The sequence below is a fragment of the Balearica regulorum genome, chromosome 10, assembly GCF_011004875.1.
Source record: "Balearica regulorum gibbericeps isolate bBalReg1 chromosome 10, bBalReg1.pri, whole genome shotgun sequence".
In the NCBI taxonomy this organism is placed as follows: domain Eukaryota; kingdom Metazoa; phylum Chordata; class Aves; order Gruiformes; family Gruidae; genus Balearica; species Balearica regulorum.
In genome coordinates, this window is record NC_046193.1 from 19,643,121 (window position 1) to 19,714,820 (window position 71,700).

At 45.8% G+C, this 71,700-nt stretch overlaps 2 protein-coding genes across 2 annotated transcripts; one reads left to right on the forward strand and one right to left on the reverse strand.

The window, feature by feature from the left end:
• Window positions 1-28,481: 28,481 nt before the first annotated feature.
• On the reverse strand, window positions 28,482-48,398 carry EIF4E3 (eukaryotic translation initiation factor 4E family member 3). The gene is made up of 7 exons (XM_075762451.1): window positions 48,268-48,398; window positions 39,606-39,678; window positions 38,363-38,457; window positions 36,303-36,363; window positions 32,892-32,958; window positions 30,477-30,632; window positions 28,482-29,961 (listed from the first exon to the last, which is right to left on the reverse strand). The coding sequence occupies exons 1-7, from the start codon at window positions 48,381-48,383 to the stop codon at window positions 29,915-29,917; spliced, it is 615 nt and encodes a 204-aa protein (XP_075618566.1). The 5' UTR covers window positions 48,384-48,398; the 3' UTR covers window positions 28,482-29,914.
• Window positions 48,399-63,007: 14,609 nt separating this feature from the next.
• Window positions 63,008-65,474, forward strand: GPR27 (G protein-coupled receptor 27). The gene has a single exon (XM_010298894.2). The coding sequence runs from the start codon at window positions 63,460-63,462 to the stop codon at window positions 64,600-64,602; it is 1,143 nt and encodes a 380-aa protein (XP_010297196.2). The 5' UTR covers window positions 63,008-63,459; the 3' UTR covers window positions 64,603-65,474.
• The last annotated feature ends 6,226 nt before the right edge of the window (window positions 65,475-71,700 follow it).

Below are 71,700 nucleotides of genomic sequence, written 5' to 3' on the forward strand. Positions count from 1 at the left end.
TCCAGTGTCCCAGGAGCCAGGCCTTGGAGTCCTTTCCGCTTTAGTCACCAGTTTACGAGGCTTTGCAGAGCACATCACCAGGCTGCGCGGCTGGTTCCTGGGCCACTTTGCACTCCTGCGTAGGTGCAAAGCCCGTGTAGGTACTCAGCTATTATTCTACCTTTTACATGAGGCACGAAAAGTTGAGATACATACTACATACCGCCACAAAAAGTTGGTGGACATATTAAAAAGAGAAACATATGTTGGTTTCACAGTTTGGTTTTATGATTCTCTGGCTTTGTTTCAAATAACCTCAATGTTCTCACGGTGCTCGGTAGGAGAAGAGAACCTGTGAGTACCCTCGTACTACAGCTCAGAGCAAAACCCGTTCTGGGGAAGTCAGAGGTTGCTCCTCTCCACGTTTCCTTGCTTTGTGTGTAGAGTCAGGGCGAGTCAGATCAGTCTGGCAATAGATACCCTTCAAAGGGGCCGAAGATGCTCTGCCCATCACACGGTATGCGCGTGAGGTGAGTAATGCCAGACATTTATTTTGCCCAGATACCTTTAAGGATGGGATGAGTTGACTTGGTGATGAGGGGGAATTTTAAAAGGCGTCAACATGCAGTTTAGAGGCGGAGCCCAATGCTAGTGGCAACACCTGTACCAACTGTAGTGGAAGCAGGATCCATTCTCCAACTGGAGAGATCCCACAAACAGATAAAAGTAGTGCGACACAGCTATGGTCTCAAGGTGGCTTGTCTGGCAAAAGGAAAGGTATAAAGAAGCCCTCCCAAATGAAGACTGTAGCCAGATCTAGATAATTTTAAAAATTCAATATTGTTTTATATCATCTCTATAAAAAAAAGTTGGGGTGTTTGTTTTTTTTTTTTCCCCCAGCATCCCAGACTCTGATGCCTACTTTGCAAGTGCATTCACACCCTTCATCTGCTTTTGTTACTAGACTTTCTTGATTCCCCTGGTCACGGTGGAAGCCGTGTCCCAGCCTGTGCCGACACGGATGAGCTGGAGCAGAACCAAGCCTGTGTGTGCCAGGAGACACGCGGTGCCACTCTGCAGCCACCCTGAGGGCCAGTGCCGGGCTGGCTGCGGCAGGGGAGGCAGCGAGCGGCACGGCCTGCTTACTGCTGCTCGCGAGGAAGACAAACTACTCTTCTGCCCCATGGCAGCGTGATCCAGGGAGAACAGGCTGGGGGCTGGCTTCACACACAGGGCAGCACGAGTCAGGCACAATATAAACTGCATTTTGCTCTGTTGTGAGCCCAGGGGAGCTCCGCTGCGGTCGGAGTTGCTTTGGATTTGCGTTGGTAGTGCAGAGACACAAGTTTTGTATTCAGCCCAGACTCCTCGGGGCTCCTCAGCAGATGGGAAAGGCTCCCCATGTCCTTACCCCCACTAATCCTCTTTACTCCTTGAGGTGTCCCTCCAGCCGCTGCTGTATCAGAAGCCACCCAGAGATAACTTTTCTATAGCACATTTCCATTTGTTCTGAGCTGCCAGCCAATACATATTTCCTTTTCCTATGGGGGCAATGAATAGCCATTGTATTTGCGTTGGACTATTAATCTGCCTGAATTTGGTAGAGATCCTTAAATGAATATTCATGGGAATTAATGTCATTTAATTCCTATTGCTTCCTGAATGTAATTACGTGCTGTACGTGAATTGGCAAACACCACAAGACATCCAATCTTGTTGAAAGTCTATGACCAATTAATTACAAACGCCACAAGCTGGACCCTCGTGCAGTACTGAAGATGTACAAAGAGGCACCAAGATGTGCAGCCTGACTTCAGGAGAGGAAGGTAACAAAACAGGGAAGATGTACACTGCGGGAAGCAAGCAATGCCTTTAGGGATGGAAAATAGGAGTAAAAGGCTATTTTGATACATGCTCTTCCCCAGATATTTGTCTGCAGATAGGGACCATGCTAAACATTTGTATTCTCTTGCAAAAGAGCTTTAATTTTTCCCCTTTCTCACCCATAGGAAACCATCTTTCAGGATCTCCTATTCCTGGCCTCTTTTGAGACCCAGCATCTTTCGGAAGACCTTCAGCACACCCTACAAAGAAGAAATGCCCAAGTCCAATCCTCCTTCCTCACAGCAGTCCGCCTGCCAAAGTTCACGCTGTTCCTCCAATAATAAAGCAGTAATCAGCTCAGTATTGAAGCAAAACCCATCCCTAGCATCAGTGCTACCAACCCCTGTCGTAACATAACAAGGACTCTTCCCAAAATATTTGGGCTTGCCCTGTCACAGTGAGAGGCGTTCAAGTTCAGTGCTCTGTCAACAATGCCAGGTGTCTCCTGAACCTCCGGCGCCCAAGCCAAGAGGGAGAGCTCAGAAGCACGGGAATAATCATTATTCACATTACTAAAACATAACGGAATGTTTAAACAGATAACGTAACAAAATCCTTCACAGCAAAAAAAAAAAACCACAAAAAACCTGTTTATTATTTATCCCAGTCAGATAGAAAATGAACTCAATCTCCTGGAAAGCAGAAGAGAAGCTTTTTTTTTTTTTTTTTTATCTTTTGCAACTGACAGCCACGAAAACAAAATATTCTATTGTGCTGGCTGTGCCCCTTTGAAGGAGCTGATGTTCGCTACAGCTCTTGATAAACCAACTGGCAAATTTGGGGGGGAAAAAAAAAAGTGACTCAAAGCCAAACACAAACATCTAAGAAAAAAACCTGGTGAAACCAAAAATCCAAGAACAATTTCATTTTGAGTCAATCCGAAAATTTCAATTTTGATTTTTTTGGGGGAATAAGAAAAAAAAGTTACACACCCCCTTGCTTGAAAATAAAATTAAAGGACATTTTGAACACAAAGTAGTTTCAAAATGAAAAATCAAAGTGTTTCATGTCAGAAGTGTCAAAACTAACAGCTTCAGCATTTGTCAGAGCTTTTTTGAGTTTTTATAAATGACAAGTTTGGCATGTGTGCACAAACCGTTTTGGTGCTGCTGAATCTGCATTTTTGCATGCAAAAAAAAAAATAAAAAAATGGTCAGGCGAAGTTTTCTGTGCAGAAGCCCTGGTTGCCATTCCCTTTGTGCAGCGGCCAGCGGTGCTCTCCCTCGATGGCTGCGCTGCGACGGAGCCTCACTGACACCCCTCAGCTCCTCTTTGGCTGATTAATATTTTACCATTCGGTTTGCAGGATTACGCAGGCCCGGTCTTTTCCAGAACTAGTTCCCTGGTTAGCAGGAGGAGGTACAAAGGTTAGGAGAGACCGACTGTGCGCCTCCGGCTTGACGTGCTGCTGTGTGACAGGCTGCCACGGACCTATTCTAAGGTGACATTAGGTAATTTATTAGCCTGGTTTGTTACAGCCTTAAAGTTGCAGGCTGAGCTCCCTTTCATCCGCTTGCTGCCTTCCCAAAGTGAGGGGTTTCAAAAAGTTTTTTCTCCCGAGAAGTTCGGAGAGGTTTCGGTCAGGTTTACAACTTACCTGGAAGGAGGGCAGGGGTGGAAATAGGAGTATATAGCACTTGACATATGGCATTTAGCTTAAAATCTCTGAATTACATAAAATGTTATTGCTATAAGAATTTACCGTGAAGCATTTACAATATTAGCAACTGAATATATTCTTGCTACGAAACCAGCAGCCATCCAGATTTTGCATGTCTGCTTCCAGCATAGCTGCCTTTGCTGCAGGTTTCGGACAGTGCTTACTCCCCACGGCAGGCAACAAATAAGATTTTTTGTAAGCACCATAGGCCTGCAATCACTCCTGCAGATTACAGACACCTACCTGCCTTTTGCTACCAGATTTCTGTAACGCTTTCTACATCTCTCTGATGACAGCACCGCTTCTTGCTGTATCTTGACAACTTCTAATTAACCCAATCTCAGCATCTTTGAAGCTTCTGTAGAAAACCAATGTACTTCTCTAGAGCAAGAGACCAAATTCAGAACACCATCTCCTCTTCTGACTTCCAGGACAGCCTTTACTTCGCAGGGGCTTCAAAACCCAGGTGGTCATGCATAGTCTGACTCTGCTGAAGGTCAGACCAGCTCCTTCCCTGCCCTTCCTGGAAGGCAGTAGTGGAAGCAGGCAGAGATAGAAATAGGTTTCTCACATCTTGTCGGCATTTCTGGGACTACTCGAACTCCTGCCGTGGAGCACAGACAGAAATCCACACAAGGACACTCCGCACTTTCAGCTTCCAGTGGGATGACCAGTCGCATCTCAGCAGCGTGGTCTCCTCACTCCCTGCCCCGCTCTCCCCATGAGTTAAGCAATCCTTCCCTGGAGCTACACTGTGAAGGAGGTGCAGTAGTTGCAACTTTCCCCATGAAGGATTTTCTGTTGATGCTGTCTCAAAAGTATACTACACTGAAATAATATTTCATCTTAATTTTTCCACTATTATGACTCTTTTTTAATCCAAAAGTCCAACATCAACAAAGATTAAAGCTTTTACGCTAGTTACATATCCATGAAAACAGCAGCATCCTGTGTCTTGGGAGATAAACACTACCAGATGGGCTGGTAAACACCAGAAAGGGGAGAGAGGGGAAGAAGAGAGTGGGCAGAAGGAAAGGGCTGAAAATAAGTTAGAAACAGAGAACAGGAGACCAGAAAAGTAAATTCCTGGTTGTTCTTGCTATGCGGCAGTGAAGAGGTTAAACCCCAGCAGGCTGCCATCTCTAGACAGAATTGGTTGTTATTGCATTGATAAAATCCCGGGTTGTGTTTTCCTTGTCCATTTTGACCCGTATCTGACGTTAGCATTGCAAATGATGTCTGCTGCCATTCAACTAGTCAGAGCGAGCGGACAGAAACAAGACAGAGAGCTTAGCAAAGACGATACTAATGGAGGGGTGGGGAAAAGTCTGATTTACATGTAATTAATTATTATTTATGTAAAAACCATATCATTGTGGTGGTTCTTGACATCATTTAAAACCTCTTTTCAAAAGAGGAGTCTCCCCTGTTAGTGCACTAATCTTCTTTGCTGTGCTGCAAGTAGGAATTGTGATATGGCGATAGCCACATTGGCCCATCACCACCACTTGCAGAGTTGACATCGGATTGCCCAAAAGAGCTAGGCAAAATAATCCTACCTCCTCCTAAACAGGTGACTTTGCATCACCAGGGCCATGGGAAGCTAGCGAGCCATTTATTGGGAAATTGTCAGACCTAAGGCCAATGTCATGCAGAAGATGACAGAGTTTTGCGTAACCATTGTGAAGAAGTTTCAAATGAAATAGATGGATTTTCTTCTGAACTCGTAGAACGATTAACTTATTTACTTGATTTCAGCATCTAATTGCAAAACAATTACCTAGGCCCAGCCCCAAGGTATCTTGGCAATGCTGTTCAAGACACACTTCAGCACAGACAAAAGGTCCCGCGGGAAAATATCAGTCTTAGTCCCGTACAGATGAAACTGGTCCACAAAAATGAAGGGCACAGCTCCACCCCAGCTCTTTCCAAATTCAGCTGTCTCAGCCATAGCTCCAGTCCAGCTTCCAGACACGTCCCTGCCCACTAGTTTTCACAGGAGCTAGGTCAAACCTCAAGTGCATGGATTACATATGGCAGCATGACCTAATTTATTCGGGCTCCGCTGGACAAAATCTATACGGTGGAAAGCTTATTGGCAGTGTCTCACTGGTTCACTGTAATTTGCCAAAGGAGCTGCTGGGCAGGAAACTCAGTTAACCTCAGCGATGGTAGGGACAGATAAAAGGGAGCTGGTCTCAAAAACAGGCAGGTCTCAAGCAATCTTCTTAATAAAGAAAAACAAACCACAGCACTAATTGGAGCAGGTGGATGGGGTAGGAACTTCAGCTTGAGCCTGGGAGCAGAGGCAGGAACGGATGGGACAGGCAGCACTCAGAGGGAGGGATGGGATGTCACCTGGACGGATGGTCCCACACATCCATTGCACACTCTGCACAGCCCACGAGCTGTGCCAGGGGGGCGTCCCCAGCCACGTCTCCCCCATCCTCCATCTCCCCCACACCCACCTCCACAGCATTTCTACACAGCGTTCCCTCTCCCCGCGCTGTCAGCTCACGGGGGCCACGCAATGATGTTAGCTGGCTGCCGAGACCTCAGCACGGCGCTGCCCAGCTCCTGGAGGACAGGCAGAGCAAGCCCGGGTTCGCCTGCCGCAGGCCATGCAGGCAAAACCAAGAGCACTGCAGGCAGAAATCTGCCAGCAAGGCTTTCACCTACCCTTCTGCTTTTAGAAACAGCATAATATTTCTTGTTCTCCCACCATTGTCTCTTTGTCAGCTGCTGGGAGCACCAAAGCATAGCTAATCCCATCTGTGCGTGCCAAATCCCCCCTCCAAACGTACAATTTTGTCCGGAGCAAACAATTTCTAAACAGCAAAAAACAGTATTTCACTCAACCCTTGCACACCCCAGCTGTGGTAGGATTTTCATCCTGGATGAAACAGCTTGTCCAGCCTTGCCCAGTTTAAGAACAAACTCTGAGACCAGGCAGGGACCTGATATCCCAGTTAGAAGAAAAGAAAAAAAAAAAAAAAAAAAGAAAAATAATTTCTTCTAGTAGAGAATCAACTTCCCCTTTTCGTTATTTGTTTTGTCAAAAGCAGCAAAAGCTACTGTCATCAGCCTGAGACCGAGCAAACTCAACTCACACACAGAGCACGCTTGGCACAAGGAAATGTTTTCATCTCTTGCAACAGGCTCGAAGAAGGTCGGCTTGCCTTGCTATCCACTCCATTTCAGACTTTAAATTGCTTCTGTTTTGGTATTTTTTGCCTATATCATAATCAACACATTCAGGTTTTTTGTTTTAAGTTTGTGGGGTTTTTTAAAGTCACATTTACCATAGGGACGAGTAGGCTGATATCTCTGTATTCCAACCTTCAAACTTTGTAAAACTGAGTGAGGTCAGTAGAGGGACTGGTTTTCCTAGTGAAATTAGCACAACCGTAGGGCAGAAACATCATCAGAGCTACCGAAAGCTTTCTTTATCTGGTCGGCCTAGAGACCAGATGTTTTCCTACAAATTCTTCGGCTCTCGGTGGTTCACAACTGCTCTCTGCCATCTCTGTACATCAAATGTCTGCAGAGTAAAGACAGTGTTTGGAATCTCAGCAAAATTTCAGACTTTCAGGACAGCTATTATTTCTGCTGTGGTTTTTTTTAGAGAGGAGGAATTATTTCAATGGGAAACCTCACACCTAGGAACCTTCTGGCTGTTTATTCCTACACAGGGTAATTCTCAGGCTAATACGTTACAGCTTCCACCCCGATACTGTGAGAGTCGACGGCACATTTACATCAACCCTCTGACTTGGTTAATCACATCCAATAATTTGTTTATGAAGTTGACTTCTACAAAGCCCAACCTGGAAGCAGGTATTCATCCTCCCAGATACAAGCACTTTTGCTATAACTTCTTTTAAAGTCAAAGCTGATCTTTATCTACAAAAGGCCGGAGCAATAAGTATTTAGTGTGTTTAGAAAACACAGCTCCTCACCACACCTGCAGCCCAGCTGCCAACTTTGAGCCATGCGGACTCCCCACTGCTCCGGGAGCCTCCGGTGCAGTAAACAAAGCAGTTTTTCCTGGCTTCCCTTGTACCACGTACCCCTCCCAAATGTCTCTACATACTCACGCCCTAAAGGTCTTCATGCAGGTCCTGTTTCCTCAGCATTTAAGGGCTCAGATTGGGTGATGGTGGTGGGAGTTGGTGTTAGTTGGGTTTTCCTCCGCTTCCTCTAGGTCGTCCTGTTAATGGCTTGGCAATAGATGCAGAAGAGCCTTCACTGTGGAACAGGAGTGGGACTTGTTTCAGGACTTACTCCTAAGATATTTTTCCCCACCCTTGATGCAAGACACAAACAAAATCCTGTCTTTTTCAGGCTTCTGAGGGAAGTTTGTTACAGCACCCAAATCCGCAGCTGTCTCCCACGAGCTGCTTCTATCTGACTCAAGGTAATGTCCTGTAAGCCTCTCCCTTGGCATTGCCGGTGTTCATTTTGGTCATAGCAATGCCACTAAACAAACAAACTTCAAAGTAAAAAGCAATGCCAGAGCCAGGGAGACGCGCCTGGGGGCGAGAGAACTGGGATAATAAAACTCACAGCATCACCCTGGTGCCAACAACCCTGTACTTTTTGTGCCTCTAATTTCTGCGGGTTTTTTTGAACGGTTTCTTAAGACATCATTTCATTTTGGAGATGAAAGGAACAGGCAAGGGTTAAATCGGAGCCGCCATCCCCCACTCCCAGTCTATTCACAGCAGAAGGAAATCTGTCTCTCTCCCACCCCTCAGCATCCTGTCTCTGCTGCCTTGGAAAACACACAAATCCCTCACAGCTTCCTGAGGGGCAGAGACCTCAGCCTGCCCCCAGCCGCCCTCCGCCCCGGTGGACCCTGCGGCATCCTGGTTCCCCATGGCAGAGCGCCCTTCCCGGGGGCTCCGTGCCCCATGCGGCAGCAGCTCCTTCCCTCCCGCCTGGCCTGGCCAGAGGAGCTGCTCTGGCAGCACCAGCTCCATCTCCTGGGTGTTACCCCAGCAGCTCCTCGTCCTGGCCAGGTGCTAGAACTTGCAAGTACGCAGCAGGTAGCGCAGCTCTTCCTTGGTCATGGGCTGAATTATTCCTAAGTGGCTTACCAGGTCTACCCCAATGGCTCAGCTTCCCTTTACAGTTGATGGGGACAGCCAGAAGGGACTTGAAACCTCTCCCTCAAGGTTGTCCCAAGCTTGTCCAATGTGTTCCCCACCGAGCATCCAAGACTTTCCCCATCCCACTGATGCCTACCCTGTAGCTCCAAAGAGCTGAGACATGTTCATGGCACTGGAGATGGGCAACGCACAGGCAAGTTTCAATGTTAAACCAAGTCACCCAAGTCCCCCAGAGGTCACATGAGCATCATTGCTTTCCCTGCATGGCCCTTGGTAACTGCCGAGCAGAAAGGCCAGCCCCAGAGCCACAAGTCCTCACCGTCTTCCCCTCCAACAGGCTCAGAAAATGGACCAGCCATCCAGCTCCCTCTTGAGATACAGAGGATGGGTGCCATGAGGAAGAAGCCAGCCCATGGACCCCAAGGAGGCTCAGCATCACTCAGAGCACCCAGAAAGCATCCCACCCACCACAGCACAGTATGGCACAGCACAGCCAGGAGGTGCTCAACGTCCACACAGCAGCATCACCTCGGAGCTGTACCCGTGCTAATAAGTGTGGTTTAAGGCATGAAATGGCTGTGCTACCTCCAGTCCATGAGCTAGAGCGCGTTGCTGTCAGCTATAGGGCCTCCAAACTGCACACCATATATTACTCATATAGAGGCATGCCCTGAGAACGCTTCCAAAGGGCAGGTACTGCACACTTTGCATCCACTTGGGGAATCTGTGCAACGTAACTAGGGCATTGCGAATTCACACCCTGGCTCTCTGTGCTGTAACTTGTCCACAGAGACAAGCCCCGCATGGCCTCTTCCAACACTCCTGGTCACAGGGGAGCGGCACAGAGAACTACAGCCTTGCCAAATCTAAGCATTCAAAATCATGAGTCACAGTTTCCAAAAATTATCTAACTGGTATTAAAAAGAAAAAAAAAAGAAATTTAATGAATTCCATTTTTTCATCTTTCAGGTGACACCCAAAAGTTTCTCCGTGGTTTTTAGTGCTAGAAACTCAAGGAAAAACAAACACATGACAGAAAGCAGAAGTGGAGAATTTCATGCATTCTCATGATTCCAGAAGCTGGAGCTTTAAAGAAAAAAACCAATAAACAAGAAAAGACTTATGATATAAGGATTATGATTTGGCTAGCAGCAGAAGCTAAACCTCATGATTTATGTGACAAACCTCAACTGAACAACTCAGCTCAAAAACTTGGAAAAAGAAGGTGAAACATTCCAGCATCATTGTGACTGCCAAAATAACAGAAACATTCGTGCAAAATTTCAACACAAGAAAAAAAAATTAATGAGATTTGTTCCACTTTCATGAACTCAAAGACAAACAGATGTTGACAAAAAGATGTTGCAAACAGTTCTTGCTGTTGTTCAGCCGAGCCCAACTTGCAGCGATGCGAATGCATCTCTCGCTCATTATGTCATCCCCTTTGCTCTCGCTTTTCACTTGTTCACACAGAGCAGCCAGTGTCTTTGCACGCTGTGCGTTCTTTCACGTCTTTCACCAACACAATGGGTTTAATTTCAGTCTCCTGTATGCCACGTTAACAGTTGCAATTAATTATTCTCATTTATTCTGCAAGAACACACCTGTACTGGGTACGTCCCTAAGAGAAACAGGCACAGACCTCATTTCAAAGACACATGAAAAGTCCCTACTCCTTAGTAACGTCTGCACTTTTTAATATGATTCTACGATTTGGACTACAACTACCAAAGGGCTCAGCTGACTCCTGTGTACTACTTTCTGTCCTCCTTTAATACTGAAGCAACTCTTAATTTTATTTACTCTAGACAGTGTAGGACCCAACCTAAACAACACCAAGATCCACGAGGTGCTCTCCTGGAAAAAGGCTTCAGAAATGGATCCCATGTCCAAATTGAAGATGACACCAGCACTGGTTTCATTTCAAGGCAATCCAGATGTTCAGTAAAGTGATTAGGAAGTGGTGTGTATCAAATATAAGATACTCTGCATTGAACTAATGCATTTATTTGCTCTGAATGGTTTTCCAGTTCAGGGCAGCACTTTGCCTGTCACAAGTAAAGTGCTTTGACAGAACACATGGACCTTTCTGCTGCTTAAGCAGCCAGCAAACAGAATGACCAGCAACTCCCAAGTCTCAAAAGAGTCCAAAGTACTACTGTCACACTGATATATTTATTTCCTGGTCAACTAAATCCATGAATTCAGGCCCCATTTGTCAGCATCCTGCATATCCATGGCCATTTGAAAGGAAGCAAATAAACATAATGATGTTATCATGGGGTCATTGAGTTTTCACCCTATTACTGGCTAGCAGGTGTCCAGAGTGTCACTAAAATCAGGTAATATGGCCCTCTGCTTTGAGGAATGGAGGCCAAGAGCTTGTCCCAGCTATTGGTGGTGCAGCACCTCCACCCAGACAGACTTGGGTTGTCCCAGCACTTTCTCCAAGGCAGGTGTCCACACCTGCTGGCGCAGGGCTCTGGTACATAACCTGGCCTCGGTTGTCTAAAGAGGTGGTAAAGATTTGTCTCAAGCTACTGTGGAGTGCAAGTGCCACCTGCCTCTCCCATAGGGACCTGTAGGTGATTTATCATTCCCTTCAGCTGAGAATGTTAAATGGGTGGATCCCCTGTTTTACTGCCATATTTAGTCATCCAAGAGAACAGGTAGCTTTCTTCTTCCCCTTCCTGCTTGGTGGAGGAACCTTCAGTGGATGTGTTGACTATTAGCTTGACTGCCTTGGTTTTCTAGAGAGAGCTACAGAAATAAAGTCCCCAGGCAATCACAAAAACACTAAATCCAGAGGCATCGCATCCTCTGCTAATGGCAAACACCGTAGCTCCATCCAGCTCTGGAAAGGCACCAGCCACCCCATCCCATCCAAACGCAGCATCCACAGACACAGGCAGGATCTTCTGCACTGTCAGGGTCCCTTTTGACTTTGGGCCTATGTCTCTTTTTCTCACTCAAGTTTCTCTTTGCACCTTCTGCTTGTGAACAGGGGAGGACTCACAGGCACATAGAGTGGGGGGAAAAAAATCCAGATAAGAGAATGCTGCAGCGTTGTAATTTGTAGTTTCACAGTCCTCTGTGGATAAGCCCCAACACAATACATCCATTTGCCTGCAAATTGAGAATTGTGTTAAACCCACAGTAGTTCTGATGTAACAATATCTTCACGCTGAGAAACTTGAAGACTGCTGAGAAATACAGCACTTAAGCAGAACAAAAAGCAAATTCCCAGCAGCACCTTCCACCCCCATGTTTTTATTGAGTTTTAGTAGAAAAGAATTCAGAAAATACAGAGGGCCTGCAGACCAGACTAAGCATTGTCTGCATTAATTTGGGGTATACATTACTTTCAGCTGATACTCAGATGAAAAATTAACCCAGCATTCCTCCATAGTTTGGGATTTTGTGAACGAGTTTTGCAGACACATCTCTGCTTCCTGGACCTGGTGCTCTCGATGATTTCCACTTACATGGGGAAAGGAGGAACAGCTCTGCATGTGTGTGCGCACATGCATGTTGGCAAGACAGTCTCCCAGATGAAAGAGGAAGATGCAGAATAAAAGCTCTCATGAGTTCAGAGCTGCTACGGGAGAGGTAGTGGCAATGTGGCTTTTCACCAGCTGGAGTGACAGCAGAATCTGGCCACCAGGACATCTGATCTGTATTGGCCATGCAAAGTCAAATATCAGAAACTAAACTAAGTGGCACTAAGATTTTTTCAGTAGCGCATAAAGGAGCTACGACCTACATCTTCCTGCACATCAGGGGTCTTGGGTGATTTGGGAAGTTTTTATACTAAGCTTTTTCCTCAAGACAGGAAAAAAGTATTTTAGGTTATAAAGAAACAATGCTCCCAGCTGCTGTTATTCACTTATCATGAGATTTTAATTTTTTAACTCTATAACTTTATAGTTGTCATTTCATTAGGTTACATAGAATGCAAACTAGAGAATTGTATTTCTAAAGATTCAGTGGAACACATTTAATAGCTTATTTCTGATGGAAGTCAAATTTTTAGCAGCCACATGTACGTTCAAACACCTAAGGCCGTCCCTTGCACCAGAGGTTACAAATTTGAGCCACTTCTCCCAAGAACCTTTAGGGCCAAGAAACTCTTTCCATAAGGGGCACTAATAACCAAAAGCTCCATCTGTGAGTGAGGGAGAAAACATGACTGTGGGAGGAAGGGCACCAACACAACCATGCTGAACAAAGCACATGTTGAGCACTCCATCCAGACACCTTCAGCAGCACTCCCACTTACTTCACCATCCTGGAAGGACAGGCTCCATCTCCTAGCCACAAACCAATGCCCATAGAGCAGATCTCCAGGGCCCTGCAACACCACCACAGTGCTCCCGCTTCCCAGGGAAAGGCTGATGATCTCCTCCAGCAGCACCACCACAACACCCAGCCACCTGTGAAGTAACAGCACAAAACTCACCAAGTCCCACTGCTGAGCCCTGCAGCCTCCCAGGGCACACAGATCCCTCCTGGCTCTACCAAACCTGCTTCTCTCCCAGCAGTTCCTGGCAGCCCCCTCCCAGCAGACAGTAAGCCCCTCTGAGCAGAGCCCAAGGAGAAGACCTACCTTCCCACAGCCATGCAAGAGCTTCCCTCTCTCCCTTGGCCTCAGGCCAACCAACCTCAATGTATAACTGGCTGAAACATATGGGACCCCCTTCTCAGGGGCTGCATTTCCCTTTCTTCTTCCAAACCACCCTCTCTAAGGGAGGGCTTACCTTCCTCGTGGGCTCTTATAGTCTTGGGGAGCTCTGGGAAAACAGCTTGTGCAGATGAAGCAGGTCAGGCCCGTTGCCTCGTTGTCTGCTCACAGGTGTAGGCATTTTCCTCCCCTGAGCAGGAGCTGGAGGTTGTGGAAACACTGTGGGAACCATCTCCCTGCTCTGCTTCCTAGGGTGGGATGGCTGCCAGAAATACAGGACCTCAGCTCCAGGCTTTCTTGTCTGGACTGACACCTTCCACTTAAAGGGGTTGGACCCTTTCTACACGAGACAGGCAGGGTGGCAAAATCAGGATTAGAGCAGGTCAAACATTGGGTTTTTCAAAAAATATAGTAAAAATAACATTAGTTGCAAGTGATTGGCAAGGATTAACACTGGCATCCTCGCTGGAGCAAGATCTGCAATCTGTAGCAGATAAATACGGGCATTCCTATTGGGCATCGCTTTATATACACTCTGCAAAAGCAAATCATTGGGTGGCAAAATGAAAATCAAGAAGGAAAAATATATATGTTTCTGATTATTCTACCTTAATGTTGTGTTCTGTCATTATGGCAGATTGCTTAATTGTGCTGCTGATTACTTTTCCTGAATTCTTCCTACAGCTGTAGTTTTTGCAGTGCCGTGGAAACACTAATTAGCAGGAGGAATGTTGCCTTAAATTTTGTTACAATATATACATGTAAAAAATTAGAAATCCTCAGCATTTACTTACTTAGTCCCCCTCTCTTGTTTATTTAACCCATCTCACTGTTCATCTGTCCCTCCTGTAAACCGCGCCTGGGCAAAGGTGGAGAGACTGGAGGCAGACACGTCCCGCTGCCAGCTAAAGGCCGCTGTAATCCCAGGCAGCAGGTTAGATCAGTCCTTCCCACCCCACAAAATTCACCTTGTAGAACAATCCAAATGTGCATTCACCATAGGACGGGCTAGTCTCCGCGTGTGTTTGCTACTAGGAATTATCTATATACTTTGCAATATGCAAAATAAGCTGCCAGTATAGGAACATCTGCACGATGCTGTAATCTTACCGCACATTTAGACTCCACATTCTTAATGATCCATCATGGGGAATGATTTGATGTTGTTTAACTCTTGTTTCACTAAGCTGTGGCATGCATTTGCCCTGCTTGTTCTGCAGGATACTCCTGCAGTATATCCACTCACTACAGAGAAATGCTGCTTGATTTGTGTAAATTAATGCTGTGACATTTTATTTTTTTTTATTTTTTTTGTCCTTAAGTGCTAACTGCCTGTTCATCCAACTTTCCTCTTCATCCTTCTCGTCATCCTTCTCTTCAGAGGTAATGGGGAGCGCAGCCGCTCTTCACCCAGAAGCATGTATGGAGCCCTCATAGAAGTTATTTTGAGGGGGGTCAGAGGGGATCCCAGTCTTATGCTTCCACCTGTATGGGACTGTTGGGATTAGCAGCAAAATTTGAGGGGGGTAAGCAGCTCAAGGTTGCTGTTTGTAGGATTTACCTTTCTCTGAAGTGACTGATCTGTTGACCCAATCTAGTACAGCACTTCTGTTTCTCTGGCACATTTAATCGTGGACTGAGCCAGCACCTGTGACCTGCTGCCAGCCAGCTCTGTTTAATCAGCATTTTAAACCTCCAACACACGAGGTTTTTGCTCTGGGTACTTGAGACTACAGCTATGCCGTCAGCTCAGTTTGGGTTTGACTCCCCGGCAGGTCGTGCAGCCCACGCGCCCCAGCGCAGCCACCTCGCTTCCCAGGAAAGGAAACTCGGGTGGGATGAGAAACCTCTTCAGGCGCCCTCGCTGCCCAGCGCGGTGGTGGCTGACTCACGAGTGCTGCCTGCGGGGCTGCCGCCCGTCGCTGTGAAAGTTCGGCGGCTCAGCCGCCTTCCCCTGGGCAGCCCTGCCCGCGCCACCAGGTGCGAGCGAGCGGGGAGTGTTTCGGTTCACCATCAGCACCAAAAAGCCAGGATGAAGCAAATCAAAAGCAGGTTGGGCTGAGCTGTTTAACAAACCGAAACCCAAGGCAAGGAACGCAGCTCAGCTCAGCCTAGCAACTTCAGTGGGTGAAAAGCGCCCAAAAGTCACTGCAATGGAGTTTGACTGTCTGAAAGCTGGGAAAGAAATCAGAAATCTGGGTACCTTCAAGGGCAGCTCATTAAGTCCCATTTATAAGCAAGAAGCCGACCTTGGGGCCTAGAGCAAGTGCAGAGGCTGTGCACTGACATGGATCTCTCGGAGGCAATGCTTTATGCATGTGCACAAAATCCATTGGCTTCTTCCTGCAAATGTTTTTCCACCAATATGTTGCTCCTGAAATACTGCTAAAATGAGTTGAACTAATAGTGCTGCACACCAGGACAAAGACTTCAGGATGCATCACACCAACCGAAGCCGGCTGTACTGCTGGCACGGCATGTAGGCAGAGACCTTGGCATCTCTTGGGCTTCCTACACGCTCTTAAAAGGACCAGACAGCACGTGCACGGCCGGCCCTGTGGTGCTGGAGTCACTGGACTTGCTTTGAGCTTGCTGTGGAAGAGCTCATGCATGCTTAGTGGGCGAGGTCAGCGTCACTGGACTTCTGGCAGCTCCCAACAGACTGCCAGACATTGGGAAATCTGAGACAAACACACAAAAGCCTCCAAATCTGCCTGTACACAACGTTCAGGTGGAAAATGTCTGGGGAAACCTGCATATATGGTAACCCTCTGCTCTGCAGCCTGCTTTGCTTTATCCACAACTGAAATGCAACCAATTCTGGGATGGGCTTGGAAACTTGCAGTGCCAGGAGCTGGGCTGGGCTGTGGTGGGAGACAGTAGCCGTGTGAGCTGCACGTTATGGACCGGCCAAATCCTGCTTTTGTGATACAAACCTCAGCAGCCCCCGTGCTGTGCATGTCTGGCCATGCTGCCGGAGCAAAGCGAGCACAAGAGCACAGCAACCAGTCGCTGCTAGTTAGACATGCTCCCATCGAGTCCTGCTTCAGAGCTCGGGCTTGTCTGGGGCTTGGGTTTTTGAAGAGAGCATCCCTGAAGAAGCTGCACAGCACATCCAGGACAAGCAGCACCTGAGACATCCCTCTGCATCACAGCTGGGTATGATGGGATGCCCCAAGGCTTGGGGTTTTGTGGAGTCACAGTTAGGACCTTTATCCCTGAACCCACTCCGTGGTCAGGGTCACTAAGGTATTTAGGCACAAGAATCTCATTGAATAACTAAATCCCATTGATTTCGCTGGACCTCTGCTCACAGGGAGCAGTCTCTACCCGAAAGAGCTTGCAGGTGAGGAGCAGGAATGTCAGGTAGTAAGGATTATTAAAAACCAACAGCAGATACAGCAGATTATTAAAAACCAACAGCAGATACATGTCCTCTAGGAGAAAAGCCATTTTATCTGCCTATTCCTAGTAAGTACAGGAAGATGTTTCATGGTCACCATAAGTATTAGGACTGAATAATGTTTAGCTATATTAATCTGAAGTGCACAGCAGGGAATAAGGTGATTTTTCCATCCTTCTGATTATATGTGAAAATTTTATATGAGCTTTTTGTGGATTTGATTGCAGCAACTTGGGATGTTTCCCAATTTGCTCCTCTCCCAGGACAGTTTTTCTGGATCAGCTGCTAGCAAGCCCTGGTGGAACACATGGTATTAAATATTTGTTGCTTTAACATTTTAAACAACCTAGAGAGAGGAGGTCACACTCTCCTGGCACATGGCCTGCATGCAGTGCCTTTGTTGTCTCGGAGGCCCCCCTTTAATATCTGCTGCAGCCGACCAGCAAGGAGCAAGATGGTCCTACAGCACCGTGCTGGGTTACAGGGACACACATGCAAATGTAAATCCATGCTCTCCTTCCCTGGTACTCTCCTGTTGACACCACCTTTCAGTTTGGTTAAGGCAATGACGTGTTTGTTAAGAACGGCCTCACTCACCCTCTAAATGGCAGCACATGTAAGTCACTTCGTTACTGAAAGTCTGTATTTCTTTATTGGAGGGGAAGCTGCAGAGTACTTGAAAATAATGTTGGCTGCTGTGAACTGTGGTGCCCGATCAATGAGGGACATGACAGTCAATTACCCTTCCACTTTCTGATTGTCCCCAGCAATCAGCCCGGATCAATAGCTTCAATCTCAATTGACAGCAGATATCAAATCTGAAATAATATGTTTCATTGTTTTGGAAGTACTATCATATTGTGTACAGGTGGCCACCGCATTTATTTAACCATTCATTTCACTTCCATCTGGTCCAATCTGGCCGGGCGAAGTGCTGCCCAAATGGCTCGCGCGCATCCTTTCGGCACGAGCGCCTGGCCGCGATCAGTTCAGGCTGAGCGGAGGGGAGCAGCAGGACTGCATCCCATTGCCCTGGGGCATCTTTAGTACGGAATTAGCTACCTGAGAGAGGCTGTGCTGGAAAATAAGGAAATTAAAAAAAAAGTTTAGGCCACTGCAGCAGGGCAAAAGCAGGAAAATCAGGAGGGGAAACTCAGTTGCTGAAGCGAGGAAGGCAAGTCATAAGGTGCTGCTCCGTGGCAGCGCTGTGACCAGGAGATGGGCTGCAGCGGGGCCACCGTAGCCCTTGCTGTTGTCCCAAGCAGGTGGTTTCTCTGTCCCCCTTGCCAACCCTCATGTCCCCCAGGTACTGTTCAAGCAGTGCTCTTGGTGTGCGCTCGCAGAGTGCTTGGCTTCACAGGGGAGAGGGCGGCCGAGGAGCACGAGGTCGTGCCTGCCTTTGTTTCAGGAGACTTAGCAAAGCTTCCAAATATTTGAAAAAGCACCGTGCCAGCAGCTCTTTCAAAGTTTCCTTTAAAGATGCCAGTTCGCACAGGCTTTTGTAATTGAGAAGGATCATTTACATTTGTAATGGTTTAAACAAAAAAACGTACACACCGATAGGGGTGCGATGAGCCAGGGCCCTGCTGTGGCGGCGGCAGGGACGGGACTGACAGGGATGGAAACGGTCTGGAGCAGGGGAGAGCTTCTCTGAACTCCTGCCCTCCCATCCAAAAACCTTGTGGGCTTTGATTTTTGGTGTCCCTCATGCATCTCTGCAAGCACAGGCTCCATGACATCTGCCTGCCATTGGCACCTATGGATGCGTGGGCCCCCCACCATGGCAGACACATCCTCTTGCTGGCCCTTCAACAGCTGTCCTTTGTACGCTGGTATAAGCTTCTCCGTGGGATGGCTATGGTGGCCAGAAATCCCCATGCCAACTTCTGGGGCGTTGCTGCTAGGTACATGCAGGCAGCTCAGCTGCCAAGCCAAAGGTCCCTTGTGTGCAGCAACGGCTCCAACCCCACGACTTGCCACCACGGTGCCGCCAGCTCCCGCAGGCTTCACTGCAGGTAACCAGCTTCTTTAAAGCACCACGTCCTGGGGTCAGGCAGCCAAGGCTTTTGGCTTCCCCTTAAAAAGACTTGGGGAGAGGTGGTGAAAATAGGAGGGGTACCTGCTGCGTCCCTGGAGTCATGAAGAAATGTCTGGAAAGCATGAACTCAGGAGCTGAGGATGTAGACAGCAAAAAACCCACTGTCTAAAAATGATTTACTATTGGGGTTGGCTGTGACAGGTCTGAGCTGTAGGTCCCCTCACCCTGAGGTGACACCCTCAGCTTCCTGCAGCATCAGGTAGCCCCACCAGACATCTCAGGATGCACTGCACGAGCAAACACCGTGAGTCCAGGCCAGGACTGTGGCTGGCTGCTCGTATGGAAAGGAGGGGAGAAATATTCAGTTAATCCATTCACCAAAGGGGTTGAGCATGGTACAGCTGGGTGATGCTGCTCACAGCTGTGCAAGTAGGAGGTACTCCCTACACACCCTTGGCTTCTCCCACCCTGCTCGTTACAATCCCTAAATAAAAATATCCAAGGCAAGCAACCTCCCAGGGAAATTTAGACGCCCCAGGATGTTCCTTCAGCCCTTGCAACCGCAGCTCCTGTCCTTGCAGCATCCTGCCCTGCTCTTATCAGGGTGCTGGACACAGGCTACCATTTTTAGAGGACAACCTAATGAAATAGATCTTGATTAGCTGGCTGTGAGTTAGTTCGTTTCAGTGTTCACATGCAACGAAGGCAGGAGCAGAGTCGAAACATAATGGAGATAAAGCATTAGCCCTACGATCACAGCATGGCGAGGAGCCAAGGAGCTCCCTTTTTGTTAATACACAATACTTGTTATAAGATTGAATATCCATTTGGGGGCAGAATTCACCTACTTTCCTTTGCACACTCCCCTCTGAAAGCATTGTAATGCTTTACTTATTGGCATTTTATTTTGATGAATAGGCTGCAATTGGTGCAAAAATATCCTGAATGGCATTAGGAGACTCAGCCATGTGACCATTGGCCCATTTGCACTAAGTACCATCAGTCAAAGTTCGCATTACTTATAGGATGCTTAAGCCAGCGTATTTTCCTAACAGGCACGGTCCTCTGAGGGTAGTGCTAAGCGTGCTGGGGGCTTCTTTGAAGTAGCATAAAGGGTAATTATTCCCCAAAGTCCTATTTGAAAAACACCCTTAAAAACTGAGCTTTGTGCCTTTGGAGAAAAACCCAACGCTCCTGTCTATGCGGTAGCTGGCTGCTCATCAGAGCGGTGCCTGCAGGGCTGGGCTCCGAGCGGTGCGGAAAGGAGAAATGTCCTTTCTCTGCTCCTTGTCCGGACTGAAATGCAGGTATTGGAGGGTAAAAAAAAAGGAAGAACAAGGAGGCAGCTTGGAAAAATGTGGATCAAGTACAAGAGGCTGTTTTTATTTGTTGTATTGTATGTAATGGGCAGAGGTAACGCACGTCACAGTACCTGGGAAAAGCAGACCTCCATCAGCAGTTGCAGCAATGAAGTCTCTAAGCTCAGGTGGATTTCTGCAACCTGTTACAGCCATGAAATAGCATCTCCGCTGACAAGATGGCCCCGTTACTGGGTTACCCCTTACCAAAACCCTTTTCCTAATGGGAGCCCAGGAAAATGCAGGTCCCCAAGGTAGTCTGCACAAGTGTCCCTTGGCTGGTGTTTCAGGGTGTGCATCACCACGCCGTGCGAGGTGGAGGGGTCTGCCCAGCACCGTGGAGCAGGCAACAACCAGGGGGATGCTGAAGATGTAATCACATTAAAAAAAAAAACCTCATGCAACACGGCCAGCTGCCCCCCAGCACTGCCCACCGCCCTGGCACCACTGCTGCGGGGAGCACCGGTGCTGAGCGAGCACCCGGGCAGCACAGCGGGTTATCCACACCACTGGCTAAGGGTGGTTTAACACAGCAGCAGGGAAAAATCCTACTGCTGGCCCCAGTCCCCAAACCCTCCTTGTGCTGTGGGGCAGGAAAAGGGCATCACCACCCCAAGCCCACTCATGAGTAGCAGTTTCTTCCAGAATTGCTCCTGACCTTGTCAGGGCTGTAGGGAAGCCATGGAGACGCAGCCTGCTCTTACTCTCTGACTGCAGAAATGCATTTGATGTGCTGGTGTTTACTTTCCAGGAGTTGGACTCAGCCAAGGCTCTGTCTGAGCCCCAAAAAAGCATGTTTCTAGATGGGGAGATGAGAGGGAAAAGCAGCTGTTCAGTTCGGCTCGAGAGAGGAAAGAAACCACGTGCAGAGGCCTCCTCCATGGTTTAGTATTTCTAATTACAATTAATTAGAAATTATAGCATGCTCCACCCCATGCTTTCTGTCTGGCTTTGGGCAAAACAGTTGGCAAAAGGTTTTTTCAAGAGCATTTCAAGTACAGTGTCAGAGACATCACCAACGCGATGGAGCTTTGCTAACGACATGTTACATGGCACTTTTTTGTGATGAGGACGCTGTTTTGCCCTGGTGTGGACACAAAGCTCTTCTCCCGTACACTACCAGGAAGGTGCCCTGTCCCATCCCCAAGGAGCAATGCCAGGGCAGCACAGCCAGCCCCCTCCTCGCCTGCAAACCTGCCCAGCCACAGCAGCTTCTCCCCTGCTCCTACAGCTTGTTTTGAGCTTTGTTTGTGCTCAAGGAAAGGGAGAAACACACAAGTCTAGCGGAAAGTTATACCTTGACTATTTTTAACATGCAGTTGTGCTCCGAAACACACACCCCCACACCCGAAATCAAAGACTTTCTGAATTGTCCAGCAACAGTTAAAGAAAATCCATTTCCTTACTGCTGTTCATAATTTAGATAGCCTCCCCCCCTCTTATTTGCACTGTTTATACATGAATTCCTGCAGCATTATGCGCTTTGTGTAAGCAGGAAAAGTCCAGTCCAGACACGGCTCCATGACAGCTCCCCCTGACTAATAGCAGAATTATCCTTACATAAGTCCTTTCTCTTCCTTGGCCTTTTTTTTTTCCCACCAGGATGGGTGCTCCCCTGCACACCCCGCCGGGATGAAGGCGGCTCAGCCCGGGCGCTGCAGCAGAGCGCAGAGCCGCTCCATGCTTTATGTTGCAGTGCCATCTTATGGCAGCTCTGGTGCCAGCCTCTCGCAGGAGATGCATTTTCTTTCGACTCTTTGCAGGTATTTTCTTGTTGAGCTATTAAGGTTTTAAATTTATAAAGCCTCCAAAAAAAAAAAAAAAATTCCAAAGATTAAACACGTTTTTAATTACCAAAACCTCTATGTCCAAAACTTAAAAGCCTTCAAAGGAAGCTCCAGGACGGAACACAAGCAGCAGAGGTCATTTATTTTCTTAGAAGATGATCAGCTTTCCGGTCCAGACTGCTGCTATATAAATGGTAACACTATACAAACATGTGTCTTCCATATTACAGACCATCTCTAATGGCTCCTTTATTTCAGTAGAGAGGAAAAAAAAAGAAGATAAAAACCTTGCTTAAATCTGGAAGCCATTGCAGGCTTCGAACAGTAAAACTATCGCAAATGTTGAACTTCCACTCCCACTTCCTCACAGCTCTGAAGTTTTCAACAGTCAAAGCCTGGTGGGTACCAAACACCAAGAGCAGCCCCTGCTCCATCTGGCACCCTTGGGTGTGCCGTGGGAGCACCTCTGTCCAGGCAGCCAGGGATGGTTCCTTTGCAGAGGAGGAGAAGCAGAATGAGCACACAGCAAAATTAGATGCTGCTCCCTGTCTTGTGGCATGCTGGCAAGCTGAATAGGTGTGTCGGGAAAGCCACAGTTTCAAAAGACCTTTTCTTCAAGGCTTCAGCTCATCCTGCACTCACAGGAGGATCAGAGGGAAGCCTAATCCCAAAGATTAAGGTCTGGATGTGAGCAGTGGAGGGAAGCTTTCTGCTCCTTAGAGCAGCAGCACACACAGCACCGGCTTGGAGGGGATTCTGCTTTAGCAGACAAAACCCAGGAAAATCAGAAGTTCTTGCCCACCAGCTCAGGACTCTGTTTGCAAAGGTCAATGCCAGGGTGGGAGATGAGCTGTGAGCAGCACAGAGCGTCTGCTGCCCCCCACACCAGAGCCAGGGCAACAGGTCCCTCCTCAAAAAACCCTGGGGTCTATGTCTGATAAAAACAATTAGGGAAAATAATAACCACAGAGGAAAATGTGCAGCACCCTGCCCTTAGGAGCTCCCCACCAGGTATTGTCGTTGCTGCAGAGGAAGGGCTCAGACCCCAGGGTCGCATCCATCCCTCTGGTTTGGGTTTGACCGTCTCCAGATTGTGGGTCCGGTAGGAATTGGATCACCAAAAAAAGCCAAGAGGTTTCCTGGAAGCACAGCAGGGTGGCATGGTTGTCAGCAGAGGGTTTGTTGCTCCCCTGTTTTATGTCAAGAAGGTGCTGCAAGTGGCAGGGGAAGAGCAGGGGCCATGTTGCTCCCCGCAGACCTTGGGCTGACTCCAGAAATGCGCGAAGGAGGGAGACAAGGGTGCTCAGGGGGACGAAGGCTGTGAGCAGCTACAAAGAGTGAAAAAGGACCAGGAAGGATGGAGGCAAGGGTAACAAGGATGCTCATATCACTTTTTGTCATTGGCTTGACTCCAGAGGGACAAACATCACCCTGCTTGCCTCCAAAAAGGAGAGGGGGCTGCCCCGGGGCCGTCCGGTTGGGTGTCCCACGGGGAGAAACTCCGGAGGGAGCCACCCGCCACAGCAAGAGGGTGGGGGATCAGAGACACAGAGCCAGAAGAGTGGTGCAGCTGTGGCTGTAGGGTGTGGGGAGTGACTAACAAGCTAGTTGGGAAATACTGAAAGCAAAACAAAACAAAACAGCCTCCCAAAAATAATCCCAAAGAAAAAAAAAAAGCCAGCAAACTTTCTGTGCAGACCATGCCTGCACACACATTGCAGGATCATTTTGCATTTTACCTGGCAAGTCACCCTCTCCTTTTACAGGCAAATATTATGTTTAAAGGTTGCTAAGACCCAGCAGCGCTAATGCATTTGGATCAGGATTTTCCTACTCCAAAACCACTGTTTTGTGACCGAAAGCCACTATGAAAAAAAAATCTCTTTTACCTTAGATTGCATTTATGGTGCGATCCACCCCACGCCTTGATGGCTACAGAGCGGGGAGGCGGCAGGGAGACAGGGAGACAGGGTGCCAGGCTAGATGCTTCCCAGGTACGATGGGAGGCCGTGCGCTTGCCAGCCCAGGGAGAGCACAGCATTGCACAGGTTTACATGCACCATCCATCACTTGCTGATCAAGTTGTTTTCTCTTTGCACACTTGTATGGAAATTTAACTACAAAACGTTCCTGTGAACTGTTCCCTGATGTGCAAATATAGCTTTAAATGACTTCTCTAGGAAAGAATCCTCACTATTTTATACAAATTGTCTTGCATGTTTATTACACAGAATCATGATCCAAAAAGAAGGGGATTCAACCCATGCCTATTCATAACACTGCTCTCCCTTACGCATTACGAGCTGGAACATAGTCCAGGCCCCCTTGCATGATGAATGATACCTACTTTGCTCTTCGCTTCCAGCCTGCTCCGATTTGCTTATTTATGGAGCCTCAGTGCACTGATGGAAACCCCTCTGTCTCCCAGTTTCTCCATGAGCCAGAGCACCTCGTGGGCGCTGGACTCGCACCAGGCAGCTTGGAAGGGGGAGCAGTAAGACCAGAAACTCTGCTCCGGGCCGCACCACGGTGCAAAGACAACCCGGGATCGCTGGCTCCAGAACTGCTGCGCTTCCCACTGACACTCTTCCCAACAGCCGGTAGTTTCTCCACCACATTTAAAGCCCTTTCTCCCACCCGTGTCTCAGAGCAGAGCACCAGGCTGGACACAGGGCCACGCGGGTGCACGGACGCCCACCCTCCCGCCCCGGGGATGCTGCGCCTGGGAGGTGCAAGCAGGACGTCTCCTGCTGTATTTAGCTTGGCTGGCTCGGCCAGCCCATTCCACTGCCTGCACGCAGACCTGGGGGGAGTGGAAGGAGACAACGTACCAGCCAGCCAAACCAGACCCAGGAGGTCAAGCACTGCAGCACAGCTTCTCGGAAATGATACGCGCACCCGAGGCAAGTCCACTTGTCTCCTGGCACAGGAGCATCTCGCAGAGACCTGCGCTAACACGGCAGCCGCAAACTCTGGCTCCTGACTCCGGGCTCCCTCCCAGCGATGATGATTTTGCAGCCTGGGTGGGAGGAAGGTGCTGGGGTGGGTAGTCCTGGTGCAGAGCACAGCCCCCCTTCTCCAGCAGCATGGTACGTACAGCTTTGGAAATAATCCAGTCTTCATTAACTTGTCAAATTAGGAAATTGAGAGCTGTCAAAGTGTAGCAAAGATTGGAGGTGGCTTTTATAGCAAGCCGTGGGATCTCCCACTGTTTGTCTAATCTAATTTCCTCGTTGTCCTAAGAGAATCATTACAAGAGAGGAAAGAGAGGGAGAAGTGGAGAGATGAAGACGTGAATGGTTTCCAGCTGAAAGCACCTCCCTTTTGTGTGCGGGCGCAGACGAGAGGGTTTGTACAAGCTGCTCGGGATCAGTAATTTTCCTCTGTCACAGTCATGTTTGTGTTTTAAGACAACTCTTAAGCTTCATCTCCTCTGGTCAATCCCGCCATAGAAAAAATATAAAAAGTGATTTCTTTTGTACTCTCATCAACTGGCAAAGGCAGAGAGCATTGACTGAGCCCCTTCTGACCCGTGGAGCTTTTGTGTTCCTCACTCTGAAGTATTTAGTTAATTATTACCAAGGAGAGTGTGCCAACCTGTCGTGAACCTGCCACACTAAAATAAAAGTGCATAGAAGACCGAGCAAAGCCCGTGGCATGAAGCAGCTTTAAATCGAAGACGCTTTGATGCGCTCCTCCACAGCAATGCAGCAGCATTGCTAAGGCACATCACACAACGTAAAAGCACCTTTGCCTCTGCTTGCTCCTGCTCCCCCCCATGCTCTTTTTCAACAGCACTCTCCAAAACAAAACTCCACAAGCATCTCCACGGTGCAAATAAACCGTGGACCAAAATAATTCATTCTGGTATGTCTCTCATTTCCAGGTCCACTTTGCAAAGGCAATTAAAAAACCCCAACAGTACCAAGTGAGAGAGCCCAGCAGAGAGAAGTCTCAATGTGCAACCGCAGCCCGTTTCAGTGCATGCGAATGGTGCGAGTGCCTGGTGGGGAAACCCCACGTGCTTCGTGGGATCTTTCCAACACATGTAGCTCAGAGGGGAGGGAGATGCTGCTGTGTGTGGAGTAACCATGGTGGAAACCCTCCTCCCTTCAGAGGAGGCACGACCGGGTTGTGCAAAGGCACGCATGGCTGAGCCGGCAGCCCCAGCACCGCCGCCGCAGCAGGAGGGCAAAGGATTTCTTCTCTGGGTGGGAAACACTCCTGTCCTCCAGCGTTGGCCTTTAAGAAGACAGCACCAGGGAGTCTTCTGAAAAAGCAAGAAGTGAAGCGGAACATCTCAAGCCCCTGCAGCTGAGATGAACCCCTAGAGCAACCAGCTGCTGCAACAGCAGAGAGAGAACAACCTGTCCAATGACAGCAGCAAAACCAAATAAATTAAGAGTTAATACCGTCTTTGATGGAGAATGAAAGGTTAAAACTGTATCAGCAACTGGTTGGGGATAGGCTTTTGAGGCAAAGTCCATTCCCTGCCTGCTAATTGTTATGTTTTCCAAAGATTTCATCAACTAAGTTGTGTTCAACAAACTGCTATTTAATTACCAGAGTAGAATCCCGTTAATTAGCTATTCCCAGAAGACAGTCCTTCATCCCTGTTAAGTGAAATTCCCAACTAATCCCTCCTACAGCAGCTGTCTCGCAGCCTGGGGAGCCACAGAGAGCTATTAGAGATGCCCCAAAGTTGGGAGGAATGATCAGAGCTCAGCCCCTGCCTGCTGCCAGCGGCCGTCTTCAGCCCTGGGAAGGCACAAACCAGCACAAGAAGCGCAACACTCAGAAGTAAAAAACTATTCCTCTTACCATTTCTCAGCTGTCTCTCCTGACTCCATTTGTCCCAGCTGCTTCAGCCACAGCCCAGACAGTGACTCCTCTCCCCCCAGGGATGGTGCTGCTGCTCCATCCTCGTGCTGCATTCCCCGGGCTCCATCTGCAAAGTCCATGCAAGAGGCCAGCAGCTCTCCTCCAGCCAGCTCACCACCATCCTCCACTTACCACACCACAGCATCAAAGTTTTCCCCAGGAAGATGCTGTGAGCACTTTTACAAGGTGCTATGAACATTTCTGAAGCCAACCCAAGATCTCTCTCTACTTCTCATCTCACCTGGCTTCCCAAGAGAGAGGCTAAAACGATCCCCACGTGACAGTAACTCTGCACCGGCAGACCTGGGTGGCAGGACAGGCCTATCAAGGATATGAAATTCCTACAAAATTCGTAAAACCAGCCAGGCTAAAGACGACAAGTACTGAAGCTCCATGAAAGCCTTGAGCATGACCTGCCACACCAGCTACGGCCCAAGGGCAGTATCCCAGCGTGGGCAGGCTCCGGCCAGGGCTCTTGACCTCCCCGAGAGGGAAGCAGGTTTCTTTAGTTCACCTAATACAGCAATCTGGAGTTTCTTTGCTGTCCATCACCATGGAAGTTAAATATTTTAAGTTGAAATGCCATCAGAAATTCATTTTGATAGGAAGTTGTAGACTCTTCTTTGATATCTATTTAAACAATTTAGATGATTTTTAAGTAGGGAGGGGTGTGAAATTTAATCGAGTTCAATAAAACAGATTTCCAGGTGAAAATAATATATATTTAAAAGACTAAAAAAAATTAACTGTTCAACATCATTTGGTATAAATGCATCTGTGCTACAGAGATCAGTAAGGATGAAAGGACAGTTCAAAAATTCTACAAAGTCTTCAAATTAAGGGTTGCAAAATTCCAATATGCAATTTGTCATGTTCCTGTAAACTTGCATTACCCATTTTGATTCAAGCACAATTTTGGATTGTGGCATACAATATGCTGAATTTTAGTCAGAAGATATCTATCAACCCAGATTCTAATAATAACAATTATCATCAGAATTAAGCCATACAGAAAAATCCCTAATTGTATAGACTAGAGATTGAGAATAATGAAAACCTGACAACAGTTCATAACGTGGACTTTGGTTATCGACATGCAGCTTTCCTACCCTACAGCTAGGATAAAGTCTCTTTCAACCTCTATCCATTGTTCAAACAGAGAGATCTTTTATATTAAAGTGCCAAGCAAGGCAACTACGTAAAAATAATTTCCTTCAACAGGATGAATAAAGTAATACCTTCAATTGGCACGTTCCAGTGACATTACCAGATCGGCCACTTCTGCCAGCAGATCCAACTTCTATTCTTCAAGCATTAGATCTAAGTCACAGTGGTAAAAATTGATGTAAGCAAGGGTATCATCTGGGCTGCTTCATGTACTGCCACTGCAATGTGAATTGAAAAATGTCATATAATCAAACTGGCAATAGTCTCTATGCTTTTTTATTTTGAAACTTTAATCTAACTGCAACTCAAAAAACCTCAAGTATTAACTGAATACATACAAGAGATACTACTAATAAACTTCAGGGCTCCTTTCTGATTTAATAACATGCAAAAAACCAATTTAAAAATATTTTTAATCTATGAAGAAAACAGATAGCTTCGAAGAGAAGAAATTTTACTGAAAAATACACAAGGTTAAAACCAGCAGGAATGGTAACATTTCATCTCAGAAAGCAATTACAGAAGCAAGACATTTGGATTTTAGAAAATTTGTTTAATTAATAATGCTCATTAACTGCACAGTTTTAATTCATAAATACAGATGAAGTCATAAAAAACTCTAATGTGCAATTCTTATTTTTAAATTTATTTTATTTTCATGGCTGCCTCTTAATATACGAAAGATGTGGAAATCAGTGCAACTTGAACAGTTGCCAAAGAAAAACCTCTTAACAATGAAGTAATGCTCAGTGGACCGTACATTCATCTCTACCTTGCAGCTTCTTCTTATAAAAGAAACTTTATGAATCTTTGGTAGTATATTAAAACAAACCAACATCTCAAAGAATTAATATAGACAAATAATTAAAGATTAACACATTATGTATTCATACTCATGCTGGAACACAAAATTGATTTCTTTTCTGTTTGTTTGTTTTGCTTTTTTACAAGGTCACTTAGGAAGTCGTGATGGCTTGAAACTACATACGATGGGACCTCTTCCTTTGCGCTCAAGTCAACAGCGGTTCCGATACTGACCGTGGTGGGTGCAGGCGGGGGCCTGAATTACTCACAGAAATGTGAGGGATGGAGCCAGTTAGTCTAATGCGTTCGAAATGATTCATGACACTTTTTCATGAATGTACAGAAAAATATCATAAGAAAGCATACAATATAAAAACATTAAAAAAATCCATCCTCTCTTAAATAAGAGAGGTGTGGAGTTTGCAGGGTTTCCTACTGAAGGATGTCTCATTCTAGTCTGAACAGGGGCTCTTTTGAAATCACTACAATTAAAACACTCATTAACATCATCCCACAGAGGGTTAGTCCCAATATAAATACGTTCTCTTTAGTCGTTCGTTTCGTGAACGCTTGACTATTTACTTTTACAGCATGTGCGCCGTTGTCAGTGCAAGACCAGATTACGTTGAATATTAGAATAAATGCAGTGCAATTTCTTCCTCTCTTGGGACAAAACCAGTGAGTAAATCTTAACATGATAGGAATGTTTTAAAATGAAAATTGAAAACACGTTTCACCAAGCCAGTATTCCTCTATGTACAGCACATCTAGGAAAAGCAGCATACCATCTCTGTGCACGTTTGCATTTAACTAAGTACAGTACAGAAGAAATGAAAGCCTTCTATCTTAATGAAACAGGAATAAATACAAACTGATTGGAAAAAAAAAACCCAACAAAAAAACACAAGTGGCTAAAATATCTTTTTAAAGAAACAGTGAAAAAAAAAAAGGGGGGGGGCAAAAAACAACCACAAAAAACTCAACAACCAAACCAGAAGTAATGAATTGCGTATTTAGCCGTCGAGGCACTTGGTTTTCCTCCTTTTCCTGGTTTGAAACTCAAACAGGCCACTGTATGTAATGCTTCTGCAGGGCTTCCACCATCCTCCTCCTCGTCCAGACCACCTCAAGACACCAAATAACAATGAATGGACTTGGCTCTTAATGTTTTCCCCGTCGGCCTTCAAAAGCATGATGCTCTCTGTGTGCTAAGGAAGAGAGAAGAAAGAATAAAAGAAGATGTAAACTTTGTTGAGGAACGAAAAAGATTAAGAGAGAAGACAATATATAAGCAGTCAAGGAAAATACAACATGCCCATGAGTGATCTTTGGGAATACACTATTCTGATTAATATGTGTATATAGAGCCTAAGAGAAGAGATCCCTTAAAATCCTGATTGTAAAGAGTTCCTCTAAATGAATACTTAAATTGAACAGCAAGTAGTTTTAAGAGTTATCAAGAGATTTGTCTCACTCATTTTACAAATTGGGCATATTAAACAGGAAACCAAATATATTCTACAAATAAACTACAAATATCTTATTTTTTGAATGGTAACTTTTACACTGAAAGCACAAAACCATATTTTTGAAGTAATAATTTTAATGCAATGAGAGATGCTACATTTCCAAATGGTTAATGATGAATCAGGCAGGCTATTCCCTACCAGCAGCTTGTTTCTCTAACGAACGAAGATGGAAGTTAACAGTACAAGATACTTACATTTATAAAACACCGCTTTAAAAGATGTGTGTGGCAGAAGTTTATGTATCTTTTCTAAAACTTTTGCTTCACTTGCTAAAGAGGCATTCACATTCCAGACTTGCACAACATCTTCACGGTCACGAACGCTGACGCTAACCCCTATTACTTCATCATCTGCACAGAAGAGGAAGCATCATTAAAGAATACTTTAAAAGTGAGACATGTCTAATTTGATACTTATGTATTATGAAACAGTGCCCAAAAGCTGAACAAACTGAAGAAATGAAGAAGAGCAATCTCCAGCGAGAATACCAAGGTTAAAACCAGACAAAATAGTTACCAGAAAGGAACAAACACTGTATTTATAGAAGCTATCGGAAATATTACCTCATGGTGGTTTTAATAAAGGGACATCGGATTATTCATCTTCGCTATTAGCCCTTATCCTTGATTAGAAGGGAATCACAGGACTCCCTTCAGTAAGGTTAATGATATAAACTACTAAAGGCAACTTACCTACAGTAATGTCTATAAGCAAAAATGGGGGGGTGAGGGTGAAACAACTAAAACCCCAGGAACAGCACCTTGAGGAGATCAAACACCAGCTTTTCCAGACTTAACTCTTGTCTTTATTTACATTTTGTCAAGGTAGCAACAGGGGAGGGGAAAAAAAAAAAAAGGGGGGGGGGGGGGGGGGGAAGACAAAGCCAGAGTCAGGCGGCTGCTGCCAGAGTTGGTAAGTCCACGCTTCGCTGACGAAGCTGGTTTTGGTGTGACGCAGCTTCGTGGAGCGCTCAGCCTACGGCCACGCTGCGGCTGGGAGCGCTGGCTGCCTCCAGCGGTGACCTCCACGACGCAGCCGCACCGTGCATCCTAAGGAAGGGGTCGGTAACGATAACGCAAAGGTGGTGTCAAGAGCACAGGGCCAAGGGGAAAAACCGCCTCTGCAGGCAGCAGATTGTCGTGCATTTGCTTAAACTGACCCTGAGCCCACCCTATCAGTGTGAAGGGCAGGAACACTCCCGTCTTGACGCCAACTCAATTACGCATATTAACGATTTTGAAAAGCAACTGTTCGAAATCTCTCTCGCAGCTCAAAGATATTTGAAGTTTGTATTCTGTATCTTCCAATTCTGAAAACTGGCAAGGCAATGAGAGAAATACGCTGTTTGAGAAATGCATTCAACAAAACATTTTTAGAAAAAACAAAGCCACCAAGGTGAACGTACCAGCAGCAGCCTACTGCAGTATGCCTGCTCCACCGTGTTAGCTCGGTGGAAGAGAAACTGTTTGAAAGGTTTTTGCTGAACTGCTCTGCAAACCTGAGAAAACCAATTCTTTTCTCTGGAATGATAAAGCAGTGAAGGAACACTCCTAAAGGGATATTCCCATCACTGCAACAGCCAGTTTAATCAGATATTCATGCTTAGGAGAGAAGTAAATATGGTCAAAAGAAGTGATGGAGAAATGTCACGTTAAACTGAAAAGCTAAGATTAGTAACCAGTTCCCAGAACACCTTCCCCCTACGCCAATGGATCAGCAGGTTCATTATTCACTTCACCCAGAAGCAAGAAGCAGTTCTGCAACCGAGCCTTAACAGATTAAATGGCCACAGACTCCTACTCGCTTTTCATGACTAAGAAGCAGCATTTGACGTTCTATCCTAAGCCAATTAGTGTTCACAGCCCCTTCCCGGAGTCCGTTTCCAAATGACACGTGCAAGCTTGCAAGCCGAGAGAAGATATTTATTCTGAAAGCAACTCTGTTAAATTATTACCTCTGACCAAAATCACATGCGAGCTTCTGGATGATTAGTGCCTGTTTTCCAGTAAACCAGCAAGGTATTTTAAGAATATTTATGTAATTTCAATTGACCTAAGCAGTATTTTTAAGCAATAATGAAAATATTGCTTCTGGATAGAGTGCTACCCTGGGATTTAGGAGAGCCAGGTTTGTATTACAGCCCTGCTACGGGCTTTTAATGGCACCCCAGGCAAACCACGCAGCTTCCCTCTGCTTCAGGTCTGCACTAGAGCTTCCCCTGACAACTCCTAGCCCTGTTAGGAGAACCAAGAGAGACCTTGGGGGCTAGTAGCGGCATCTGTCTAATTTATTGCTCCCAGCACTGGTGGTACAAGCAATCTAATACAAAACTGTCATTTGGGGTTCCAGAGTCCTGGCATTGTAGAATTAATGTTAATGATTTAAATGCTGGTTAACAGATAGACATTCGATAACTAGAAACCCTGCTGGCTTCCCAGGGATGCAAACTGCTGAGCTTGAGTCTTGTGCTAAGACAGCCAGAATACCTTGTCCTCAGAATGGGGGTGAATATTGTTTCCAGCCCTGTGCCCCATTTTAAGCAGTGCTTCCACGTTCTCTACTCAAACTCAGTGTTTCTCATGCTAGCCTCAATCATTTTTAAAAGTTACCTGCTGCACAACAGTCTGTAAACTGCTCTCCAATAGTTGCTAACAGCAGCTCTTTCCAAACTGCAGCCTAAGGAGGGGGAAAAAAGGTTACAGTTGCATTATTATTTTTTAATTTAAAAGTTAGGTTTGCTAGCTCACTTTTGAGTGCATTCTCTTTCTGAGGTTGTCTAGACTAAAAAAAGAACATTTATTGTAAGTACACACTGTGTTATATAATTAATTTCTTCAATACAGTTGGAGCAAAAATTTAGACCCTGAAAACACATACCGTTACACAGAATTGTTCTAATAAGTATTTTAAATATTTAACAATAAGTTCACCTTTGCTATATCCATGTCCACGACTCATTCCAAATGCACTAGTTAATGTAAAGCATGAAAGCAAATTTGTCCCAACAATGTCCCATGATAAAAGACCGTAAGGCTCCACTTGTGATCATTTGTTTCTACAGAAAAGAATTACTAACCACTTTAAGTACCTGAAAACCCTACCAGTAAGTTAAATTGATGTATATTTAAACATCATCTCTAATTTGCCTTGACTATGAAACAAGTCCATCTTTCAACAAAATCAAATACTCAGTAGAGAATTAAAACACGGGGAAAAAAAAATAAAAAGCTATCCGCCACTTTCTTTGGCAGATTACGCTTTTGGCTAATAACACTGTGGTTTGCTTTTGACACTTGTTATCACCTAAGCCCATACAAAACTTCAGATGCATCTGGACCCAAAGTAGTGCTCCAAGGTATGGGTTTACAGGGACAGAATATTTTGTTTATTTATTGAAAGAACACATCAGCATTGTTATTTGTCTATATCACCGTAATGACTTTTTCATATATTACTTGATAGGACAAGGGATAATGGTTTTAAACCAGAAGAGGGGAGGTTCAGACTAGATATAAGGAAGAACTTTTATCTGATGAGGGGGGTGAAACACTGGCACAGGTTGCCCAGAGAGGCGGTAGATGCCCCATCGCTGGAAACATTCAAGGTCAGGTTGGACGGGGCTCTGAGCAACCTGATGGAGTTGAAGATGTCCCTGCTCAGTGCAGGGGGGTTGGACTAGATGAGCTTTACAGGTCCCTCCCAACCCAAACCATTCTGTGATTCTATGATACTTCTAAGGAATGCCTTTTCTGCTATATGAAGTTATCTTGACTTTTAGTACTATGAAAAGCCCCAACATATCAAACGCCCCGGGTTAAAACAAAAAGCAAGCAGCCACAAAGATGGCAAACTAACTGTTTTAATGGTGGTTTCTGAGTGCTCCTAAGCCATCTTCTAGAATAACAACAGATTTCTGTGACTTGTTATCTCGTAATCCAACGCATCATATAAAGCTGTGCTATGGGAAGGGCCATCCGATGCTCCCGAGGCAGGTTGAAGACGTCAGCATGACAGCCTCTGACACGGTGCCTTTCGCCTGCCACCTCGATGGCGGGACTCACCAGGCACGCTCATTCCCAGGCACAGCGCTCACTACTGTGAGTTGTCCCAATGGTCACAAGGGTAGGAAGCACTTCATCCAGTAGTAAGCAGTTGCAGGATCAGGCTTATGAGGGTTTAAAAAGTATTAGTTTTCATATTAAAAATTGGCATACAGAAGTGTCACTGTACACATGCAACAACGTTTAAGTGTCAGTATTTTGTCAGCCAGTTTTTCATACCACTTGAAGGATTTATATCTTTAGAAAAAACTACATTTTCCTCCTTCTACACCCTCACCAAGAGCTGCTATAGCATATCATCTTTTTTGAGTTAGGTCTGTACAAGATGGCGCATCTTAGCCAAGGAGATGCTGTATGCATGTGACAAAGAATGAAGAAAAAAAAAAAAAAAAAGAGAGAAACAGGCATAAAGGTATTATTTATGCTATTTACAGAGGCACTAAGAGTTGACTGAAGTTAACCTTCAATTAAACCTTTCAGAAGTGACCTGGGACATGTAGTACATAGCTTGAGAGATCCAGAAGTACCTTCATTTAAAAAAAAAAGTCTATCATTCAGCCTCTGAAAAACAAGGCCTCTGAGGTCCCTAAATTCACCACCTAGTAACACAGGCTCCCCAATCCATTTGTCACTTCTGACAAGCTTCACACCTTGGATTATAAGAAGAAAAAGAAAAATTCAGTCTTTTGTGATCCCTTGGGACTGCAGGGGAGGAAAGCTGCAATTCACATATGGGGAAAAAGCCCAAAGGCAAAAATCAATTAACTTTTGGCTGAAATTTCAAGTATCATCTTTCAGCATCTAATGCCTTCTGCAAGGCTGTCACATTTTTCTGACACTTCACTTCTGGTGTTTAAAGGCCTGATCCAGAACACACTTAACACACATAAACACCACGCGTGAAGAGGTCAAATCTCCTCACCATGAGAGGTCACGGGAGAAGTTACTCACACACGTTTGATTAGGGGCGCGAAGAGAAACCCAATTGTTTCAGCAGGCCTAGAACAATGACATGTCTGAACAGATTTTATCTTTCACATTTTTAAATTTAAAAAAAAAAAAAAAAAAAGAGAGAGAGAAAAAATCCTAAGCAGTTTCATGAGATGCACACAAGGTGATCTGACAACTCACTGTTGCCAAATGGAATTATCCCACTCTTCTTTTCTCCTTTACGCCCTATATCCACCAAAAACCTCTCCTGGTCACACACTGACATGAAAAATAAAATAAATATGAAACTTCTTCTGAGATCAGAGTGCATTAAGCTGGCTCACAATACAGTCCGATGAGCAGTGAAGCCAGTGCAAGCAGTATCAGGAAAGAACGAGCAAGGTATTGCCCCTTCCAGCGGGAGCAAGCCACGCGAAGGGATTAGCTATCAGTGGAAACAACGCCTTGGTCCATGTTTGGCTACAGAAAGTCACAGCGTTACTCACAGCCACACATAGGTGCAAACAAGCAATGCCAAGCAGAAATAGTCTTCCTCAGATTAGGAGCATCTCAGCGAAACTCTGAAAGTTGTGCTGGACTGTGTGGACTTTTGAAGAGCATTACTGTGGTTCAGGCTACAGGTTAGCATATAATATTATCAGGAAAAGATTTTTATATTTTTCTCTGTAAGAGAGAGAGCAAAGAGAGAGAGACTGTAAGCAAACAGTCTTGATAACACAGGTGATTATAAAATACTGTGTTTCCAAATGGAAATGGAGTATAACACTGCAGCCTTCATCTGCTTGATAATACAGCAACAAGGGTTATCAAAAGTGAGAGAGATGGAATTACCTAAAAAGAAACTTTTGCTCATTGTCTTCAAATAAAATGTTACAGACATTAAAATAATGTTTGGTTGTTGCATTGGGTGATTTCAGAACTGAAAAGCTTTACAACAGCTTTATTAGATAGAGTTTAAAGAACCCCCCCTACTGAACAATTTCTAAGTACAAAGTCAATATAACATACCGTACTTTCTTTAGGAACCTTCATTTTCCATATACCTCCTTTGGCATTGCTTTCTTCTTCCCTGATTATGGGAAATAGATCAGTAAAATAAACATTCAAATCTAGATAAACCTATGTTTGGGGTTTAATTTTCCCAGAAAAAATACCATTTGAAAGGCAATTACTAATTCCAGGTAGCATGACTCAAGCTACGACTTCTGACATCAGAGATAATTTTTTCATTGTTCATATGAAGTGTATCTCTCAACACCTAATCCTTTTCCTGAGTTTTGTGTGTTGGAAAATACTTACATTTTCCCTGACTACAGACCATCTCCGAAGTGGTTGCACACTATATGGGAACAAGCCACAAAGCAATTTTATGTTTTACTATGGTAACCTTTTATTTTGGAAAAAAAACTCTGGCTTTCCCCCGCCCCCCTCACAGAAGCAGCTTATTACTCTCAAGTTGATCCAGTTTAACAAAAGAACATGTGAGCTTCATTTCAGTTTTCTGACAGCTAGAAATTAATTGCCCTTATTAAAAGGAAGGCTGAAGCTGCCCAGGGTCAGGGCAGATATAACCATTAAACTGCCTCATACTGACAAATGCACAATGTACAAACCTGTGAGCTTCAAGTTTATTCTGTCACAATTCTTTTTATAAGATTTTAAATTAGGGTTCTAGTTTCCTGTTAAAAGACTGTAATAGCAAAGTTTAAGCAATAACCTAAAATTCATCTTTGGAATATCTAAACCCAGTATAAGACTTATAGAGATTCCCCAAGGTCAACGTTCTCCAGACAAACACTGGGGAAAGGAGGGGGGAAACTTCGGAAGGACATCTTCAAAAATCTGCAGTCCTCAATTCTTACTTCAGAATTTGGTTTTCCTCCTAAAAAAACCAACGCTGCAATTAGCCAGCGTACTGTAACTGTCATCTGAGAAAAGCTTCTTGGCTGTAATTACTGAAAAGTTAGTGGGTTACTGATGAGATCAACCTCTTGCAATCCCTTTCTGAAAATACAGCATCTACGTTTACTTACAGTCTGAAGACCAATGTAGTATTTTCAGACAAGAACTTTGCATTTCACACCTTTAATAGTCACTTGCCAAATCAAAGCTAAAAACAGAAAAAACAAACCCCAAAACATTCTCACTCATCCTTACGAAGAGATGAAGATCTGCACACAATGGCCCAGTTGTTTTACACAGACGCCAACATTTCTTTCAAATCCAATTCAGCTATCCTGACCAGACACAGTATTTTTAGAACAATAATGCAGACCTTCGGATGCATTTCACTTGAGAAAATTATTTACTTCTTCAGTAGATCAGGACAGAAACCCCCTGTGGTAAGTTACCGCCCAGTTAGACATACTACAATCGAGTTAAAGAACTCTAATCCAATCACAATCTATGCAAACAATGCCAAAAAGATCAAAATGCTTCAGAAAGTGCTTTGGCTACCCAGTTAAGATGTGACAGAACTGCACCAGGAAGAAGGCATGCAAAATTCAATTTCTGAAAGGGAAACCTCAATAACTGATACTTTATTCCATTACTATCCTACAATCCAGTAGGAATTTGCTGCAATGAATCACTTCATAATGCCTTAAGTTAGTTTTAATCCAAGGTATATATGCATTTCTATGCTTTTGTACAGGTGGAGAACAGTTAAGGACCATCAGTCATTTGCATCGTTATTACACTAGCTTCAGTGGAAACAAAAAGATTTGCAAGTTAAAAGTAATGCGAAGTAACATATTCTGTGTATTCTTGAATTGATGTTCAGAGACATTTTAATTTATTAATTTCTATTCCATGATTTAATTTCCTTCTTACATTTATGTTCAGAGGTGGACAATTAAGTTACAGTCTGTGTTTTTAATAAAGACTCTTTAGCACAAGTCACTTTTAAGCTTAACGGGATCCTTAGGATACTTCTTTCGTAGGTCTCTGAAGTTCAGGCGTTTGCAGACAAGAGAAACAAGCCACTCCTGTCCCACGCCTGCCTCCTTTCACCACTTCAGGTTTTTTCACTGCCCGTTCCCAGGAACAGCTAATGATAACATACATACCAAAGCGGCCGCCTTTCTCCGCGCATTAAATGGTAACTACATCTCAGAGGCAGATTTGTCACAGGAGGAATGTTGTTGTAGACACTCCAGAAATCCTTAAAAAGAAGAAACGCTAGCTGCATTAACACAAAAGAGTAAGTTTCATGCAGATTTACTTACTTGTTCATTTTCTCTAAAACCATTACATGTCCTGCTCCTGGAGAACTGGCACCTTCTACAATACAATAAAATGCACTGAAAAGAACTTGTTGAAGTTTCACTTCTACTTTTCTTTTTATTTTAGATGCCAATTCTGCATAAGGTGAAGGTAGAAAGAAGGGAAGCAGTTGAATTGTGGATTACTTTAGAATCAAAGTCCTTAGGAATATAGAGGAAAAAAAAACATCAAAATGAGTTATACTAAGTATATCAGAACAAACCAGTACATAAAACTTTCTTAGCATAATAAAAATATATGCTTATATCAAATATCCACCTTGTTTCACTTAAGACTAGTCTAAAACTTCATTATGATTGTCTTGAGTTACAAAACCACCACAAACAATAATTCTGTTGAACTAAATGCCTAACCAGCAATCCAACCCCTTTGTCTAAATCACAGCGAAGAGTTTCAACCACATGCAAAGAACTTGAGACGCACGTATTAACACAGGGGTGGGGGAGAAATTAGAAGATCCCAGTTACCAGGAACCATCAGATTACTTCCCAGCATTTCTGCTGGTAAACGCAGTGGCTCTCATGCATGTCTGGGGTGGATAAAGGCACCCAAAAGCAGTGGTGAGCAACAGGGAGGCATCATTGACAGATCCCAATCCCCTTTCTTCTTTATCCAACAGCTGGGAATAAGAAAGGATTTTTAACGACTTCTGTTGCATCAACAGACAGTGATGCAATATTAAGCATTAGTACAACTCATTAAGTATTATTAAAAGACAGCAAAAATATTTAAAATACATCAAGTATAACAATCCAATGGAGGCACAAGTAGAAACTCAGGAAAGTTTAAGAAGAGGGGGCTTGTCCAATCAATCCAATATACTTCCTCCTTTCCTGGTCTGGAAAGCCAAATTAAATTCAAACAACGATGAAGTAATACCACACACAACCAGCAACACTCACATTTCATGCCACAGGTAAGCAAAGCTGCAACTGCGACTCATTCATACGAGGAAAAACTAAATTTAAGGTATGAAGTTACGTTAATAACACGTGGCAAGTCCTATAGCAAAGCTATACACCTTACCTGTACTGTTTGCACTGTATAAATCTTCTTCAAATTTGATGCACATTCAGCTGCTGTCGTCCCAGGAAGTGACCTTGGAAACAAAGTAGAGATTAATAAAAATATTTATTTTATCAAGGAAGTAGAAGGGAGATGGATGGGGAAAGTGAATCATATGAGTGTGAAATTGAAATATTCACATGTCAAAGTTGCATAATAAGCTCCAATTACAATGAATCATTTAAAGATGGGAATTCAGAGAATCACAGGATCATTTGGGTTGGAAAGGACCTTAAAGATCTCCTAGATCCAACCGCCCTGCCACGGGCAGGAACACCCTCCGCTAGCCCAGGTTGCCCAAAGCCCCGTCCAGCCTGGATCTGAACACTTCATGTGCTTTTATACTTCTGTGTAAGTTGAGATGTTTTGTAAAATAGTTTCATTAAATAGGTGAATTAGGAGTTTTAAACCAAGAATAACAGCACTCCTTCTAATGGCCACCCCACACCCTTCTGCTGTCAGGCATCCAAAAAAAATTTCTGCAGTTCCAACGGGAAGGGCTGTCGGTGCGGGACCGCGAGCTCCGATCCTGCGCTTCTTTTTAACTGTATTTATATAACCCAGAACCCACCTTGAGCGTTTTAACATTCTCTCAGTATTTCATACCTTTTTTTTTTTTTTTTTTAGGGGGGGGTTGGGGGGAGAAGCATCCACAGAGTTTACACAGTGAACTCTACCTACTGCCTCAGCCGCCGGCCGGAGCACACACCACTAGGTGGCAGAGGCGCACAGCGCAGGCAGCGGGGCGGGCAGCGGGGCGGGCAGCGGGGCGGGCAGCGGGGCGGGCAGCGGGGCGGGCAGCGGGGCGGGGCTCACAGAACCTGGTCACACTTGAGCCTGTGTCAGGCTCCTCAGTATCCCGCAGCGGACGGGACACGCGTGTGCGAGCGGATGAGGAGAGCAAATCCCAAAGGACGGCTCGGTCTTCTGGTGCTGTGAGCTGTATAACCCAAACACATGCAGGAAACCTCTGGAGATTTCAGGCAGCTCTTCCACCATCAGCATTTATTTCTTCAAGCCATGTCTACTGCCAGCACCTCCCATAAAGCCGAGAGGTCCTCGGGTCGGTTTCATCGCCAGAGCTCAGGGTTACACTGATGTACGCCAGGCACGGTTTAGCTTTTCTAGCTCACCCTCATACTGACTATTCCCAATCCCCATCCGGAGCTGCTCTTTAGGCACACACAGCACCAACTGCACCCCATCATCTCAAAGGTTTTTTCCAACCTAAATGATTCTGTAATTCTGTTTATACCCTTCATCACAACTCTTCAGTGGATGCGACACGGGACGGTGCATCCACATCCTCAGGCATCGCTGGCTCCCCTCACTGTGCTGATGGCACACTATAGCACCCATCTTACAATTCCCAGCACATGCCCCCACAGGCACAGTTTGGGGGGAATGAGGTCAAAATTGCTAAGGCACACTCAGTTTGTTAGAACTGGAAACATTTCCCCGACCCCCCCCGCCCCAGAAGCTGAAGTAGTATTTCTAAAGAAAAATGAAGATCAAAGACAAAGCAACCTCCCATTGCATCTCAGAAAAGGAAACAAAAACGTGTGGAATGACTAAAGCTGGAAACAGAAGCAGCAGAGAAGATTTAAGGAAACAGAAGGAAAAAAAGAAAAACAAAACACAACAGTTGTTGCTCAGGTACCTGCTGAAGAAAGGATAAGGGCAAACCAGATCTCCGTAACCTTCCCATCAATGTGGCTGTATGCCCCGATACATCTGATCAGCATGAAACGTGTCCAGGAAAACACTAAAGTAACTCGCAGTTGTTACAAATATAATTCAGGCTCTGGGGCACAAACTAATATTCATGTAAAGGAAGAAATTTAATATGCAAAACTACTGAAACAGCGTTACATCTTCAAAACTTCAATAATAGCTACAATGGTTTTTGAAGGCTTTTATCAAAACATATGCAAAACCAGCAGAGAAATCCCTCCCTCCCAATTTTTTCAGTATAGAACAGACAAACTAACTTCTATTTTACTATTTGCCTGTTAATCACTAGACATAAAACTATATTGCAACGGTGGAACTGATGAGAAAACAGTGTTACGTGTCCAAATTTCAAAAATCACTTTAACTAGAGGCTATAAAACCCCAAGAAATCGCTGTGGTGTGGGTTCTAGTCCTGTGGCTCATAAACTATGAAACTTGAAAACAACAACAAACACGTTGCCTTTCATCAACGTGCTCAAAAGGAATTATCATAGTAAAGGGGGTGGGGGGTGGTTTTTGGTGGTGTTTTTTTTTTTTTAGGGGTTTTTTCCACTCTACACTCAGCATTAAGGACCAAAAAGAGAAATTCACAGTATTTAACAGAAACAGAGTCAGTGAGATGGCTTTTGAATGCACCAAAAAATAAAAGTAGTAAGTTAAGACAGACAGAAAACTTAGCAGGTGATTTAACTGTGTTTGTCGGAAGGGAGTAGTGGATTTACAACAAACTACCACTTGTTTTTAGCTTGTTGCTGACAGAAGTAGCACCTCTCTACTAAGCTTTGCCTGACATCACTTTGCCTGTTGGTGTCTCCCACCACTGTCCAAGATATTACTTCTCTCAGGCACTACTGCCAGTTTACTAACTTAACCAGTACATACGGGGTTAACTCTGTTGTACAACGTATAGTATCATCGCTCTCTATACTCAAGCTGATACTGCCACGGAGATGCTGCGATAGTAAGGCGTAGTCAAATAAAAGATTAAAATCTATTCTCCAATGATAGCCTTCAAAGGTTATCTAGATAATCATGGTAGCCATTTAGCAAATTCAATGCCACTTAAAAGAGCAGCTAAGACAGACAGACAGAATATTCCACTCCAAGGTCATAAAATGATTCATTTTGATAGTTTCTCTGGAGAATGTTATTTGCAACTATATGACCAGCCAGCAGAAAACACCAACCAACCAGCAGATTATCTGTTTTAAAGTTAAGGTGAGTGACCATTTATTTCTAGTAGCCTGCCTGGCAAGTGCTCCGTGCCCACAAGATTACATGGCATTATTTTAGCTTTTCACCCAGCTCTGGAAAGTGTCAGTGATTTATGGGTATGAGCACGGACCCCCAGACCTTTTTTGAAAAAAGAAAAAAAAAAAAAAAAAGTACTGCAAATGATAAAATGATGACATATATCAATTTAAAAGTTTCAGGATCATTTGCTGCAGAAATTACATCTGCACAAATTTGCTTTAATGGATGAGTATAAGGCAAAGACAGTATTTTAAATCACAGACAGAGGAAAAAGCCAAGAATTTCCTGCAAAATTACAAATTGCTGACAAATCTGAACCACAGTGTTCTGTGATAGCCACCCATAAACTCAGCAGATCAGCACAGGTGACAACCGAGTCATTTTTGTGCCTTGAAACCCACAAAACTGTGATTTTTATTTTTCAACTGAGTATACAGAATAAGTTTAGATCAAATTAGAGAAATGGCAGATGACTTCCAAATGAATTAACCTGTAGAAATTTCTATTTCTGTAACTCTTCCAACAAACACACTATAAGCTAGGAGCAGTAAGACGGTTGTGTACTTTACTAAAATCCTTTGTTGTGTACTTTGCTAAAATCCTCAATACGCATGCTACTACCAAACAGGAACCCCGCAAATACCGACCCTTAAAATGAAGCTATTACAAGATTCCGCCCTTTTGCATAATTTTACTACCATCAACAATAAAATTAATCCACTACGCCATACTGAACTGTCAATTATCGCCATGGCGAACAATTCATTTCCAAGTAACTCAACAGACACTGCAAATCCCCGCGAGCACGCTAACAGGAGAGAACACGGGTCACAGCACCAGCCAGGCACCGACAGCTCTTCTGGGGCTGGGCACGGTTGGTCTGTCACCGCATCACCTGCAAACACACATCCGGGCTCCCCACGGAGAAAATAGTCACCCGTTCTCCTGCTCGGCCTGTATTGCGCCCCGTGATGCAACTTTTCCGCATCTTCAGAATATTTAAGGGAGAAATTTTAGCGCAATATGAGGAATAACTGAGTTGCCTAATCAGGCCAGACCCACCGTGCAGCACCTCAGCGTAAACCTCATGGGTACCACTTAAAAGTGGAACGTGGAAACAGGAATAACCTACGCAAACTGAATCCCAACGCCAGCTCCGTCTTTATTCCAGCATGAATAAAGAACAAAGGATACAAAGATAAATTCCATTGTTTTATCCATGAATAAACCTCCAGGTGGTTGTGCTTATGTTAATGTCTGATGCTGAACTGTAGCTCTTCTGTTTCCCCACAAAGAATTAAGGATAGAAGTTTTTTTCATATGTGCTCACACTGGCCTTTGTTCCCCAGTGGGAATCTAATTGTGGCTTTAGTGGGAGCTTTAAAAGCTGCTGAGCACTTTAGAAAATACCACTGTAAGTGCTTAGCCACAACTGCTTTTGGTATAAATAAGCAAAATATTTACTTACAAAGCATAAACTCAAAAACATGCGGTGGCAGCCAAATAAATCTGGTAATCCATTCTGAATACAAAGACTGATTTCAAGCCAAAGCCTATCAAAATGCATTTACCAGGTTGAATGTTCTTATAATATTAACCATCATTTTCCATTGTAAACCACCTACACATAAAGCTTTAATAGATGAAATAGATGATCCTAGATAAATAAGATTTTGCTATAGGGTAAAAAAAGGAAATTAAGTTTAATTTCAAATATCTGATGTGTTCAGTTATGAAGATTCACAGTTATCATGAAAATGGTTCAGTTATTAGAATTTATCTACTAAACTTTGTTTATATAGAATTCTTCAGCACACACGCAGAGAGAAAAATCAGCACGTAAGCATATGTTTACGTAAGAGTGTTTTCACTTTCCTGGAGTAGACTAATAACACCACATTACATTTGACAATGTTTATAAACACATTCTTCCTCTCAGAAAGATACAGAAGAGTTAAACTATTCTTACAACGGAAACAGAATTACCTAAAAAGCACTCTTGGAAGTCAGGCAAGAGACAAGGCGGGCTCCTGCAACGCGCTGCGCGCTGCTGCACGCTCAGACTTCCATGGAAGCAAGCGCATCTTTGACAAGGTTTATCTAGAAATGAGACTTCTGTACCAGGCTTTTTGTGTGATCTCTGCTCAATTTCCCATAGCGCTGATTTGTACAGAAGGGTGCTGGTATTTTTCTCGCTGTTGACTGAAAGCGGTCTGTCAGCAACGCTGGCAGCTCAGATGCAGTTGGATCTTCAAAAGATGTCTTTTTGCAAGGACATGCTACATCTTCATTATTGCACGTGCACACGGTGGACCAAAAACTGTTACCACTGACAGAGCCTCAGGCTTCTCATTGTGAGGCTGAAAAATCAGACGGCTACTAGTACTAGTGTGTTCCCTCAGTTATTTAGGTAGGGAAAGGCTTACTTGGTGTAGCGTTAAACATAAGATAGCATGCAATACCCAGGCTAAACCATAGTCATGATTTGCAAGGTTTACAAAGTAGGATATTTGCACCATGTCCACATGCACATCAAAAAGGACAATCAGCTTCCCAGCTTTGTATTTACGCAAAGATCGCGCCCAGTTCCATAACCCCAAATCCCATTAAGGGACGGTTTCAAGTGCCTAACATGGCTTGTTACCCAGGACATCCCAGCCTCTGATGGCCACCTCACTTGACTTCTTTTCCTGGCGTTAAATGCACAACACAACATGAATATAGCACCAGATTTGTAATCCTTGTTTTTAATTTGCTATATTCAAGGATGCATATTGACCCTTTGTTGCAAAAAAAAGGAAAGACTACATAATGTACCAAAAACTAGACAGGCACTCTTTCATTTCAAAGCCAGAGGCCACTATAAGCAGGACCCCAAACTGATCCAGAGCCTCACCAAGATCAGCACGAGTGCGAAGAGCCACCAGCATGAATCAGCTTCCCAAGGCGGCACCAAAGGCATCTGCCAGACCCGCTGAAATTCCCCGTGCCCCGTGATGTCACCCCATGCAAAAGTACTACGAATGAGACCTGTAGGCATGAGCCGGGAAACCTGCAGAACGGACAAACAAACCAGCAGATCTAAACTCCTGGTTTCAAAACTTTTAGCACATGACCTTAAAACATTTTAACAGTTAAAAAGGAAATCTTGTTTCTCTCAAGAGAAAAACACCTGACAGCTTCTCTGAAACTGCTGACCTGCGAGCATTTGAAGATCATAGATGGGATCTTATCTGTCAGACTGGTGAATAATATTCTCCCAAGCACTTTCATCATGCTCACTTTCCTAAAGCACATACAGGGTAAGATAGAAGAGAGCAATATCAGATGGTTACTATTTTAGACATGCATACCAAGAAAGGCTTAGCGCTTACGGGAAATGCAGATGCCCTGTGACACGTGTGAGATAATGACAATGAACCAGAACCCGGTCACAGGATCCCAGCCTCCAGATGTTCAGCCTGTGCCAAGGCATTCACAGAAACGAGTGCTGATGTAGATAAAACAAAGGCATTTACTTCTAAAACAGGAGATGTACCAAGTGACACCATGATAAAAGCAAGGTCATGAACCCCAAGGGAATCACTTGGTAGCATATCACTAGTTGCTATAGAAAGTACTGCTTTGCTGATGGGTATTTGTTTTAACAGTGTGACTTAATGAAAAGATACATTTTGGAGATGTTAAAGTGTATGTCCTGGATCTCTCTTACAGTAGTTTAATAGAAAAAGATAACTACATACCCATCTCAACATCTATTTATCCTTAAGCGTCACTTCTTCCTGCTTTTCAGTCCAAGTACAGAGTCAAATGTAGTAGCAGTAAAAAAAAAAAAAAAAAAAAATACCATCTCATGAGGAAACATCACTGCTCCACACTAGGTGTTACTAAAGTAAGTTAAAAAAGTGACCACAGTTATCTTCCATGGAAAGTCCATCCCATACAAGCCTAAGCAATGATCCCTCCATCAAATCCGCATGGGTGTACCAGTAAGTGTGACAGCCACTTCTGCGGGGCTGTGTAGGGAGGCACGAACCTCCATACACTGCGGTAAATTAAGTTCATGGTTGCATCTCTTGTGTGCTTTTTAATGCCTTCAATGGTTTTTAAATGTATGAAGCATGCCTTGTTTCCTGTTGTGCCCTGTCATTATTCTATCACTGTTGCTGGTAAACAAAACAGTGTTCTGAGTATATGTGGTCCCACTTTCTCCCCCCCCCTTATGCATACACTCTAGATTTTATAAGTTAAGGAACAACAATAATACCAATTAAATGTACTTTTACATGATCAGAAAGAAGGGGAAAAAATATCAATAGAACAACTGAATTTTAAGAGTCTAAATTACAGTGGAACCAAGACTCAGGAAAAATAAAACCCGTGATGTATCTCAGGAACTTGAAATGGATTTTAACTTCCTATGTTGATTACAAAAGATACACATGCTTATCTCCACATGGCTTGTGTAAACAAACAGATCTGTGTGGTAGCTTGCTTCAACAGCAGTCCAAACGGTGCTTTTTAAAAACAAAGAGAAAACACAGTTCAGATCCTGACCACAACTACGTCATGAGTTCAAAAGGATTAACCAAAAATAATTTGTGGGGTTATTTATAAGATTTGATTTGAAGGACCTGAGAACATTTGTGTGCTTTCAACAGTTTTTGCCATTTCTCTGTCATGAGTTGAAAGGTTACAAAAAAAGAAGAGAACTTTACCAATACCATAAGGCAGTATGTTCAGTGGCAGAAAGGCTTGGGGGGAGAGGGGGGGGAGAGGGGGGAAGAAGAGGAAAAACACAACAGAAAATTGAGAAGAGGGAGATGCAGAAGATGAAAAATGATGCCAGAAAATACACACTAGAAAAACAATAATGAATTCTGATTTTAAACTTTCTATCCGAGTTTTGACTTTGGTACTTTTCCCCTGTGCCTAGCTGTACCCACCACGGGGGTGAGCTCCCTTCGCAGCAGCTCTCCATGACCGTTAGAGACTAAAACTTCAAGCACATGAAGTCTAACGTGACGAGACGAACATTGCAGTTAATTCAGAAGTTTTAGCTAATCCTTCAAAACAGACCACTTCAGATTTTAAGAACTGATCATCTACGGGAGTCAAACCTGACAAAGTTTTAAAATTCGACGTGTCACGATCGGGTCGGTGGGACTCGGTCCATTTGGGGCAGGGACATCAGGGACAGCCCAGCGATGTACAAACACCGCAGCAGCAAAGCATAACCTTTAGCCTTCTATTTCTGGGGCTTGCAAGCGTCATGTCTAAATTTAGAGTTTAAAACACCACCGACGTTGCCCGAATCAACGTACGCCCGTTGAACTACAAAACCGAAAGTGTTTCCGAAACCCATTTCGCGAACTCACTCCCAGCACACGCACACGCTCCCCCTCGGGTGGGGAGAGGCACCATCCGGCCGCGGTGCCGAGCCCCGGCACACCGGCTCTTTTCCCATACGCAGCCCAACATTAATTTCCCGGTGTCCAATTTGTTCCACGAGCAAAACTGCTGAAGAGCAGAGATGCTTTCCACGGGCGGATTTGGGGGGTGGGTGGGTGTGTGTTGTGTTCCTCCCTTTTTTTTTTTTTCCCAGCTCCCCGCCGCCCCCCCGGCCCCCACTCACTTGTCCAGCCAGAAGGTCCAGGGCGAGTGGAGCGGCAGCCCCGCCGGCTCAGCCGCCTGCCCGCCCCGCCGGCCCCGGCCGCCCGCCGCCTCCCGCTCGGGGGGGCTGAGCGCCATCTCCCTGGCCGGGGCTGGGGGGGGCGAGGGGCGGGCCGGGAGGCGGGGAGGGACGAGGACGGGGAGCCGGGCAAGGGGAGGGACGAGGACGGGGGATGGAGGGGGGTGACCGGGGACGAGGGAGAGGAGAGAGGGACGCGTCCGCAGGGCCAAGGGGCGGTGGGAAGGACAGACGGGGGGGGCGGACGGGTGAGGACGGAGCGACAGGAAGGGAGCAGAGGGCACTGGCAGCTCCCGAAAGGGGCCCTGCCCCAGGCCCACCTTGCCCAGCACCCGTGCTCACCACCCACGTCCCTGCCCCTCCTGCGTGGATCTGCCTCTAAGGACCTTCACGAGGACCCGCAGCCGTGAGGCGTTTGGGCGGGCAGGGCACCCGGTGCCACCGTCCTGCACCGAGCCCGCTGCCCCTCTCTGCACGTATCCCACCGCAGAGCTGATGAGGCTCTGGGGCTGCATTTCTGAAGGCAACAACCTTTGGGCTCGGTTTGGCTTGGCAATGCCAGCCGGAAAACTAAATCTTTCTAAAACCCCACATTTTACGACAGAAAACCCTTGCGTGTTCACTACATGGAGGGATGAGTACCGTGCAAACTAACCACGGATGGAGACAATAACGCAACAATGAACCTTTCCAGACTTGGGTGCGGATAATTTATGTGTCTTCTCATCTTCTCTACAGCCTATTTAATTTACATGCTTGGTTTTACAGGGAGATGTTCCTCATAATCCAGCATGGACGTGTGTTAAACCCCTCACATTATTTTTATAATAGTATTTTTAAAGTTAAGACTCTCCCCAGTGGGACTATGCACAGTAGTAAAGTTAAACACCCACATAAGCGATAGCAGGATCAGAGACCGTGAATCACATAGGTTTCCTTGCAAGCACATTTAGTAGGATGAATAATTTTATATATACTTCATCCTAAAAGAAAAATCAATAAAGACACACTCCTTTAAAAAAATAAAATTCTAACAGTAAGAAAGGGCAGAGATCACCCGTAAAAAGCAGTCTGTACAGTGACAATGAAGAAACAAAAGAACTTAATGATTATGTTGTGCAGATGGAAAATGCTAACTGCTAAGCCAAATCAAATAAGATCTGGGAAACCAGTTGCACCATCTCTTGCAATTTAATTTACTCCTCTTTAAATAGAAGGCAAGATAATGACTGTTTGGGAAAGCTTGGAATCTAAAAATTCATTGGTATGCTCACTCCAAGCTTTCTCTCTATTTTAATGGTGAGCCCACCAAAAATGTTAATCCCTAAAAAACCCCACAATAAATGGCTATATCTAGGCACACATTTTCTCAGAAGTCCTGGAGAAGGCAGGAGGAGAGGAGGAGAGTGCTAATTTCTTACGACCCTAAAGGGCCACATCTTGCCTCCGTAACTGCCGTTGGCAGCCTCCACGCCCAATACATTGTTCGTGTCCTTCTGCTGAGGTTGCCAGTGAAGTATTAATTTTTGGACATGCAGTAGAAATAAGGAAACCCACTGGAAAAAAGGCCAAACCCACTAGAGTATATTACAAAAACTAACTGTGAATCCAGCACCTGCCTCTGATGGGAGCCACACGCTTCAGTGAAAACCTCCAGATTCCATTATCGGAGAGCTGCTCACCATTTAAAACATTATAGCTCAGGTTGAAAACAAATTATTCTGTTATAAACAATCTGAGCTGCAAGGAACAACACAGAAGTACAACCCCCACACCTCCAAGATACGGAGTGAGTACCAGGCAGCAGAGCCTGTATCATTATTCCAAATAAGACATGTAAATCCTCCGTTTATTTCTTGTTTACATCAGTAAATACCAGGCTTCACAGTGGCACAAGGTACGTTGTGGGAATCTCAACTAACAGTAAATTAATCTGGTCGTGGAGGAAGGGCAATCACAGGATGCATTGAATTAGCACATCCTTTGCCTACAGAGATTTCTAAGAAGTCGTGACACAGAGGCAAAAACAAGTCTCCTGAGATGGATCTCACAAGGAAAAATGATCGTGAGAGCAGCATCCTGATTCTGCTTAGCTGCCTTGCGCTGCCAGCACACCTTGAATAAAATCAGCTCAGAGATTAAAAAGTCCCAGGAAATTATTAGCACTTTTAGAGAGATATTTATAGAGCTTTAATTAATAATGTATTTCATTGATATTTGCCATAAGTCTAGAAGGTTCCTTTTTAAGGAAGCCCCGATGATACCACATCCTGTGCTTTTGTACCTTCCCAGGCAGATTTACAATAAACAAACCGCGTTATGGTGCAATCCTGTGCTATAAGATAATGCAAAGGTGAGATGAGTTGCTTAAAGCTCACCACCACGGAAGGGGCTCCTGACTCCACTCCTTATGCCTTTTCCCAGCCACAGTCTCCTTTTGTTTGCACAATTCTCCAGGTAAACAGGTCATTTTCTGCTAAGGCCTTACCAAGCAGGACTGTGTGGCCAAGAGCAGCAGTCAGCCAGCATTTAGCTCAGCTGATCTGATGGGCAACAGCTGAAATTTTCCCAGGTAACAACTGGGGAGGAAAAAAAAAAAAAAAAAAAAAAGCAGAGTAGGAAATACTGTTGTGCCCCATTGCGTGTGCTCCTAGCACTGCTTTCCTGCACCTGAACCTCTTTGCCACAGCAAAGGCCCAAGTTACTCCATGCTGGGGTTAACTGGAGCTGAAGAAAGCACATTATAGCCAGAAGAAACAAAGAATGCTTCATGACTCTTTCCATGGTTTTACTTGAGATTTAAATCCCTACTCTTATAATCCTTGCTGATCCCAAAATCATGACAGTAATGGGTACATCACATGTGCTTGAAACATTATTTGCCCATTCTGGTAGCTTTTCCCATAGCCTCCGTGGGGAATCCCTGTGATACAAAGGTTCGAAGGGGCAGACTGTTGCTTAGAACTATCATCAGGACCATCTTCTCTCCCGCTGACAGTTGTGTACCATCACTGTTGCGACTGCAATGCCTGTGTCCATGAGAAATATTAGGAAAGCGTTAGGCTTATTTTAGCTATATTCTAATGCAATGTAGCACCTGAAAGGAAGGGAGTACATACCATATGATAATTCATATTTATTTCCACTCTAGAAGTGTTCCTCAGCTATTTCCAAGGCGATAGGTACGACACCTTAGGAAACATCTAATAGATAACTGGGTTTTGTTCGTTCAGTGCTCCCGATACAAAATGAACTGTGGGAAATGTTGGACTAGTCCTCTCTCCGGCCAAAGCTCCTCTTTTTTACTCCAAGGCGGAGCTAGTTGGAGCATAAACCTTCACGGATTTGAGGGATGGCTCGAGCACAAGCCTTGGCTGCTGTGCCCAGCTGCTGCTGTCCTGCTGCTTCGTAGGCTGAGCCAACAGCCATGAAATGTAATTTCTCTACCAAATGCTGGTGTCACGATCACTTGCTCTTGAAACACTGCCTGGGACTTCAGAAGCATATTAAGTAACACAAGAGCTGCTTCCGAGAGGTTCCCAGGAAGATAAACTGATCAACCGAGAGCTGAAGCAGAGGTGAGGATGAAGGGATTTTATTTGATATTTGCTTGCAGAGGCTTAAATAAATGTTTTTTTAAAAACTAATACATGATATTAAAGTGTTGAATCCCAATGCTTTTGGCAAAAGCTCCCTCATCTAGGAATGATTTCATATCAGCCAAGCTGTTAAGCAGAGGTTGTCATGGAAACAAGTTATATTCAAATGATATGACCAGAGATATACTGTATTTAGTGAGTTCTTCATTTGCTGCATATTGGGAACATGTCAGAGCTAAATGATATTGCATAACTTTGTTTTGTTAAAAACAAACTGGCTGGCTGCCCCTGTTTTTCTGGCAGGCCTGCATCCAGTCCTGCCCGGGACAGAAGGTTTCCCGCACAGGACTGAGCACTGCTCCACGGGAGAGGCTCCTCACGCAGCTGGTTCCTCACGCAGCTGGTTCCTGCAAGCTCCCGTTCGCAGAAGTCTTCCTTCAAATGGACGAACCTACCAAAGTCAAACAAGCAGAGGAACCTTTCCTTAGCTTGTACAATTGACATAACCATTCACCGGTCCAGAAAGAAGTGCAGTTCAACTAGACACTTTCCTTCTTTACTAAAAAAAGTTCCCACATATGCATTGTGCAAGTCTATTAAAAAAAAAAATCTATACAATCACACAAAAGTAAAGCCAGTTCAGGCATTAATGGGTGTCCCAGAAGTGTCTATGACCTCTTTGTAAACATAGGACTCTTATTAACATATCGTCTGTGAGTGATGCTAGAACAAATCTCAGAGAGAACCTGGGCATGCTAAATTTGTACGTCGGCTTTTTTAGCTGCGGAGCTGTTAAAAAGTGCAAGAAATTTGTTCCATGTGCTGGGAATAAATGCATATTCTTTATATAAACAAAATTAATGGAATAGTTCTTGCTCAAGTTATCAACTAAAATCAAATCAGCTTTGGCCAGGACACTGTGTGGAAACTTCAGCCTGAAAAGTGAAAACAAAAATGAAAACCAAAATTGGCTCCAAAATCACTATCATGGGAACCACTCTGCAGCTTTTATGGAGCAGCATCCAAAGGAAAGTGTTCTGAGCAGTGTCCCAAGGAATTCCTGATTGCCAAATAGAATCTGAGCATTAAGTAAAAGTCAAACAAAAGTAAAATCTTACCCTTAACTGAACATGCTGCAAAATGCTTCACGGGGTGGCGATGGCATCTCATAACCTCTGGGTCCAGGGGCCTGTGAAAACAGAAGGGGAACTTGCTCCCTTCTGGGGCAGGTAATCCTAAATTTCTCCCAGCTTTCTCTCTAGTACAGTTTATAAAGGAAAAACCTAGGCCAGAGAGCTCCTCTGGAATATGAAAAAGCAAATCACAGGATGGTCTTCTGCCAGATGCGAACATGAAGAAGGCAGTACCAGTCCTCTACCTGCCTCTGATTAGTGTGCTAGCTGAAAAGTCTTTCCAGGATCCTTGATGCACTGCAGAATCACAGCTCTGGTTGCCACTGCTTGTGAAGGAAGGCTGAGCCTCATCCCAAGCCCTTTATGGTTAAGTAAAGGCATGTATTGACTTCAACGTGCTTTAGATTAGATCTTTATTCTTTACCCAGTCATCTTCAGGGAGATGAAGTCACTTAACTCAGTATCCAATTCATGCATCAGGCATTAGGAGACTTGAATTTCTTTCTTGGGCTTCTGCTTTCATCCTTCCACCTTCCCATTCCGCGTGCTTGTAAGGCACAGGAGCTAGCTAGGTGCTAAAGAAAGAGATGCCCGGCAAAGCTGAGATCAGAGACAGAAATGCAAGAAACCTGATGGACCTCAAATCTAAGTTATATGTTAGAAACAAACTCCAAACAGTTTTCTTTTACTTATTTCCCAGTAAAATATCTGCAGAATGTTTCACTTAGATATCGTTTCCCCAAACATAAGGATCCCAAAATAGCAGCATCCACAATGCTATTCCGTATTATATTAAAACAAAAAGAATGTTATTGGCACCATATCTGGCATTGGCTTTGATGCGGAACGTGAGCATAAATACTGATCTTTTTTTTTTTTACAGGCATCCCAGTATACAGCTGAAGGAAACAATACGCAGGACTCACATCCTACACACTGAGCAAACTGTGTTAGCCTGTACTGCAGAGCAAGCCTGGGATGGAAAACCTCATCTGCTATTGATATTGTAAAAAATAAACGTATTCTAAAATATAAAAAACACAGAAAATAATATTTGTATAGGTTTTATGCTCACCTCTTGCAAATTACGAATTCGACGCTGCTCTACGGTTCAGCTCATAGGGGTCATTCAGCTTTCTGCATCACACTATCAAATTTGGTACCCGGCCAGTAAAGCCAAGGGCCCCTCTGGAAACAAACCACTAGAGGGAGACTGACCTCAGCAATGTAACACCCACGGGGAGAAATCCCTGCACATCATTTTAAAAAATCGAGAGTCAGATAAAATGTGCTCCCTATAGCTGAGGCCAAAATCACTCTTCGTGTTTCTTCTTCACAAATAAGTGTCTGAAACTAATGGGTCAAGTTTGGCTTCGTTACTGTCAACTGAGGAAGCATCGTGTAAACGGGATCAGGCAGTCACGTATTCTTCTACTGCTTGTAAGAGAGGTTAGGTTGACTCTATTAAAAAAAACCACACCAAAAAAATACCCCAGCCACTGAAAATACTAATAGCTGTATCCTAGCAACATCACGGATTCCATGTGGACTTTGTTCTGGAGTCTACAGCCTTATTTCATCAAAATTATTGACTTTCTCAAAGTCTCTAAACGACTATCAAAAACCAGTTAGCGCTTTAAAAATACAAACATTTAATTAGTCACATTAATAGGAAAAAAAGAAAAGCAGCATTGCATGCTAGCGCTCCCTTTTCATGGAGCTCAGTTTAGCTTCCTTTGAAATCAACGTCAAAATTCCCACTTTATTTATTTATTGGTAGCAGAGCCGGGTCCCTCCTGTGAGAAAAGCTGCAAATGGCCCTTGCAGAACTTGCAGATGAGTTTTGCTTCCCTGGCTGGACTCACGCATTGCATGGATGAAATTCATACAGCTCTCCACAGTCCTCCCAGTCATTGTGTCCTTATTGTAAAGGTAATTCAATCGGCATTCAAATGATGTACAGAGGATTTCTATAAGGCTTTTGTACAATGCACATAAACAACGTCTTTTCTTCCCTAAGCTTTGCTTTTATTTAACCACAACAATTTTTTTCAAGACCACAAAACATGTGAAATCCTGTTGGATCTTCCCAAAAACCCATAGCCTGCTCTTCTCAGGTATGAAGACTTCAGGTTTAACACAGCTCCGGGAGAATTTTTGCTCAGCAGCCCTGTATCAGTGAAGTTAACTTCATTAAACAAAGTATGAGTGCCAAATAAATAAAAAATTAAACCACTCAATCCTCCCAAAGAAAAACCCTTTGCACAAAAGGAACAACCAAGGAAAAAAAACCAACCCAACCCCAAACAAATAAGCTGTTTGTTATCCTTAACAGCTTGCATGACAATCCGAGAAATCCTGGGGCATTTTGGTATCTAACTCAGGGTTTGGGTAGGCTCAGATTTTGGTCACAATTTTCACTCAGCTCCAAACTACATCCCAGCCTTTCTGACAGTTTTTAATCTGTTATTTCAAGCTCTGCTTCAGTAAGTCAGCAAGACCTTTTACCAGAGAGAAAGTGCTATTAAAATAATAGATTCCTCTTCATCAGTCTGCCATAAAAGCTCAGTTGATAGGGTAGTATGGTAAAAAATGTTTCGCACGCTTTACTTAGCCCATAAAGTTGGTTGAGACCCACGAGTACTTCTAAACTGCAAAACCTTTTTACGTGCTATTTCTCTAGTTCAAAATTAAATAACAAGAGAACACTCTTGTTGAAGAAGTAATTTAAATACCGAAGGGTTAGTTAGTGACTTTCAGCCCTGGAACATGAAGCCGGTGATGGGTTGATTTGAATTTCAGTAACGCTGAAGTGTCTGTACTGCTTCAGCAGCGGTGGTGCTGACCTCCGAACGGCTGCTCTCAGTCACGGGAATACGCTGCTGGATTATCATCCCGCTCCAAAACCACGGCAAGGGCTCTATCCGAACAGACAACACCCCTTCGATGAAGAATTCAGCATTCAACTAGCGTTCGTGGACTCTCTGATATTGTTAAATCTCACAGTTTTAGTCACATTGAAGGGTTTTGCGTTGCTCATCCTTTCATTTCAACCAGCTGTGGAGGGGGGAAGGAGCCATAGGCAAGGAGGACATATCCATTGGCACAGAGTGCCGAAATGAGAGGGCAGTTCTGGCTTCGGTCGAAGCTGCGCACAGGTATAAACCAACACCAAAGGTAATATATAAGGACAATAGACCAGCAAAGAAATCAGCTTTCAGATTTTATTTACTCAAGTTGAAAGATGGTATCAGAAGGTACTTCCAGCACCTCAAATAACTCCTCCCGATGATTAGATTAATTCCAAAACGGCTCCAAGGAGAGCGACTAAACAAAAAATTGAGAATTGCACACCAAATTATGTTCCTAGTTATACCTTGAAAGAGTGCTGTTAGGCTAATTTATTCCAGGGTAATATGTAAACGGGGAGAAAAAAGTAAAACATACAATAAAGACGAAGATGCTTCGACTAGCCAAGCAGGTTGTATTTGAAGGCTCTCTTTATAGCAAGAGTAGCAACTGCAGCCTGTTGACCATTTGCAGCAGGATTGCTTTTGATGGCAGACACTGTAGACAGTGAGTGGAGAACAGCAAGAGCTAAGATCATACCAATGAAGTAAAAACCTGCTTTCACAGTGACTTTGAAAATGAATTTTCAGTTGTGCATTACCTTTTTTTTTTTTTTTACCCAGTGAATTTTCTAGGCAGCCACTCATAGGTGGTCTATCCAAAAGCAGAGCAAGGAAAGCAGTGGAAATAAGTTGTTTCATAATCAAAAGAGTCACCTTTTGTTCTGCAGCCGCCCATGCTGAATTTGCTGTTGGGTGCCAAAGGCCATTTCACCATGACGAGGGCGGTGGATTCATCCCGTACCAACGAGATGGCACAGCCCCTGTGCAGGGAAGGCAGCTTGCAAGCGTTGAAGTCAGTCATGCAAGGAGACACGACAACGCAGTGTGTAAAGCCTGTTGTTGCCTGTTTGTCCTGCTGCCAGGTTTTACCTCAGCCCGTGGAGATGGCTGCAGCACGCGTGTGTATGCGTGTAATTAGCTATACACTTATTTATTGCAAGACGTTATAACCCTTCCTGCTAACGAAGAACTTGGGGCCTGAGAAGCACCACAGCGGCAGAGCCAAGGGCTGGCAGTGCTCCTAAAGGCAATAAGCTGCTTATCTCTGGCCTAAGGAGTTTATAGCACCCATGTATCTCCAAAAGCTCATTAGCTCCTCAGTAAGCAGCTGAGACATTAGATGCACAAGCAGAACACCAGTAGCTGGAGTTTGCTACAGCACAGATAAAATTTATGGGGTTGGCTAGTCTGCAGCAGGCTGGTTCAGTAGCCTGAAGCAATCCTACTTATGTATAAACTGGAGAAAGCCTGATCTTGTGAAATCCTCCTTAGTATCCGGCTTTGCTAGTAGGAGAGCCGGTAGCTAAAACTAAGCCCTGGGGAAGGGCTGCACCCACCTCCCTGGGTGCCGGAACCGGCAGGGCACGGCGTCTCGCAGCATCACCTGCCACGGCAGCGGAGGAAGCCACGCGCCCTGACATGGCCTCACACTGCATCTGCTTCTCCCTTGCCCTGCGCTCCGTCGGCCACTCACTGCCTCCAGGGCAGAGGGCTGGGAATGCAACCCAAGCAGCTGGTCTATAGCCCATGAGAGAGAACTACGGTGAGAGGGAGAGAAGAAACGGGAAAATCTGTGCCTGGGGAGGTTTCCCTGGAGATGTTAGGGGGATGGCTTTTCCTAACTTTCTCAGCGTGCCCGTGGGACTGGAAATGCAGCTACAAGCTCCTGCAGAAAGCCATCATGTCAGCAATATTTCCTGTCTCACTGTGGCTATTCCCCATGTCACAGAGGAGCTCTTGCACAAAAGACCCGCTTCTGAAGAACAGCGTGTCACCAACAATTTAGCGGGTTAAGTTTAGCAGAGCCAGTGATAGAAGTGAGCAGGAAGGAGCTATTCTTCCCCTCTGCTTTTCTTCCCTCTCCATTGAGCAAAGTCTTTAAAGACCAGCTCCCTTTGCAGAAGGCTACAGAACTTTTAGCAAGTGGCTTGCATGGAGGCATTCATAGCCATGATACCTGTGTCTGGTTATTTCCAGTCAAAATAATCTCCTACTCAATTATGGAGAAGAATAGAGAAGCTCAGCCTGACTCACAATCACATGGGGGAAAAATGAGAGGAGTTGTTCAAGTTCAAAACGTTCAGCTCGCTGTGGAGGAGGATTAGTACCGCTGTGGAAGGAGGCTTTCTCTCCCTCTGCAACAGCACAGCACTAAGGGATGGAAAAGACCCGAGTCCACTTCCCTGCTGTGCCAAATATACTCCTCCGTTCTTCTCTCCTCCCTCCCCAAGAGAGCACATGAAGTATTAAACAGTTAGGAATAAGCCCTTGAAAAATGTGATCGCTAGCTGTCAGATACCTCTCTGCCAGATAGATGCAGCTATGTGACTGTTCGCCTGCAGATCCTCTGCTGCCATCCAGGAAATCAGGATTCAACAGTGACATCAATACTCTCATCCGCTTTGGTGTCACCTGTACCTTTTGCACGACTGTGCTAATACTTCTGTGAAGAAAACCACATCCAAAATGCTTCATTAGTGTTTTGCTGACCACGGATCTGGCCTCTGCTCGCCCGTGCTCTTCCCAGCCTGACGGCAGCCCCCAGTCCCCCATCCCCGACCTGACATCTGGACCCTCTGCAAGCGAGAGGTAGGGTGGGGGGTTTCCAGCACTGGAAAACCTGTCTTCGTTTCGCTGGCATGTACCATGGCTGCACCCCGGTTACAGAGGGCAAGCATGACTCCTGTGCAATGCAGTTATTATGGGCAGTAGTGTAAATTCTGCAGACTTAAAACTTCTCACACTGTTTTCATGTTAGCCGGTGCCCAAACATTACCTTAATGTGTCATCTTCTGTTCTGCTGTGTCACAAAGTATTATCCTGATCCTTGTAAACACCCACAAACCTACCTCATTATCTTCCTGCACTCTCTCCCCGCCTTTGCAGGGATGAGTGATGGCCACGGTTACGCCGATGCCATTCCCTAGGCTGCAGCCTCACTGTTCGCTCGTCCTCCCCCTTCTCTAGGGTTCTCTCTCCCATCTCACGGTTGGATTTTAAGTTCCCTTGGAAAAGGGACAGCTTTTTGTTTTGCTTATGTAGCACCCTGATCCCTGACTCACTCCGTTAGGTGCAAAGATAACATAAACAATGAATGTCATCTGGAGAGCTGTCTGGGAATTACAGGAAGCTGGGAGGGAAGATCCAAATCCTTCTTGTGCCAGCATCCTACTCAAGCCTCCGTTATCCCTTTCTGCTCCAGACTGACCTTTCTGTCTTCTTGATTACTAAGCCTGAAAACTTTTCTTTGCCTGAATTATCTGTGACAGCAAAATTGTTTTGGCTGACTGCTCTCACCTGTCCTGCTTCCCGATGGCATCTCTGCCATGGAGGGGCTCTGGGTTTGTCCTTCAGGCATGTCCAGACATTTCCTACTTCTTCCCTTGTATCACACTAGAGAGAACACGGATTTCTACTACAGCAGAACCAAGGACAACAGGACACTTCTCTTTCCAGAAACATTATGCAGAGCTCCCAGACACAAGAACACAAATAATACCACCAATAATAAATAGCTAAGGCTTCAGGAAGAATACCAGTGACTGGTGGAAAGAAGGCACTATTGCCACAGTATTTTCTGTAAGAGTTGGTAGTTCAGCTGTCTTTCCTGTTCGAGGCAGCGAGTGGAGAACATGAAGAGGCAGCCAATTCAAGTAAAGCACATTGAAAGGTCAGAGGAATCCATCTAGCTTGTGCAGCACCATTCTGTAAGCAGAGAATAGCTCTTCATTAAACTCGTTTTGTGAAAGCGATTGAAGTGAGAAAGGGAAATAGCTTAACATCCCCATTACAATCTCTGGAAATTAGCTGTTCACCACAACCGCTGCGATGGATCTGCCTTTTGTCTGGCTATGCTCAAATCAATATAGAGCCAGTGTTTTCAGCCCCCGCCTGGGCACTGGAGGTAGGAGCCTGGTGTGTCAGTGCCGTGCCATGTCCGGGGGTGCAAAGATGCTCCTGCTCAGCACGGGGTTGGATGCCCGGCAGCACAAAAGGTGAAGGATTTGCCGTGGGGATGTTGAGGCAGTCCCTGCTGCTCATTTTGACTCTTCATGGTGGACACCTCCCTGGGCACCACAGTCCCTGCAGGCTGGAAGAGCTCCTCGAGCAGCTCTGCAACAGCAGAGGGATTACTAAATACATTATTTCTCATTTTTTAGTCAAATACTGTAAAAGTTGCACTGTCCTAATGTCCAAACTGAGACTGGGTGAGGACGTGGTTGAACCTGATGGGACTGATGCAAAGAGGAGGTGAAGCACCCTGAGGTGCAGGCATGGGCCTGCATGGGGGCACTCAGCTGGGGCAGGGAGGGCTCTTCCCCTGGCAGGGAGCAGGCAGGGAGATGAGAACAAGGGCTGGGGTGTAACTAACAGGCAGAATTATCCTGGAGGGTCTAACCCCATGTTAGTCCCTTTGGGAGGCGAGGATCCTGCTCGTACAAAGACTGTTAACCCCCACCTGTCCCTTGTTTTCCCCATTCCTTTCGGCTGGTCCTTTAGCATTGCACCTCTCCGCCAGCCCCTCCAGGAAGCTGGCCCCAAACTCCCGGCTCACACTGCCTACAGCACTGTATAGCAGCCCCATCAGGGGAACGGGCCTGGGAAGATGGATGAAACACCATTCCCTGCCGGCTCTCCCCTCACTACAGGTGGGAGAAAGATGAGCTAGCAATTTGCTGCTGGCCTGGCAAGATAGCAGTGAATTACGGCAGCTCCTGAGCCAGCTCAGCTGTGCTGGCGAGCGTTCAGGGAGAGGAAAAAACCTACCCGCAGGCACGGAGGAGGGAAGCAGGTGCGTTTTCCCTTTTGCTCACTTGATGGCAGAGATCACAGAGCTAACGTGGGCCATAAGGTCCCCTCTGCTCCTCCAGAAAGCCACGCGCCTTCAAGTACAACCGATCCTTGTACTTGTGCTTGGCAAAGCACTTTGGCTGCTGGCACCCTGCCGTGGGAGAGCCCGTTAACGTGGTGCCATGTTGCACTGGGGACAAGCGAGGCACGTGGTGTCCCCGGCTCCTCCAGAAAGGCACCGCTCCCAGTGCCGGTGCCGCCGAGGGGACACTGCGCACCCGGCGCTCAAGTCACTGCACGAAATGTGAGAAACGCCTTGGAAATTGCACAAAGCACTGAACAACCCGTGGGCAATTCTCTGTCACAGTAAAACTTTGGTGCAAATGAGAAACCTAACAACTGAAAACAGCTCAGATGTACTGGTAGGAAGCAAAAAGCAGCCTCAATTATCTGCCACTTTTATTTTTTTCCCTCTCTGGATTTCTTTGCTCTCCTAACGCTAGCAATAAATAAAAGATACAAACCAGATCCATGGGCAAATAAAGTCCTGATTGCCCTCAAAACATCTTTGAGCCAAAGTCTGGTTTTGGTTCTACCATTGCCTACATGCCAGGAGTTCAGCAGAGATGCTCTGGATGGCTGGTGGCAGGATCGAGGTCAGTACCTGGCCCCCCCGTCAGATGCAGGGAGACTTTCTGAAACCAGCCAGAAAGATCCGCTTAAAAGCTGCTCCACCGACATCTGCTTTTGGGGCTGATGCAGACGATTTAATTGATATCGTTTCTGGAATAACGCTGAATTTACTGATGGCTTTTAATAGAATGCTCAAAAAGGATTTCAGACATGTCCTTCACAAGAGGCCATGAAGGAAACTCAGTAATAGTACGATAATTGCATTAGCATCTCCAGCGAGCCCAGGGCGGCGGGGTGGTGCGTGCCTTACAAGGCACACAGAGAGGCCTTGCCCTACATACACAAGGATGGCAAAGTGGGAGAGAGAGGATAAGGATCTGCATCTCGTTGGCCTACATTAATTAAACTGCCCGTTAAAAACCCACACCAACAGTTCGAGTGCATCAGCAGAAGCTCTGTGCTAATTAGTGTTTTACCCAACTCACAGACACCTGCCCAGCCCTCCACGGGCTCCGTGTGACTGAGCCTGGGAGCTGGTAAGCCCTTGGACAAAACAGAAATTCAGAAAGCATCAACATGGACATTTTGCCATCTCCTCTCCCCTTCTGCCACCTTAGGAACCCCAATCAGACCCCAGGTGTCAGGCTCCTGACTTGCACAAGCGGTTGTGCCTTGATGTTCACACTGAAACGTTTGCCACGGGAGCTTGCTGCAAACCGTGTTCCCCCGCAAACCTCCCTGCCCAGCAAGGGACAGGGCGCCCGGACGCTCCGTTGCAACAGGCGCTACTGGACTCGCCTGCCCTGCCTGCAGAGAGAGTCAAATGGCTATTTAGCATGGCTAAATCTAGCAAAAGCACATTGGTGAACGTGACACAGGTATGAGACTAACGTATGGATGTACTGGATCAATGTGTATGCGCAGTAGGTATCAATACGTGTGTAGACGGGCATATACACACCTGGGTCACGCACACAGATACATCGGCTGCATAGGCTTCGCCACTCCGCCCCAGACGAGGACGTGGGGGCTCTCGGTGGCCGCACCGCAGCGGGACGGCAGCAGTGGCCGGACATCCCACCCCGCCCCGCCGCAGGGATGCCCGCGCTACCCCCGGATGCCTCCGAGCCCCATCTCGACGCCCAGCCCCGCCGCTGCGTCCCCCCCCGCTCCGCCCCGCGGCGCCGGCGGGAGAAGGGCGGGTGCCACCGGGGTCCCCGGCTGCGGGCGGCTCCGCTCCGCTCCCAGCCCCGCTGCGGCAGCGGAACCTCCGCGCCGCTCCGCGCCGCTGCGCGGGTGACTCAGCCCCACGCTCCGCAGGGGCCGGGCTGCGCGGGGGGCGGAGGCAGGGCGGAGGGAAGGAGGAGGAGGAGGAGGGAAGGGAAGGGAAGAAGGAGGGAGGGGGATTTACCCCATTGTCCTCGGCGGGAGCTGGGCAGAGCCGCTGCCGCTGTGCGCAGGCTCGGCCAGCCCCTCGCCCGGCGCGGAGGAGCAGCTCGCCGGCGGTAAGGGGGTGGCTCCGCGCTGCTCCGCGCCTCGCACCCCCCACCCCCCTCCCCCGCAGCGCATCCCCCTTCCCCATGGGGCGGCGGCGGCGCCGGGCGCGGCCCTAGCGCGGCCGCGGGGCGGGGGAGCCGCATGGCCCGCGGGGAGCGTGGCGGCAGCGCCCCGCGTCGCCGGAGCGGCCGGGGCGGCGGCGTTGGCGGCGGCGGCAGGACGGTGGCGGCGGGCATGGGGGCGCCGGGCGGCGCGGCCCTCGGCCCCGGCGCGCTGCCGCGACGCTGAGACCCCGGCCCTGCCTGCGCGGCGCCGCCGAGGAGGAGGAGGAGGAGGAGGAGGAAGGACCCGATGGCGAACAGCAGCGAGCTGGGGAGCAGCAGCAGCCCGCACCTGCCCAGCGCCGGCGGCCTGCTGAGCGCCTCCGGGCTGAAGCTGGCCACCCTGGGCTTGATCCTCTGCGTGAGCCTGGCGGGCAACGTGCTCTTCGCCTGGCTCATCCTCAAGGACCGGCACCTGCACCGCGCCCCGTACTACCTGCTGCTGGACCTCTGCCTGGCCGACGGGCTCCGCTCGCTGGCCTGCTTCCCCTTCGTCATGCTGTCGGTGCGGAGCGGGGCCGCCTGGCCCCACGGGCCCCTCAGCTGCAAGGTGCTGGCCTTCCTGGCTGTGCTCTTCTGCTTCCACGCTGCCTTCCTGCTCTTCTGCGTGGGGGTCACGCGCTACATGGCCATTGCCCACCACCGCTTCTACGCCAAGCGCATGACGGGCTGGACCTGCCTGGCTGTGGTGTGCATGGTGTGGACCCTCTCCATGGCCATGGCCTTCCCCCCCGTGTTCGACGTGGGCACCTACAAGTTCATCCGGGAGGAGGAGCAGTGCATCTTCGAGCACCGCTATGTCAAGGCCAACGACACGCTGGGCTTCATGCTCATGCTGGCAGCCGTCATTGCCGCCACCCACCTGGTCTACATCAAGCTGCTCTTCTTCATCCACGGCCACCGCAAGATGAAGCCGGCCCAGCTGGTACCGGCCATCAGCCAGAACTGGACCTTCCACGGGCCGGGAGCCACCGGCCAAGCAGCTGCGAACTGGACGGCTGGCTTTGGCAGGGGGCCCACGCCACCCACCCTCGTGGGCATAAGGCAGGCCACCCACAGCCAGATCAAGAGGCTGCTGGTGCTGGAGGAGTTTAAGATGGAGAAAAGGCTCTGCAAGATGTTCTACATGATCACCTTGCTCTTCCTGCTCCTCTGGTCCCCCTACATTGTGGCCTGCTACCTGCGGGTCTTCATTAAGGCCAGTTCCATCCCCCAGGTCTACCTGACCACCTCTGTCTGGATGACGTTTGCCCAGGCAGGGGTCAACCCCATCCTCTGCTTCATCTTCAACAAGGAGCTCAGGGTCTGTCTCCGAGCCCACTTCCCATGCTGCCAAAGCATCCAGAGCACCCAGGGCACCATCCTTTGCGATCTCAAGAGCTTTGGGATGTAGGGGGGGCTTTTCTCTTTCTAAAAAAGAAAGATGGATATCATTTTCCATGTTTCTGCATATGATCTCAAGAGTGTGTGACCTGTGGGGGACATACTAAACCACCACCCAGCACCCAAACCTTAGGCTGTAAGAAGCTATTTTATTTATTTTTCTATATTTTGCGTATGCTCTCTTCAGAACATAAAAGGTTGCTGTCTATGGGAACAGGTACTTGAGCAGAACCCCCAAACCTTAGGCAGTAAGAAGCTGTTTTTCTTTGTGATTGTGTGGTTTTTAAAAACAAAACAGGGCTCCAAGTTTCTGGTCTCGCTTCTAACGTTTCTAGACATGATTCCAACAGATACGGATTAAGGCCATGACATTTTTTTTTTTGTTTTCCTATTCCTGTCTGTTTTGATAAAGGCTTAACAATTTTACTCATGTAATATTTGATAAGGGCCAAGACAATTTTATACTAAAGTTATTTTTGATGACCTCAAGAGGTGTTGTTTTATTATTATTTGATTTTAAGTGAAGAACAAGAAGAGGACATTCCTAATGTGGTCGGAAGTCAGTTCTTGGTGGGAGCTGTTAGGTTCATTCATTCTCAAATGGTTTGAGTATTTGAAGCAGTTACTTATAACTTTTGCTTGACATGCAAACAGTGTAGAACTAATTTCAATTTTCTTGTTGCACTATTCATTTGGTAATATTTCAGAACTATTTGTGAAACGTGATTTTAAAATACCAACTTTAAAAATAATCAACTATAGCAGTTTTTAAAGCCTAGATTGAAATTCATATTTTACTGCCTTTATAGGAAGTTATCTACAAACCTGGGTAATACTTGTACATTTTGACTGTTTTCTTTAATAAAATATTGAAAACCTTTACTGTATGTAATTGTTTCAGAATGGCAGCATTCTGCTTTGCTGACCAATAACTTGTGTATGTGGAAGGTTGTATGTCTTGTGTCCAAATAGATTTCACAGCTGAGGTTATTATGGACAAGCACAATCCTTATTTGCTGTTAGATCTCAATTTAGGTGTTTATACCAATAAAAGTGACTAAAGCTATTTGTAAGGAGACTTAAGTTCATGATGGGCAACAGGTTTAAATAGCACAATTCTTTGTGTCTACTGAAACTAAATTTCTGCTTTAGCTAATCACCTCTCTGTTAATGATAGAAAAGAGTGCATAATTGTAGATTGCTAATTTTAGTTGGCAAAACTGTTTTTTAACATGGTGGTTTGGTTAATTCTGTACTCATTTGTAAACTATATTCTTAATGGGTAATTTACACTTACTAAGCTTGGCATTTTAACCTGCTTTTATTGTTCTACAAAAACTTACTATTTTAACCGGCAGGCTGATGGCAGGGTTCTGACACAACTTTTTAGCCATCTCAGAGGTGGCTGTCCCTGACACGCACGCTTTCTGATCTATCACATAACTTTTAACAAACATTGATCATTGCAGCACCGGAGCAAGTCACACACAAAATGATAGAGATACACTCAATTTCTACGAAGAAATCTCCATCTGTGAGAGTGTTTCTGCAGAGAGTAGTCCGAAGTTGTTAGACATCAACTGAGAAATAGTTGTCCTGACTGTGAAGTGAGCACAGAAGAGAGACCTGTGACAGATCAGAAGAGGGCTAAGGTGGCAGCTTCAGATTTAGGCAGAGAATGAAACTAGAGGAGGGTTCTGGTTTGGTTTTATGTCTTGCTTTCCACCCCAACTCAGATTTGAACACCAGAGAGGCAACATTTCTGAAAGGATGTGCTGAGAGGTTTGCAGTTTGAGCTTTCGGTATAGCTGCAGAGAAGGGAGGCAGGAGGAAGATGGAGCTGTCTTCATACTGCCAGAGCTGGGCTAAGAAATACAACCGTGGATGGAGTATCTGGAAAACAAAGTGAGACTTAACGATCATTTCCAAAGCTGTTTGAAAATGCATCTGGGTACAGAAGGAAAGCTGTCAAGAACTTCAGATCACAGCAGAAGCTGGTTATCGGTGCCAATTAGATTTTCATCCTGGAATATCAGATTATCGGTTAGTGAATCTTGGTGACTAATTGGGTAGAGTTGTGTTAGAAAGACTTGGGGGCAAGGTATCGATGCTGTTACTGGGACTTCTGTTCCAAGCATATCTCGTATGCCTGTTTTAGGTCTTTTCAGTGGGGTTCCAGCTTTTACGGAATCATGTTTCCTTAAAACTTAAGAAACTTCCTCTATAGGGAGCTAGAACTTTGATCTCTAACTCAAATCTTGCCTTCTTTTTCCTGATCCTGCTGCTACCAAAGCCAATGTTTTCTTTCTCTTACAGTATTAAAAATGCCTGATATTTTGGCACCCTGGCTCTCTTCTAGGCTATAAGTAGTATGGTTATGATTCTATTTAAACCACAGAGATGGGAGAATAGTTATTTTAAAACCTCCTTAAAAGCTGCAAGGACCAGATTTTTCACTTCTAGAAAAATTAAGCACAAGTTATATAGTCAATTGTATATGCAGGGGATGAAAAATCACCTTTGGGTGACCCGATGTTTTTATTTAGACTTCACTTATCAAGCTGCACTGCTGTATTGAATGCCTGTCTCTGTGCACGGGCACCCCCCATCTCAGAGATGCCCTCGACATTGGCGAGGGCGAGTCTGGTTCTTACCCACTGAAGATAACAGATGCTTTGCTGTCACCTATCAGTGGCCACCAGACACGACCTTGCTACAGGAAAAGGATACATAAAAGTTTAAAAGGGATATCTGTATACCATGCCTTTTGCTTGCACGTAGCTTCCAGGGCTGTCTCAGAACTTCTGGTGCACTCTGAGGGCACTGTTTGAAGTTAATTTTATATTTTAGGTACTTGTAATATCAGGCAGATTATGATACTGGCCACACTAGTACAAAAGAGAAGGAACTCCAGTAGCTTTACATTATGGTTTAGATGGGTGTTGTACAACAGGGCTTCATTCCAGAAAATGTCAAACTAAATATCAAGGACAGACACATGGCAGAAAATGGAACAGTACTCGGTGCCGGCACACCAACAAACACCACTTTGCAAGTCTGTCCTGCTGGCTGAGAGTGTCCCAAGAAAGTATGAAAAAACAGAAAGGGCTGGAGAGACACCAGAGGATAAATATTCCTTCTGAAAACTGAGAAAAGATAAGAAAGTTGAAAAAAAATAGCATTTCCAAAGCACAGTATTAACATGTTCTCACAGCATCCTTTAGTCTGCATATGGGGAAAGTGGGTCACAGCGGTTAAATGCTTTGACCAAGATCAGAGAAGGGGTGTCAGAGAGGATGAAAACCTGCTCTGAATAACAGAAGTAGACAATGTTAAGAGAATGGGGTGAGCACAGGGAGCCATCCCTGATGCTGTTGGGACCTGTGAGGAGCGGCTGTAAGCCTCTGTGCCCCCAGCTGCCCACCCCGCAACCAGAGTGCTGCTGGTCTCGCTCAGAAGTGCTAATGGCTGAGACTCCGTGAGAGCTGGGTGTCAAGAATTACCTCCCACGTCCGTGTGAGAAGCTGTTGCAGCTTGTTGTGCAAGTCCTGGGCTCACTTGCGAAAACTCAGCTGGTCTGAGCCCCTCTGCCCATCGCCGCTGACCAAAAGGCAAAGTACTTGGAGGGTTTGGTGAGCTGCACGGCCGTGGGGCTCTCCCAGCTCTTCCATCTACCTGTACTTGACCAGAATATAGATTGAGTCTTGTCTATACTCCTCCAGGCAGATGTATGATAGTTTTCCATATTCTGGGCAGCACGAGTGCTGAGTATCACAGGAAATACCAACATCATCTCTCCCAGAGATTCTCCGCAGTCTGGCTCAGAGGTCACACCGCGCTTGCTTTTGCATATCTGTGGTGAAGAATTGCAGTTGCACTGAGAGCAGCTCTGGAAAAAATCTTGATTGCTGCTGGCATCTTCACTCACTCGCCAGGTATTTAACACATTCCTTGCAAACGTTCCCAGCCAAAATCTTGAAGTCAGTGGAGGTTTTTTAGCATAAACTTAAATGCCAGGCCAGCCTGAAAAATTACACCGGTCTGAAATCTCAACGAGTAGTGGCTGTGGCAATCGCTGATTTACCACACTCAATGCCTGCAGTACTGTGGGGTGCTTCTAGCTCTGCTGTTAGATTTGGAAAGAGTTTGATAGGAAAGAGGCTGAAATATTTGGCCCCAGCCAAATTATCTTGTTAGGTAAAGGTCTCATGCAGTGGTCATGCTAGAGGTGGAGGATGAGCAGGGGGATTGCATAGCCTGCAAGCTGTCATCATTTGCTTTTCCAGTAACAGGTCTGCACCAGGGGAGACAAAGCAGCCTTCCAGAATGGTGCTAAGCCAGTAGCCTTGAGGAAAGGGCAGGAATTTGGCTTAGTCTGATAGCAACAATTCTTTCCTGGGGCTCTACCTGGATGCGATACAGCTACACCTCCAGAAGGCTGCTCTGCCATATGCTGTGGGACTGCCCTGGGACGTGTTGTGCTGAGCTGAGAGGAGAGCAAAACTGGCATTTTCCCTCCCTTCCCAGCAAAGGATGCCTAGAGTTTGGCTGGACCTCTGCCACTTGCCCCACATGGTTAAGCACAGTCGCCTTGCTCCTTTGTAGCACCTGCACTTGCTCAGAATTGCCAACAAACCACCCCCAGAGAAGTGGCTCCGGACAGAGTAACAGCCTCGTATTGGCAGAATGCAACGTTAAGTATCTCGAGGAACTTCATTAACTTAGGCTGCAGATTAGATGATTCTGTGCAGTATCGGAATACCCCAGAAACCTTATTAGATAGTTATGCTGCAAATCAAGAAATTATTAGAAACATGGCAGGGGGCTGTTTTCTAATAGAGGTCCCCTGTAATCCTTAATTTTAGCACAGCTTCCTTTATGGTTGCTCGAAACACTGCACAGGCTACAATTAACTCTATTGTGATACAAAGCAGGAAGTATCTCCCATGCTATGGTGTTCTTAAGCTTCAGAATATTATAAAATACACGACATCTCGAAGAAATGGAGCCGTCAGAGAAAGACCATCAGTGAAGACAGTCTCTTAAAAGCTGGTACAGAGTCGTGCTGGGCTGGGGCTGTGCCAACGGAAGTCTTACCCCAAACCTCCTTTTATGCTGGTGACTTCTGATGCCCTGTCATTCATGAAGGATCTTGTGTGGGGTAAATCATTACTCATCCATTGGCTGTAGAACTGGTGACCAAGAGTGGAATTTCCAACAGGCCTGACGTCTGTGGCACTCTGATTTTCCCTAAAGCTGATGATGCTGGGCATCTCTGAGCCTGTTTTCACTTGGTACGAGTCATTAACTGCCCCACACCTCAGTACTTTGTCAGAAAAATGATTAATTATTTTTACTCACCTTTGTAAAGCACGGAACTACTGATGGCAAGAGCAGAGCATTATCACGGGTGAACAATTGCTGACTACATAAGCTTTCATCACTTAACTTTAAAGTCAAGCTAAGCCTTTAATGCAAGCTGTTGCATTTCTATATTTCTATTCATGTTTAATGACCTCAGTACTTGCACTCTGTCTTTGATCTTGTGAGTCATGCATGGTTGTACTGTGGATGTATTTATCAGAAAGCCACTTTCTTCAGTCCCGTATTTTTCACCTCTGCCGTGACCAGGTTGATAGCGCAGAGCACTTTGTGTAGGAGGCTTTCAAGTTCAAAGCTAGTCTTGCAAGGACACGAGGAAGCTGTGAAGTCCCGGTTAATTTTAGGCAATCATCACAACTCTAATAGAGTAGGCAGAAATCAAGAGACTGCCCGGTGAACAGAAAGCCTGTCCTAAAATTTCTGAATGTTATTTACTGGTGTGTCATTAAAAAATAAAATCCGGTGTTCGTGTGAGGATGATTAACCATTGGAACAAATCATCCAGGGAAAAAATGGATCCTCCATCTGTGAGACGAGCAGCGTGAGCCTGCACGCCTGCCCACGGCACACCTGCCCGGGAGCCTGCTGCCTGCCCAGCCGGGGTCCCTGCACCGGGGTCTCAGCCCGAGCACGCAGGGCAAAAAAGCAAGCAGGAACACCACTAAACAGCACCAGAACCCTTTCTGTCTCACCATGATTCACTCTTTCCTTTTGCTAACTGTTTTACAACACCCATTTTATCATACCTTATAAATACCAGTGCTTGCTTCTCTCAGAAATTTTAGCAGAGGTAGAGCTAAAATGGCTTTGTCATCAAAAAAAAAAAAAAATCCACAGAAGGAAACACAGGAAGATTCAGAATGAAGGGCTGAAGTCTGGGTGCTTTCTGACAGTGAGAGAAAGAGGAATGATTTAGCAGAATATTACCTCACTCCATCGAACCACTCAATCTGTCCCCATCTGTCAGCGAGTGCTTGCAGGAGGGTGATGGAAAGGAAGCAGTTGAGTAGCTTGATAGTCAAGTAAATCAACTGGGCTTTTTCCTTTTCTTTCCCCCCCTCGTTAGGCCTTGCACACTCACCGTACGTGGCAGGTCCCCCAGCACGCTGCGCCAAGGAAGAAGGCAGAGGGGTGACGGTCCCTTGGGTGCCACGGGGCTGCAGCAGCCCCCGGGCAGAGGGACCAGCTCTGGGTGCCCGCGGGGCCGAGCTGCCCCAGGGAGCGAGCTCCGGCAGAGCCGCAGAAGACATCTGGGTGTGGAGGAAGGCGGATGAACGTGCAATATGTTCAGCCAAGCTGCAGTGTGACTAAAGGGGGAGAACGTGGGCACCCGAGCCAAGGAGCCAGCAGAATCGCAGGCAGAGGTATAGCTTGGAGCCACGGCATGAAAGCAAGGAGGGACACGTTTAGGCTGAGCATCACCAGAGTGCTTCCCGGCAGGGTGATGAAGGATGCTGCAGAAACCAGGCTCTGCAGGACCTGCCCGCAGTGCTGCTGGTGGGGATGGACATCTCAACACTATTTTTGCCCCCTCCCGAGATCCTGAACTCTCAGCCAGACAGAACTTTTCTTACTCTCCGTTTGTGCAATATCTGTCTGAGCGTAAGTGCTGATGTAAAGCAAATCCAAACAGTTGAAGGCTCTGTTGCAATGTGTGAAAGATTTGTTAGCGACTTTGGGGAGTTTAATGGAACCAGGGTGGGGAGTGAGGTGAAATTATGACACC

Coding starts and splice junctions, on each gene's coding strand:
- GPR27 (XM_010298894.2), top strand. CDS start 63,460: ATGGCGAACAGCAGCGAGCTGGGGAGCAGCAGCAGCCCGCACCTGCCC.
- EIF4E3 (XM_075762451.1), bottom strand. CDS start 48,383: ATGGCGCTCAGCCCCCCCGAGCGGGAGGCGGCGGGCGGCCGGGGCCGG. Junction 36,364..38,362: donor GGAGAAAGGCGGCCGCTTTG/GTATGTATGTTA, acceptor TCCCATAATCAG/GGAAGAAGAAAGCAATGCCA. Junction 30,633..32,891: donor TACAGACTGTTGTGCAGCAG/GTAACTTTTAAA, acceptor TCTTCTGTGCAG/ATGATGAAGTAATAGGGGTT.